Source organism: Capsicum annuum, chromosome 4 (assembly GCF_002878395.1).
Source record: "Capsicum annuum cultivar UCD-10X-F1 chromosome 4, UCD10Xv1.1, whole genome shotgun sequence".
In the NCBI taxonomy this organism is placed as follows: Eukaryota; Viridiplantae; Streptophyta; class Magnoliopsida; order Solanales; family Solanaceae; genus Capsicum; species Capsicum annuum.
Window position 1 is genome coordinate 38,983,038 of NC_061114.1, and position 72,089 is coordinate 39,055,126.

Consider the following 72,089-nt stretch of genomic DNA (forward strand, 5'->3'; position numbering starts at 1 on the left):
GTACTTCCAGAAGGCACCGAAGGGTATACAGTGTATTGTGATGCTTCTAGAATTGGTTTAGGATGTGTATTGATGCAGCATGGTAAGGTAATAACATATGCTTGTAGACAATTGCGGCCACATGACAAAAATTATCCTACACACGATTTTGAGCTGGCAGTAGTTATTTTTGCTTTAAGGATATGGCACCACTACTTATATGGGATTCATGTTGATATATATACTGACCATAAGAGCTTGCAATATATTTTTAATCAGAAGGATCTAAATTTAAGGCAGCGGAGATGGCTTGAACTATTAAAGGACTACGATGTTGATATCTTGTACCATTCAGGGAAAGCAAATATGGTAGCTGATGCATTAAGTCGTAAGGCTATGATGGCGCCTATAGAAAGGCAAGGGATGATTAAAGATCTTCACCCGTTAGCTAGTTTGGGAGTTTGCCTTCTTGAAACTCCGGATAAAGAGCTTATCATACATAATGCTGCAGAATCTTCATTAGTAGCTGAAGTGAAAGAGAAGCAATATGAAGATCCTATTTTATTACAGCTTAAGGAGAACGTTTAGAGTGGTGCGACCAAGGCATTTGAGCTTACGCAAGAAAGAGTCAAAATCGATTATGTGTGCCGGATGTAGATGGGCTAAGAAGGAAGATTATGACAGAGGCACATTGTTCAAGGTATTCCATTCATCTAGGATCAACCAAAATGTATCAAGATTTGAAATATATGTATTGGTGGAATGAAATGAAGAAGAGCATTGCAGAATTTGTAGCTAAATGTCCAAATTATCAAAGAGTTAAAGTTGAGCACCAAAAACCCGAAGGTTATATCCAATGCATTGATTTTCCAAGCTGGAAGTGGGACATGATCAACATGGATTTCATTATTGGTTTGCCTCGTACATCCCGGAAGTTTGATTCTATATGGGTGATTGTTGATAGGCTTACCAAATCCGCACATTTCCTACCAGTTAGGACCACTTACACAGTTGAAGAGTATGCGAAGCTGTACATTAAAGAGATAGTCCAATTACATGGAGTACCAATCTCTATTATATCAAATCGGGGAACCCAATTTACCAAAAAATTTTTGAAGTCTTTTCAGAGCTGTTTGGAAACACAAGTGAAGTTGAGTACAACTTTTCACCCTTAAACAGATGGACAAGCAGAACGTACCATCCAAACACTTAAAGATATGCTACAAGCTTGTGTAATAGATTTTAAGGGCAACTGGGATGATCATTTACCTCTTATTGAGTTCTCCTACAATAATAGCTATCATTCAAGTATCAAAATGACACCATATGAAGCTTTATATGGAAGGAAGTATAGATCACCAATAGGATGGTTCAAAGTGGGTGAAACTCTTTTATTCAGACCGGATCTTGTTTATCAAGCCATAAAGAAGGTTAAAGTAATTCAGCAATGACTGAAAACAGCCCAAAGTCGACATAAGTCATATATGGATAGTAGAAAGAGAGGGCTAGAGTTTTCTATAGGTGATTGGGTATTTTTTAAGGTATCACCAATGAAAGGGGTAATGAGATTTGGCAAGAAAGGGAAGTTAAGTCCATGTTAAATAGGCCCGTATAAGATCACTCGAAGGTTTGGACAAGTTGTATATGAATTAGAGCTACCCCAAGAGCTCTCATCAGTACATCCGGTATTTCATGTGTCAATGCTTCGAAAGTGCATTGGAGACCCATCACATATCACTTCTACTGAGGATGTGCAAGTTATGGAAGATCTTAACTATGAGAAAGTGTCTATTGCTATTCTAGATCGCTAAGTTAAGAAGATGAGAAATAAAGATATGGTATCTGTGAAAGTCCGTTGGAGAAATCATCAAAGGGAAGAATTACATGGGAAGCTGAGGAAGCAATGAAATCTAAGTACCCTCATTTGTTCAAAGATAAAGAGGAAGTTCAAGAAATGGAGTTAGAACATTAACAAGTAAGTTTTTTTTTTTTATATATGCATAGTATTTATGTGATGATGTGAATATTAATGATGGACTTGAACTTGTTTTGGTTGAATAACTACGCTAACATTCGAGGAAGAATGTTATAAAGGGGGCAAGGATGTAAAACCGCGTATTCAAATACGTGTATTGGCGTATTCAACTGCCTGTATTGGTCTTATTTATATGAAATTAATTTTTTATTTTATTTATACCGGAATTTGCCCGTCGATGGTTCCATGCGAAGGTTATTGAATAAGATTTCCAATGATATAAATATTTCCAAAAATAGATAGGTTTCGGATATAATCGAGCACGTTATAGACTATAAAACGGTGGCCAGGATATTTGAGAATAGTAAATGCGTAGGAAAATTTCCTGCACACAAACTACTGAGGCCAGCCGAAATTTTAGGTCAACTTCGAACGATCATAACTCCCTTGATATAATGAACTGGGAGATCTGCAACCTATGAAAATAAAGAGCTTTGAGTATTCTTTTTAATTCAATTGGTTTAATCCAAATCCAACATCAAAGTAAAGAGTTATACTCGTTTCACTTCAGCCTATCAAAATAGATTTTTAGGGTCAATTTCAAACAACCATAACTCCTTGTACAGGACGAACTGGGTGGCCTAGTTTATATGAAATGAAAGCCCTTTGAATTATCCTTCCAACGATACCAATTTTACCCAAATCTGATATTAGATTAAAGAGTTAAGGTCGATCTACTTTAGCTTATCAAAACAGTCCACCATAGGACAAATTTGACATTATTTAAATTTTAAAGGCATTTTGGTCATTTCCTATTATATTATGGATGGGAATATGTGTATATATACATGTATATGAGTTCAAAAACTCATTTTCATCATCAATCATTGAGAAAGAACAAACCCTAGGCAAATTTGACCTTTAAATTACTTTTGATTCAACCGTAGAAATTCAAAAGTAATTCGATAACTGCGTTTGTCATCTCAAGAGCTTCGAACGGCACCTATTATTTGTACAAATAGGATTGAATAATCAAGAGGTGAATTCTAAGGTATGAATATTGTTTGCCTTTGTTTTTTCATAGGTATATGTGTGATAGAGGATTATATGTATTGGTTGTTATTGAAAGGTGATGGAAATAGGGTTATGGACTATTTTGCATGGTTTGGTTGTATTGAATTGTGGAAGGTGGATATGGTAATTGAGTTATGGAAGGTGGATTTGGTGATATACTATTGAATTGATGATTATTTATGTGTATGACTCAATTTGGTTTAATGGACTGGTTGGAAAGATAAATGAATCCAAACTTGATATTGGACGATGTTGTATGAATATGCATGGAATGTAAATGTAATTGGAGTATAAGAGGGTTCAAGTGACACCATTTATGGTGTAATTAAGGCTTACTACTTAACCACTAGTTTGGTGAATTCAAATAATTGAATTGTGACGTTTGGCTGTTAATACTAGATTGCTATATATGTTCATTGTAGATAAGTAATTTGAAAAGATGGGAAGTCAATTTGGGACTAGTATTAAAAGTTGACAGTCAGGTATGTAAAGCATACTCTATACCATATCTTTGGCATGAAAGTGAAAAATTGTTCTATTAAGAAAGTTTCCAAAGTTATTCAATAACATATGATCCATAATGGTTTTGTATGATGTCCAATGTTACCAATGAACTTGTTTCCACCCTACAAGATGTCTAGACATTCCAATACTTACTTGTCTTCCAAATCTTACATGTTTATTGCACTAATGAATGTCAGAAGCTATCCGGTTACTCAAACAAGATCCATGTGCTATTAATGACTCCAAAATGTTTCATTGATATACCAATAAGTTCCTACTTCATTGTTATGGCATTGATGATTCCAAAACACTTCATTAATGTGCCAATAAGTTCTTACTTCATTGTTATTGCATTGATTTCTATTTATATGTTTCTTATTGATGTATCATTGTTTCAAATTATCAAAAATATGGTGGCGACCGAAATAACAATCTCAAAGATTAATTGAACTAAGTGACGAAAGTTTTCTCTTATCGGGTGGTATCCCAGGGGCATAAGCCTATCATGTGTCGATCCCTATTTATGTGTTTATGGGTGGTATCCCAGGGGAATAAGCCTATCATGGGTCGATCCCTGTTGATATGTACTGGAGGCAACCTAATGGTCACAGTACAGTATTGTAATGATTACAAAGATGATAAGAACGAGGGTAAAGTGATTGAATAAATACAATGTACAGGTTGTCACAAGTTCTAATAAGTGTGGTCCACTCATATTACGATTTATTCACTTGTTTCTGATTTTTATTAAGCTCCTATATCATATGTGATTATCTACAACTTCACATACTTAGTACATATTTTGTACTAACGTCCCCTATGGGGGACTTGCATTTCATACTGCAGGCATAGGTACCTTTGCTCATACACCGCACAAGTAGGAGCCAGGATATCCAGCTGCTTTTGGTGAGCTCCAGTTTGCTTTGGGACTTTCCGTGTCATATCCAGTCACTTTTGGTATTGTATAGAAGTTAGTTATATGGCGGGGTGTGTCCCGACCTTAGTTAAACTCTGTGTATTGTCTAGAGGCTTTGTAGACCTAATGTACAGTCAAGGTGGTGTTTTGTTAATAGACGTGATGGCTCTAATGGCCCAGTATTGTATATACATATATATGTGTGCTCGACCTTATATAGGTGATTATTTCCTTTTATATGTGACATGATGTTGTCCGAATTTTGGGTTGTCATACAGGTATGCATGGGAAGTATAAGGTTATGAGCTGGTTCTCCCGGGCCTCCTCGGTTACGGGTGCCAGTCCGCCCCAGTAGGATTTGAGGCGTGATACTTGAGTTCGTTGTTGGAGACTTGGTTTATTTAAAATCTCTCCCATAAAGCAAGTGAAGAGGTTTTGCAAGAAGGGTACGCTAAGTCCCCGACATGTTAGCCCTTATAGGATCTTGAGAAGCTTTGGAAAAGTAGCTTACGAGCTTGAGTTTCCTGCAGATTTGATATCAGTGCACCTGGTGTTTCATATTTATATGTTGGAAAAGTATATTGGTGATCCAACTGTCATTGTTACTTTAGTAAGCTTAGATGTTCAGTATTACCTTTCTTACTAAGAAGCCCCAGTCAAAATCTTAGATCGCCAAATTAGTAGACTAAGGAATAAAGTTCCCTTGGTCAAAGTTCTTCGACAGAATCCGTCCGTTGAGGGAGCCACTTGGGAAGCAAAAGCAGATATACGAACCAAGTACCCTCACCTTTTCTCCACAAACTTAGATTAAGTTCAAGGTAGCAGTTTTCCCTTAGATTATCTCTTTTCCATTCTTAGTCCCAGCCATATGATCATATTCATATCCTTGCATACATTCACAAATCAGTTCAATTAGTCTCCATGTTCAAACTCAATCATGTAATCATGTTTCAGTTGTGCATATTCAGAATGTAATCTCAGTACCTCAGTAATTCTCAACATAACCAATTTTATTCGAGAATAAATGTTCCTAAGGGGGAGATATGGTAAGACCCCATAAGATCCTAGAATATTTCTGCTCACTCTTTCATGGTAAAGGGGTCCAAGACTTAGAAAATTTCATTACGTGTTAAGACTTGTCTTTTCCAAAACCTCTTAAACTTTGATGATTTTAATTCTGACCTTCCCGACCTTAGAACAGTAATTTTTAAGCTGATTCATGATTGGGGTAATCGATAGGATGTCTCGGGTAAGTTTTTAATTTTTCGGACGAGGTTTGAGGCTTGTTTGGATGCTCAAACCAGCGAGTCAGCATGATATGGTCACGACATGCCTCTTATCACAATGGTGGTGTGTAATGCGGCACGTCGCCTAATGCATCGATTGAGCTATGCAACGCGTCGCTCACCGTGTCACTGGCCATATTCAGTTTAATTAATTTTGGGTATGTGGAGGTATTTAAGTCATTTTCCCGTTACTTTACCTCACCCATAACACGAGATTAAGGTCCTAAAAGGAAAAAATCACTCATATTTTCACAAACTCTCTCAACAACAAAACCTTAAATTCTAAAAATTCAAGTTCTAGCTTCAATAAATCACCAAGAACTCACAAAAATTCATCAATTAAGGTATGTTAGATGTTCATTCATAGGTCATTTTCACCCATGGAGTCCAATAATCCTCTTTAAGATTTAAAATCATGACCTTTGCAAGTTTTCATGAATTTTATCCATGAACTTTCATGAATTTTGATTTTTATATCATGTTTGCATGTGTTTTTGTTGGAATTCGCCTTTGACCCATTTGAAGAATGATATTTGCATGTTAAATATGTAACCCATAATTTTTGTATTAAATTATTTTATTATTCCATGATTTAACTATTCCATGCTTTAACTTTATGACCCCTATATGTTTGGTGAAATGCATAAGATATGAATTTTGAACAATGACTACTTATCATGCTTTTGAAGGTTTATTATGTTTCTACTGGTAATGTTATTGAGTCCTGGGGGTTATGAATACCCAAAAATAGGTAGTTTACTTAGTCTCAGTATTTTTAGAATAGTTTTGGATATATTAGACTATTATCAGTTCAGTCAGTTATCATATCAGTAAGCTTAGTTCAATCCAGTAATCAGAGTTTGTCCAGTTGGGAGCAAGATTTTTACAACGAGCTGTAATACTCCGTATTTTCCTAGCCTAAATTAAATCTTATTCCATGAGTTATCTAATATAAAGATTTTTAAATACCCAATTTTTTTCAATTTAGAGCCTCTCATTGCATAGGAAATTGAATTTGCTTTCCACTTTCCTTAATCTGATAACCAGATAAGAAGTTATGGTGATTTTAAGTTTTAGTCATTGAAAACCATCATTCAGGATAGTAGCGCATCATGGAGTATGTCAAAATGGCAATTGTCAGTTTCCAGTGTTGCTCCATATAGTGACGCATTACGCTACTAGATAAATTCATAATCGTCACTTTTCAGTGTACCAGAGCGATCCCACCACATCGCGATGAGTCTAGATTTTAGAATCAAAGGGGAATCGCGATTCCACAACATTGCTCTAAGCTCACAGTTCCCAGTTGTCATTTTCTAGATACACAGCGCAATAGCATTGCGTCGCGCCAGGGGTCCAGGTTGGGAAAATTTCACAAAAATTAAGAGTGACATCCAACGTTAAATTGGTCTTTTCCCATAATTTTAATCCGCCCAGGTGTGATATTTAAGCCCTAAAAACATTTTAAACCCTTTTTTTACTAACTATTCCCCAAATCAACAACTCACATTCTCAAGAAAATAGACCCTAGCTTCATGAGAGCAAGAGCAATCTCCAAGGATTCACCTAGGACTTCAAGAAACACACAAATTAAGGTATGTTAGGTGTTTATTCAAGGGTTCCTTTCACCCATGACGTCCAAGAACCCCTTTTCAAAATACAAAGATTACATATTTATGAATTTCCATGATTGATTTGAATTGAATTCATGTTCATGTTATTGTTGGGTTTTAATCCATGAGTTAAATTACAAGTTTCAAGAATTAATCCTAGTATGTGCTGATTTACATGATATTCATGATAAACCCTTCAATTTGCAATTTGATTTTTATAATCATGTTTAACCTAAGTGTTTATGATTTATTAAAACAAGTATGTTTCCCATGTGTTTGATAAATTGTCTATGAGAATGAAATGATGTCATTATAGCATGCTAATATATAATCCCTATTCATGCATAAGTTAATGCATTACATGTGTTTGATAAATGTCTCTATGAGTGAATTATGACCAAGTGAACATTGTATGTTATTCAAGATTATGCCATGCTTTACTTTTTATACTATCGAGTCTTGGGGGTATTTGATACCCGATAATTTAGCTATTTAGCTAGAGCCAGTTTCAGTTATAGAATAGTATCAGTCAGTTACAAAACTTTGTAGATCTCAGTCAGTTACAGAACTCAAGAAAATTCAGTAATCTCAGTATCAAGCCAATTTAGTTCAGTATAAATCAGCTCAGTGTCTTTCAGTTGGGAGTAGGATTCAGCGTCAAGTGAACCCAAGGATGGGGGCTCACCTGCCAGTAGAGGGTGTGATCCTTAGAAGTAATCCTTGAATTCCAGAACTATGTAGCCAGTGTTGGTTGAGACATCAAACCTTCCAGCTGAGAGTTGATGAGGTATTTGATTCTGTCAGTTGAGGGTTCCATCGTTCTTATTAGAGTACCTGCCAGATAAGGGTATTTCTTCAGTTATGTTTACCCGTGGTGCGGTACTGAAACCTTTCCAATTGGGGTTATAGATTGGCCCCAACTCAGTTGTTTTATCTTATTTAGGGCATGTCAGTTAGATGCTTACCTCTCACAATTTCAGTTTCAGTCTTCAGAATAGAACTCAATTTAGTTCTACAGAATCAAGACTATCATATACAGTAAATCAGTATTAGTAACTCAGATTATCAGTTACCCAGCTGTCAGAATTTAGTGCATAGCTTCAAAAAAGTTTATTTACAGTATATATAGGTATATGCATAGGTTGTATACTCAGTACTTACAGTAGTATTAGTTATCTATGTACTCCCATGTTCAATTACTCTATTTTATTCAGTCAGTTATAGTTCATGCATAGAACCCTTGTGTTCAACCTTAACTCTTCTAGCATACCAGTATATTCAACGTACTAATACATACTCTTTCTTTGCACTACTATGTCTCATATCATAGGTTCGGATGCTCAGGTTCCCGACTGTGTATAGGCAGATTCAGATTCAACGAGCAGTATATTTAGCAGTGAGTCCTTATCATTCAAGGACATTCTTTTATTTCATTATTTCATTAGACTCAATATTTCAGTAGATGGAGTTCGTTGGGGGATTGTCCCATCAACTCCACTATCAGACAATTTTAGATTAGAGGCTTTTTAGAATAGTTTTCAAATAGTGTTCAATTTTACACATACTTTTCAGACTATTTTTCAGACAGTGTTCAGTTTTACGGATATTAGCTCAGATGTTATATTTTATCATCATTTCAGATGTTTTGACCCTTATGACATTTTAGCCTATTTTTTGTATTTACTACAGTATAGTATTTAGTGCTCACAGTAGATATAAGTCATGGGTTATCTTGTGGTCCTTCGGGGTCGTAAGCACTGTGTAACGTCTGGGGTACAAACTCGGGACGTTATAAACTTGGTATCAAAGCCTAAGGTTCAACAGAGTACTAGGGAGTTTGAAAATCGTATCACGTAGAGTCTTGTACATGGGTGTGTAGTGCGCCATACTTAAGGACATGGGGCTATGAGATATTTTAGGAATAGTTTCCCCTTTTTCAGTATTCGCGTCGTGCAAGTGTGCATGAGCTCAAGTTAAACTCTCAATCTAATCTGCTTCTTCCTTTTCTTTATAGAACATGCCTCCCAGAAAGACTAACGAAGAAGAATCAAAAATCTGTCAGCACCTCAGCCCGTTTAGGAAGATCCCCTGGATGAATATATTTCCCATGTAGAGTTCAGAGATGTATTTACTACTTTAGCCAATTCCATAGCAGCTCAGAATGAACGACCAACTGCTATTTCGGCCAACATAGTGGATAATACTACTGTAGCCAGGATTCTAGACTTCACTCAAAGAAATCCTTCCTTATTCTCAGGATCTAAGTCAGAAGAAGATCTACAAGAGTTCCTTGATCAGGTTCAGAAACTCACAGACATCATGGGAGTGACTTCCAGCAAGAGTGCTGAGTTAGCTGCTTATCAACTATAAGATGTATCTTATACATGGTTTAAGTAGTGAAAGGTAGATAGGGGAATAAATGTAGAGCCTTTAGAGTGGTAAGAGTTTGCTATTGTCTTCCTAGATAGATTCTTTCCCTTAGAGCTGAGAGAGGCCAAAGTGTTAGAGTTCATCAACCTCATGCAAGGTAGTATGAGTGTGAAAGAGTATTCTCTCAAGTTTACTCAGTTATCCAGTTACGCTTTCTATATAGTGGCAGATAGTAGGTCCAGAATAAGCAAGTTTATATCTGGGATATCAGATAGTGTGGTTAAGGAGTGCCGAACATTTATATTGATTAAGAAGATGGATATATCTAGGATCATGTTCCATGCTCAACAAATAAAAGAGGCTAAGATTAAGGAGAAAGAGAGGAAGAACAAGAGAGCTAGAACAGGTAGCTTCAATTCTAATAAGCCTAAGTTAGGGACGGTAAACGTTCCCAGTTTCACCCAAAGTCTTTAGTTCCAGCTCCATCATCAGCTAGTGCTCTTGTACCCAAATTAAGAAATTGTAACAAAGATAGGGCACCAGGATCTAAATCTCAGGGTAGTATCAGCAATGCTCGAATAAATCCTCTATGTCAGACATATGGTAGGAACTATCAGAGTGTCTGTAGAGCTGGCAGTGATATTTATTTTGGGTGTGAAAAGCCAGCCCACAGAGTTAGGGATAGTCCTCAGTCAATTTCTTAAGGTCAATATAACCATCCTTTAGCTCAGTTTGGTCGCCCGAATCAGCAGGGTGTCTCTTCCAGTGCCACCAGTGGGCAATGCCCAAATAGGCTCTGTGAACTTCAATCCAAATAAGATCAAGAATGTTCTCCTGATGTGGTCACTGGTATGTTACAGATCTTCCATTTACATGTTTATGCCTTATTAGATCCAGGAGCTTCTCTATCTTTTGTAATTCCTTACATAGCAGTCAACTTCAAAGTCTAACCCAAAATCTTAACAGAACTATTCTCAGTCTCTACCCCAGTAGGTTAATCTATTATAGCCCGACGGGTATACAGGAACTGTTTGATTATGATATCTCAGAAAGTCACTTCAGCAGACTTAATTGGATTAGAGATTACATATTTTAATGTCATTCTCAGCTTGGATTAGCTTCATTCATGCTATACCTCAGCTAACTGTGGAATCAAAATCATTCATTTTCAGTTTCCAAATGAACCAGTCCTTGAATAGAGGGATAGTACTATAGTGTTTAAGGGTCAGTTGATTTCATACCTTGTAGTGAGAAAAATGATATCCAAGGAATGTGTCTATCATCTTGTGTGAGTCAAAGTCTCTAGTTCAAAAACTCCTATTTTTGAGTCAGTTCTAGTAGTAAATGAATTCTCAGATGTATTTCTCAAAGATCTTCTTGAAGTTCCTCCTAAAAGGGAAATAGACTTTGGAATAGACCTTCTTCCAGATACTCAGCCCATATCTATTCTGCCATGCAGAATGGCACCAGCAGAACTCAAAGAGTTAAAAGAATATTTAAGGCATCTCCTAGATAAGGGATTCATTAGACCCAGTATTTCCCCGTAGGGTGTACTAGTCTTGTTCATGCATAAGAGAGACAGTTCCCTCAGAATGTGTATAGACTACCGTTAGTTAAACAAAGTCACAGTTAAGAATAAGTACCCACTTCATAGAATTGATGATTTATTTGACCAACTTCAGGGTGCTAGTTACTTTTCTAAATAGACTTCAGATCAGGCTATCATCAGCTTAGAGTCAGAGAATGTGACATTCAAAAAGAGCTTTCTGTACCCAGTATGGTCACTTCAAGTTTCTAGTCATGTCCTTTGGTATTACAAATACCCCAGCAGCCTTCATGGACTTGATAAACTAAGTTTTCAAGAATTACTTGGACATGTTCGTCATAGTCTTCATCGATGAAATTTTGGTCTATTCTCGTAGCGAGAATGATCACACATATTACCTCAGAATAGTACTTCAGACTCTCAGAACTCACCAGTTGTTCGCCAAATTCAGTAAGTGTGAATTTTGGCTAAGGCCAGTAACATTACTTGGTCATGTTGTTTCTGGTGATGGCATTAGAGTTAATCCTCAAAAGATCGAGGCAGTGAGAAAATGGCCTAAACCCATCCCTCCATTAAATATTAGGAGTTTCTTAGGTTTATCCGACTATTACTATTGGTTTGTTGAAGGGTTTTCATTTATTGCATCCCCCATGTCCAGATTGACTCAGAAGAAAGTCAAATTTTAGTGGTCAAATTCCTGCGAGAATAGTTTTTTAGGAGTTGAAAACTCGACTCACCTTAGCCCCATTCTTGACTCTTAGTTCATAGGGATTTGTTGCGTATTGTGATCCATCCAGAGTAGATTTGGGCAATGTCCTCATGTAGAGAGGTAAGGTCATAGAGTATACGTCTAGACAACTTAAGCCCCATGATAAGAATTACCCTACTCATGACCTCGAGTTAGCAACTGTAGTATTTGCCTTACAGATTTAGAGGCATTACTTGTATGGGGTGCATGTAGATATGTTCACAGATCACAAAAGCCTTCAGTATGTGTTCTCTTAGAATAAGCTGAATTGAGTCAGAGTAGGTGGTTAGAGTTATTGAAAGATTATGACTTAAGTGTTCTGTATCATCCGAGCAAGGCCAATATAGTGGTTGATGCTCTCAGTAGTCTGTCTATGGGTAGTGTTGCTCATGTTGAGGATTGTAAGAAGAATTTAGCTCAAAAAGTTCATCAACTTGACCGACTAGGTGTCCACTTAGTCAATTCAGCTCAAGGTAGTATATGGGTTCAGAACTATTTTGAATTCTCTCTAGTTTCCAAAGTAAAGGAAAAATAGGATAGAGATCCTAGTCTTGTTAAGTTGAAATAATTAGTCAGAGATAAGAAAGTACAGGTTTTCTCCCAAGGGGGATATGATGTGTTGCATTGCCAGGGTCGCCTATATGTGCCAGGAGTAGACGACTTGATGCAATAAATTCTTATAAAAGTGCATGGTGTGCGTTACTTGATTTATCCAGGGGCTCTTTGTGGTAGGAGGTGCAAATCTATGATCGGTGTATTTGAGATAAGTGATGCCACAATAGTAGGGCCTGACTTAGTATTTGATGCCTTAGATAAGGTCCAGTTAATTAAAAAAAGGCTTAAGGATACCTAGATCCAATAAAAATCCTATGCAGATGTGACGAAAAGGATCTCGAATTTGAGATCGGTGATTTTGTGTTCTTGAAAATCTCTCCCATGAAGGGAGTAAAAAGGTTCGGCAAGAAGGAAAAGCTCTGTCCTTGATATGTCGGTCCTAATAGATTTCTCAGTCATTTCGGAAAGGTACCTTATGAGATCGAGTTGCCTTCAAATCTAGCTTCAGTGCATCTAGTATTCTACGTCTCCTTGCTAAAAAATACATTGGTGACCCAACAGTCATAGTTCCTTTAGAGGACATAAATATTTAGAATAATCTTTCTTTCAAAGAGGTTCTAGTCTAGATCCTCGATCATCAGATTCACAGACTGAGGAACAAAGAAGTTCCCTTGGTCAAAGTTCTTTGGCGAAATTAGTCCATTGAGGAAGCTACTTGGGAAGCAGAAGCAGATATACAGACCAAGTACCCTTACCTCTTCTCCATAAACTCAGATTCAGCTTAAGGTAACAGACTTCCTTAGGTTTACTCAGTTCCATATTTGATTACAATTATAAACATGGTATTCCTTACCGTTGCATATTCAGTCATACATTCATGAATCAGTTCAATTGTGTACTCATGCATCAGATATACATGTTTAGTATGAAAGTTAAGTTTATCAGTAGCTTCAGTCATGTATTCCATGCATCAGATATGCGTGTTTAGTGTGTCAGCTCAATCTACCAATATTTCTCTGCTTAATCAGTCTTATTCAAGGACAAATGTTCCCAAGGGGGAGATATTGTAACACCTCGTATTTTCCTAGCCTAAATTAACTCTCAATACTTAAGTCATCTAGTATAAATTTTTTCAAATACTCAGTATTTTTCAGTTTAGAGCCAACCATTGTGTAGGAAATTAAATTGGCTTTCCAATGATATAAAATTTGCCTAAATCCGATAATCGGATAAAAAGTTATGGCGATATTAAGTTTCATTCATTGAACACCGTAATTCAGGACAGTAGCACGTCGCAGAGTATGTCAAAATTGCAATTGTCAATTTCCAGTGTTGCTCAACAATAGTGGCATGTTGCGCCATCAGCCAAATTTATAATTTTCACTTTCCAGTGTACCAATGCAATCCTACCGAGTCACAATGAGTCCGGATTTCTGAATCAAAGGGGCACCGCGATTTTACCATGTCGTGCCAAGACCCCAGTTCCGAGTTTTCATTTTCCAGAGACATGGAATGATAGCACCGCGTAGCGCCAGGGGTCCAGGTTGGAAAAATTTCACAAAAATTAAAAGTAACGTCCAGGATTAAATTAGTCTTTTCCCATAATTTTAATCCACTCAGGTGTGATATTTAAGCCCTGAAAACATTTTAAACCCTTTGTTTATTAATTTTTCTCCGAATCAACAAGCTCTCATTCTCAAGAAAATAAACCATAGCTTCAAGAAACTAAGAGCTATCTCCAAGGATTCACCAAGAACTTCATGAAACTCACAAATTAAGGTATGTTAGGTGTTCATTCATATGTTCCTTTAACCCATGAAATCTAAGAATCCCTTTTCAAAATACAAAGATTATGTGTTTATGAATTTCCATGATCGAGTTGAATTGAATTCATGTTCACGTTATTGTTGGGTTTTAATCCATGAGTTAAATTACAACTTTCAAGAATTGATCCTAGTATGTGTTGATTTACATGATATTCATGATAAACCCTTCAATTTGTAAGTTGATTGTTATAACCATGTTTACCCTAAGTGTTTATGATTTAGTAAAACAAGTATACTTCCCATGTGTTTGACGAATTGTCTATGAGAATAAAATGATGCCATTATATTATTCTAACATACAATCTCCATTCATGTACAAGTTAATGCCTTACAAGTGTTTGATGAAATATCTTTATGAGTGAATCATGACCAAGTGAACATAGTATGTTATTCAAGATTATGCTATGCTCTACTCTACATGATATCGAGTCTTGGGGGTATTTAATACCTGATAATTTAGCTGTTTACCTAGAGCCAATGTCAGTTACAGAATAGTATCAATCATGTCACAATCAATAGTACTCTCATCCAGTTACAAAACTCAGTAGTGCTCACAATCAGTTACAAAACTCATTAGAACTCAGTCGGTTATAGAACTTAGGAAAATTCAGTAATCTAAGTATCAACCCAGTTTAGTTCAATATAAATCAACTCAGTGTCTTTCAACTGGGAGTAGGATTCAGCACTGAATAAACCCAAGGATGGGGGCTCACCTGCCAGTAGAGGGTGTGATCCTTAGACGCAATCCTTAAGTTCTAGAATCATGTAGCTAGCGTAGATTGAGACATCAAGCCTTCCAGTTGAGGGTTGATGAGGTATTTTAACCTGCCAGTTGAGGGTTCCACCATTCTTATTAGAGTACATACCAGATGAGGGTATCTCTTTAGTTGTCTTTACCCATGGCACGGTAATGACACACTTCTAATTGGGGTTACAGATTGGACTCCAACTCAGTTATTTTATCTTATTTGAGGCATGTCAGTTAGATGATTACCTCCCACAGTTTCAGTTTCAGTCTTAAAAATAGAACTCAATTTAGTTCTACAGAATCAAGACTATTAGATACAGTCAATCATTATCAGTAACTTAGATTATCTATTACTCAGCTGTCAAAATTCAGTACATAGCTTCAGAAAATCTCAGTTACATTATATATGTATATGCACAGATTGCATACTTGGTACTTATAGTAGTATCAGTTATATATGTACTATTATGTTCAGTTACTTTTTATCATTCTTTTAGGTTTAGTTCATGCATATGAACCCTTGCATTCAACCTTTCCTCATCTAGCATAACAGTACATTCCACATACTGATGCATATTTTTTTTTGCACTATGATATCTCATATCATAGGTTTGGATGATCAGGTTCCCGACCGCGCATAAACAGATTCTGATTCAGCCAACAGTAGATTTAGTAGTGAGTCCTCATCATTTGAGGATTTTTTTTATTTTATTATTTTAGTAGACTCAGTATTTTAGTAGATGGAGTTAGTTAAGGGATTATCCCATCAACTCCACTATCAGACAATATCAGATTATAGGCTTTCTAGACTAGTTTTCAAATAGTGTTTAGTTTTACAGCTATTATCTCAGATGTTATATTTTATTAGTATTTCAGATGTTTTGACCCTTATGGAACTGCCGCATATTTTTCTAAATTTATTATAGTATATCAGTTATGGTTTAGCTTGAGGTCCTTCGAGGTTGTAAGCACCGTATAGTGTCCGAGGTAAAGACTCAGGGCGTTACACGAGCGAACCCAGGGATGGGGGCTCACTTGACAGTTGAGAGTGTGACCTTTAGTAGCAGTCCCTATGTTCCAGAACTATGTAGCCAACATAGGTTGAGATGTTAATTGGCAGTTGAGGGTTGATATCTACCTCACTAGAGCACCTGCTAGTAGAGGGTAACTCTTTAGTCCTTCGGTACTTTAATTTGGTGGATTCACACAGCCAGTGTTTGTACCCGTGACATGATACTGATACCTTTCTAATTGGGTTCATAGGTTGGACCCCAATTAGCTAATAGTGGGGCATGCCGATTAGATGATAACTTCAATAGTTTCAGTCGAGTCTCAGTTTGGGAGTCAATTTAGGTTTGCTTGACCATAGCATACAATTTATCTGTTAAGTTAGTACATAGATTTTAGTATTTTAGTTTACAGACTATTCTAGTATCATGTTATATTATTGGTCATACATTCTCAGATTTTACAACCTTCACGCATACTATGCATTAGCTAACCTAATTTAGCATGCTAAGCGTTCAGTCATTTATTGTTCATGTACATCAGCTAACCTAATTTAGCATACCAGTACATTAAAAGTACTAACCACGTACTCATTTCGTGTGCTATGATGTATCATATCATAGGTTCAGACACTTAGGTTCCTGACTGCACCTAGACCTCGTAGCGCATTAGCAGCAGTAGCAGTGGTGAGTCCTCATAGTTCGAGGACTGATTATGGTTTTTCAGTATTTTGATTCCGTAGTTAGTTGGGGCCTGTCCTATCAACTCTCATTCAGTTAGTTTTAGAGGCTTTCAGACATTTCATACAATCAGTTAGTTGTCAGTTTTATTAGTCAATTTTCAATATTTTTGCTTATGTTTCTGCACATGTTCTTTATTAGTATATTATTCAGTGCTCACAACAGGTACCAGCTAATAGGTTAGCTTGTGGTCTCTCGGGATTGTAAGCACCATGTGGTGTCCAGGATATACTCCTGGGGCATTACTAGAAGACTTATACAAATCAAATTTTTATTTAGTGTCCAAAAAGTAGTACCTTCATTTAATAGCAATTTCTTGGTGTCCATGTGGTTCTATTTGAAGACGAAAAGGTTGAAATTTAATAATAATAACAAGGTAGCACTTTGTAATGAAACCTAATATCGATCAAATATGTTCACCATTCATTAGTTTTTGCTAACTATTTCTCCCTTTAAATTTTATGTAACTCATTAAAAACTTATTCTAACATTATCTATATATCTATTTAAGCATCTATAAAAGTTCTCATGGAATACACGTGTAAAACATGTACCAAGAGACTAGTGTTTTTATTAAGTAAAGAAATATTTTACAATTTAACTAATGGTAAATTTGAAATTGATAATTTTACAAGACTTTAGTAGAGTGCATATTGGATATTTTGATATTAAACTAAAAAAAAAAATATAATTCAGTTAATTTGATGAAATAGAGGATGAAAATTAATTTTGTTTAATCACAATAAATTTTTTTATAAATAACGAAACTTAAATACTAACATGGTTATGAATATATAGGTTTTTATCTCGTTTGTGCTCAATCTAATTCACATACCCATCCAATAAGAAATTAGTATACCATATCTCTCATTGTAGTCATGACAATAAAGAGTTCTACGATGAAAGAAAAAGTGACAGAAAGTTTCAAAAAGTAAATCATTCAGAGAAGATTGTGTTCTCCCATAAGACCAAGGCTCTTTGTAAGAAAGCAATAGATCTTTGTGTTTCTTGCAGCATCGAATTTGAGATTATTTTTTTTTTTCAATTACAAGTGAACCATTTGTATTTGAAAAATAAGATACTCGTTCAATAGTCAATCAATTTTTGCAGGCCAAACAAAAAACTGAGTGTTCCTCAAGTTGCAGGATGATAGTTAAAAAATTTGTGATCACAAAAGACATACAATGATAGACAAAAATAAGAAAATGATAATCGGTGACAAGAAAAAAGATAAAGCCATTTAAGAAAACTTTGAGTGTTCTACATTAAAAAATCTCAAAAGGGTCGAATCAGAAAGACTTGGGGACCATCTGACATAAGAGATCGAGAATTCTGAAAGCTATATGATTAAGGAAATTATTGATTCAAAATCAAAATACAAAAGATACTGAATTTGTGCTCAAAGTGATTTATTCACCCACTTCATCTAATTGGTTGAGTCTTTAAATGAAAATTATGATGTAATAAATTTAGATAAAATTTTATTGTGATCTATGATTTTCTATCCTGTCGTGTAATAATGTGAGACGTGAACTTAATAGTTGTTTATTATTTAAATTGTTCTTTCCAGTATATGTTTTTTATTTTCATAAACTTTCATATTTGACACATATATTCATTATAAATAAAAAATACAATAAATTTGTTATCACATATTAACGAAGTTCGAATAGTGCTACCAGTATTGTACAAAAGAAAGAAATATTTCTTTTTGTTTGAGATTTGATTATTTTGTGTCAACATTTTACATAATTCAATATTATTTAAGCAATTTTGCTTATTGAAATTCAAATCACTATCCTTTAGCACTTTAACCCAACTCACTAATATTAATGAGAATATTCTACAAATATGTAGGTTGTTATATACTAGCTTAGTTATAAATTATGTGAAATCATTGATTTGACATAAAAAAATTTGGTTGACAAAATACATTTTATTATCATCAGCTCATTTCTAGAGTAGTACATCAAATTAAATGAAAAACAAAACAAACATCTCGACCACTCTATAACTATATTTTGCACATTCTCACTCCATTTTGTCCTTGTATACTATTAACTATACTTAACTATTAAGTATAATTAAGTATCTACTAGGTATCTCTATCACTATTAACTATTACCTTTTTGCAGGTGTGTAACCTGGAATTAATAATGATAGATAAGTCATCTTGTAGAAGGCATATACTAATCAAATTTTTATTCAGTATCCAAAAAAATTGTACCTCTATTCTATTGCAATTTCTTTATATGTTTGTGGTTTCGGTATTGATGTGGAAAAGGTTGAAGTTTCATAACAATAACAATAAAGTAGTACTTTGTAATGATAATTAATAGCGATCAAATATGTTCACGGTTCATTTGTTTGTGCTCATAATTTCTCCGATTAAATTTTGTGACACTCATTGAACACTTCTTCAAACATTATCTACAAATCTATTTAAGTATGTATACAAATTAGCATGGACTACATGGTCAAAGCACATACCTAGATGTTAGTATTTTTATTATGTAAATAAATATTAGACAATTTAAGTAAGGATAAATTTGAAAAATGATAATTTTACAAGAATTCAGTAGAGTGCTAATCGGATGTTTATTTATTAAACTAAAAAAATTGAAACAATTTAGTTTTTTTTAATGAAGTCGAGGATGAAAATTTATTTTATTTTATCACAAGAATTTTTTTTATAAATAATAAAACTTAAACGCTAACGCGACTATAAATATATATGTTTGTTCTCGTCTGTACTCACCGTAATTCAACTACTCATTCAATAATGAATTAGTATATCATATCTTTCATTGTAATCATGCCAAGAAAGTGTTCTACGATGCAAGAAAGAAGTTATAGAATGTTTTAAAAAAGAGAAGCATTTCGAGAATATCGTGTTCTCCAATAAGCATAAAGCTCTTTGTAAGCAAACAAGAGATCTTTCTGTTCTTTGAAGAATGGAATTTGTCATTATCATTTTTTCTATTACTATCAAATCATTTATATTTATAAAATTAGATACTGGATCAATCGTCGATCAATTTTTGTAGCCCAAATAAGAAACTGAGTATTCTTCAAGTTATAGGATGATAGTTGAAATAATTTGTGATCATAAAATACATGCAAATAGAGACCAAAACAAAAGATTATAACTGGTGACACGAGAAAAGGTAAAGTCATTTAAGGTAACTTTGAGTTTTGTGCATCGATAAATCTTGCAAGGGTTGATTCAAAAAGACACTAGGACCATCTAACATAAGAGATCAAGAATTTTTGAAGCTATTTGATTAAGGAAATTAAAGATTCAAAATAAATTCTTAGTGCAAAAGACACTGACTCTCTACTCCAAATGAGTTTTTCAACAATCATCTGATTGGTTGGGACTTGTCATGTCCCGAACCAAGACCTGGTCGTGGCGGGTATCTCAGGTCCACTAAGGACTGCAGACCACTCCCTTGCCTAGCCAAACGGCACATAACGCACCTAGCAGCGGCTGAGATATGAATATATAACAAGATAGAAAGATAATAAAATCAAAGACATCTAAGAGTGTCAACATCAATACCCAATCCAAAGTAATATCAACAAAGCCTCTACTAATAAAAAATAAATTTAGGTTGGGACATGCCTCAGACCCTGACGATGATAATGATAATGGCAATGATAATGTTAATGTGAACTCTTTAATTCTAGTTTATGAAAGGAAACTGATTGAATGATCAAGTCTTCTGGAGAATAGAAACTTACCAATTCACTGTAAACAACCACCGAACCGAGCCAACATGCCTAACACTGCACAGAAAATGTAGAAGTATCTTTGATGCCTCCATTGTATGGAGATACAACATCTGAAGATGGTTAACGGGTTGAGCACTAATATGTAACTCAGGAATATGGGATAAAATAATGCCAAGTCAAATATAATTCAAACCCATGTGAACATTATCATATACATACATAAATAATATGTCGGAATAGGAAAAAAGGCTTAGCATGAAGTAAAATATTATCTTGGATATATAGCTTAACTGTCATAAAAGGCACCAACATGCTATATGGGCTCAACTCCCCCTTCTGAAAGAGACCTAGTGCGTGTTAGCCGCACGAACCAGAGAAAAATAGAGGGAAAGATTAAGCCATCAAGGCAACTAGCCATCCCAAAAATATATATATCAAGTGCGACATATGCATACGGTCATAAAGACCAAACCTTAAGTCAGCAAACATGAGTTTCCAGTATAAGTCATTTGAGACCCACACCTTCACAATATCACTACATAACCCCTATTAAGCCCAATTTAAATCAAGTTTTACATAACCGGTTTATTATCCAAAGAATCAACTGTTAATGCACACTATGGGAATCGTCATACCCTTATACTTGCAAACTTATCTCTATGCCATAACAATCACATTAACTTGAGGGAATACCTCGACCCCCTTTGTTGATTAAATCAAATCATAGCCAACAAGACCTTCAAAATCAATTTTTATTGTTAACTATTTATGTAATGCAATAATATAGGTGAGTAAGTCAAATCAATTGACAATTCCATAATTCAAAGCCATTTACACAAGTAGATTGAGGTATCACAATTATTCAAACCCAATTGCAAGTTTAAAATATCAATTTGGGGAATATCTTGACCCCTATTCCAAGTCCCACACCCATGCGCGCCATTAGTTCAAAAATATTTAATTCAAATCATGAACAACTCATAAATCAAGGGAAAATAGTTCAAGGCTCAAACATTCCGAAACCCTCAACCATATCAAAACCCACATTTAAATCCATTCAATTAAACCATTAAAAGCATACATTTTTTATAAAATAAGAATTAGGGAAGAGTAACATACCTAAAATACCAAGATTTATGGTGGGAAATCTACCCTCGATCCCTTAGATGACCAACTTCCTGGAAACCCTAAGTATCCTGACCTTGGAGAATTTAGAGAGTCTGAGAGAGTTCTTTAAGTGCTAAAGTGTTGAAAATAACGTCCCAAGTTTTTTTTAAGGCCGTGGGTATTAAGTGGGTAAAGAGAGAAATGTCCAAAGTTCCCTCAACTTAAAATCTAAGAAATCACTATGGGTCACCTTACGACTCATAAGGACTCACTACGTCTCGTCATCATGAGTCATATTTTGGATTGTAGCTTAGGGACACCCTTATGGTAACCCTATGACTTACACCCTACGACTCATATAGTCCATGTAATAGTCAAGACAAAATACTTTGAGTATCACACTAGTTTGGTTACAGATGGGACTATATGACTTGTATAAAGTCATTACGACTCGTAACCCCTAGTCTTAGTCATAGAGAAAACTCAAGGCCTACGTACTGGCCATGCTACGATTGGATACTTAAGACCCATAATGACATGTTACGACTCGTAAGGAGAGTCAAAGTCTAGGCAGTGAGTCTAAAACCTAGAAATTTTTTAGGGATAAAAAATCTGGGATGTTACATACTCACACCCTTTTGATTATTTATCGCTGAATGATAGGATAAGGCTTATATTAGCACGACTTAACTTAGAGCATAACCATACTTACCTTTAACAAAGATAGAAAACAAAGGTATCAAGGTAATTACAATTTTCTTAACAAAGTCAGAAAATAAAGTTGTTAAGGAATACACATACCTCAAGCACGATTATCTAGAATGGGAAACAAGAAAGGATATTTAGACTTTATTGTCCTCTTCGACTTCCCAAGTAGCTTTTTCATCTTGGGTTACCCCTTAGAACGTTTATTGAAGCCACGTTGTTAGTTCAAAACAGACAAACTTGTCGATTCAAAATCTTAATCGGGAACTCCTCATAATAGAAAGAATCCAAGACACCAACACTCTCCAAAGGGATGACCAAGGAAAGATTGCCCACATGTTTCTTCAACATCGACACATGGAAGACCAAATGGATAGATCCCAAACTCGAAGGAAATTCCAACTAATAAGCCACATTACCCACTCTCCTCAAAATACAATATGGGCCAGCATAGTGGGGACTGAGCTTTTACTTCTTCCAAAATTGCATTAGTCGCTTCATGGGAGTCACAATCAAGAACACAAAATCATACGTATCGAATTCCAAGTCCCCTCGCCTTATATCCACATAGGACTTTTGGTGACTTAGGGAGGTGTTAATCCTATCCCGAATCACCTTCACTTTCTTCATAGTTTGGTGAACCAAGTCGGGACCATAGAATCTATTCTCACCAACCTTAAACTACCCAATAGGAGACCTACACCTCCTACCATAAAAAGCCTCAAAAAAAGCCATCTCAATACTTGAATGATAGCTATTTTTATATTTAAACTCTATGAGAGGTAAATGGTCAGCACAACTACTATAAAATTGATCACACAAGACCTCATCATATCCTTCAAAGTCTGTATAGTCCTTTCCGCTTGTCTATCCATATGAGGGTGGAAAGTGGTTCTAAGGTTCACCTTAGTTCCCAAACCTCTTTAAAAGGATCACCAAAATTGAGATAAAAATTGAGTACCTTGATCAGATATGATTGAAAATTGAGCACTATGTAACTTCACGATTTTCTAAAATAAAAGTTTAGCATAATCCTCCGCTGAATAATTAGTCTTCCCTTGTAGAAAATAAGTGAACTTTGTCTTCCTATCCATGATAACCCAAATCCAATCAAACTGTCGGTGAGACCGTGGAAGACAAGTAATAAAATTTATATTCATCACTTCCCATTTACAAATGACAACTCAATCTCTTGAGATAAACCACCAGACCTCAAGTGCTCAACCTTCACTTACTGACACACCATACTCTTAGCCATAGAATTGGCCACATCTATCTTTATGTTATTCCAACAATAGATCTCCTTCAAGTCATGATACATCTTTGTAGAACCAGGATGAACAATGTACCTCGACTCATGATCCTCAACCAAGATTCTCTCTCGTATCCCATCAATATCGAGAACACATAAACTACCTTGGTACCTCAAGATATAATCACCACCAATCTCAAAAGCCATTACCCTTTTGTGACCCACATTATCTTTTATCTGCATAGATATTAGGTTCGAGACTTGTTTCTCCTTCACCTTAGCACCAAGAGATGACTTCACTACCTCTTTCACAATCACACTATTCTAAAAGTCTAACGGACGAACTTCATGATTAACCAAATGGTGTATATCATTTACTAACCCTCGCATCTACTCAATAACATAAGACAAGCTTTCTATTGATAACCTTTTAAGTGCATAAAAAACCACATTAGCTTTACCTAAATGAAAATGAAAGCTCATATGATAGTCCTTGAACAACTTAAGCCATCTCCTCTGCCTGAGATTTAACTCCTTTTAGGTAAACACATACTGTAAATTCTTATGGTTTGAGAAGATGTCAATATGAACCCCATACAATGATGATGCCAAAACTTTGGAGCAAAAGCCATAGCTAACAACTCCAAATTATGCAGAGAGAAATTCTTCCCATGCACCTTCAATTGCCTATAAGCATATGCACCACCTTGTCATGATGCATCAACACACAACCCATACCCATAGGGGATGCATCACAGTAAACAACAAAAACATACATACCCTCAGGTAGGGTCAAAACTAGATCTAAAGTGAATTTATCCTTCAGCTTCTCAAAACTACACTCACAAGCATCCAATTATAGAACTTTACCTTTTTTGAGTCAACCTATTCAATAGGGTTCCAATAGAAGAAAAACTTTTCACAAACCTCCTACAGTACCTAGCTAAACCAAAGAAGCTCCGAAAATTAATTTAAGTTGTGGGTATAGGCCATTTCTTAACCACCGCAACCATTTATGGATCCACCATGATCCGCTTATAAGAATAAACATGACCTAGAAAAGTAACAATAATTAATAAGAACTCACACTTCAAAAACTTTGCATACAACTTATGATTTTTTAAGGTTTGTAACACAATGTAGAGGTAATCTGCATGATCCGTCTCAGTCTTGGAATACACCATAATATCATAAATAAACACAATTACGAATAAATCCAAGAACTAATAGAAAACTTGGTTCGTAAGATCCATAAATATCGCTATGGAAATAGCCAGTCCAAAAGACATGACCAAGAACTCATAATGGCTATACTGAGTCTGAAAAGCAGTCCTAGGGATATCTACCTCCCTAATCTTCAATCGATGGTAACCTAACTGGAGATAAATCTTAGAAAAGTACTTAGCTCCCTAAAACTGGTAAAACAAGTCATTAATCCTCAGAAGATGGTACTTATTCTTCACAGTCACCTTATTTAATTAGCGCTAAGCAATGTACATCTGAAGAGACTCATCCTTCTTACGTACGACGAGCACAGAAGCACCCCATATAGAAATAATTGGGAAAATAAAGCCCTAATCAAGAAGATCCTTCAATTCTTCTTAAGTTCCTTAAACTCAGTCGGATCTATTCTATAGAGAAGGATAGAAATATGATGATTGTCCAGAAGAAGATCATCCAAAAATCTCTCTTCCTACTGGGAGTAACCCCAGGAAGATCATCAGGAAATACCTTGAGAAACTCGTAGACCACATGGACAGATTACAAAATAGGACACTCCAACTTAGAATCTTTAACCTTGATCAAATAATAGAGACACCCCTTGGAAATTAAATTCTAAGATCTAAGATGAGAAATGAAAATTCCCTCTGGCACTTGGGAATTACCTTCCCACTGAATCACTGACTCATTTGGGAATTTTAAATTGACCCTTCCAGTCCAAAAATAAAGAGACACATAGCACGAATAGAGCTAATTCATCCTAAAAATCATATCAAAGTCAACCATATCCAACTCTATCAAGTGTACCCAGGTTTTTCTACCATAAATGGAAGCCACACAAGCTCTATAGAATCTTCTAGTAATAATAGAGTTACCCATTGGGTATACATATAAAAGGGATTAGGAATACACTTAGGACTAAAACCAACATGAATAGCCATATAAGGGGTCACATAAGAAAAAGTAGAAATGGGATCCATAGACAATATACATCACAAAATAAAAGTTTTAGTGTACCATTAATAATATTAGGAGATGCCTCAAAATCCTAATGAGTGGCAAGAGCAATAAAAAATTCCCAACGAGTGTCAGAACTAGAAGTAGCACCCTTTACTGCAGGAGCTAAAGAAGAAGTAACCAAGACCTTATCATCCCCAGATGCAACATCACCTAAAGGAAAGTTCCTCTAAATATGGTCAGGCTAGCAATATTTAAAACACTTATTCCTCCTCTCATCCCAAAAGCCCCGGTGTAACTATCCACAAAATCTATAAGCACAATGGGATACAGCTGACTGGGCTTCACTGGCCTGAGACTTGGCTCCTTGTACCTTAAACCCACTATTTCTGTGAAAATGGTGATCACCGGATGACTTAGGATATGGATCCCTAACTGTTGAATAATAACAAGAACTTCCCCACCTACTCTAGTTCACTACCTTCTATCTCTACCACTATTTTACTAGCCTCCACCTTAATCAGAATACTGGTAACTCTTACTTTACATCTCCCCTACTTTGGCTTATTTCTTCTTTTGATCTTTGACCTACTACATATATACCACAATCCTAGAGATATCCATGTCACTATTTAGTTGGGCTGATTCAAGCATAAGGAGCACTAAGAGCATAAGATATTGTCCAAGATTTAAGCTTTAAAATTGGCAAGTAATTGAAGACCTTTTTGGGGTATTTTAAAGCCTTGTTCAAAAGAAGAAAGGAGGAGAACTTATACACTCAAGAGGAACCTCAAGTGAAGGGTATTGAAGACATTTTACACTCCAAAATAATACTCAAGAGGTGCCTACTTTCCCTATTAATTAAGGGCAATTTTGTTAATTGAATGTAATAAGTATATAAATAGAAAAATTAGCTTCTGTTTTCATTAGTTTTGAAAAATATTAAAAGATTAATCTTTATATTATAACTTAGTCTTACTTTTTCTTAGAGAATCTGAAACTTGAGTCTTTGAATTCAATTAAAGAGTTCTTCATTTGTGTTGAACATTTGGCAAGAAAGGGAGTGCGAATTTATTTGGTTCACCTGAGAGTGAGTTTGAACTACCATTGGTAAGGTGTGTTTGAATGTTTGATACACATTCTTGTGCTAATCATTGGTGATAGTAAGGGTCTCATTATCTATCTTTACTTTTATGCAATTCTTCTTCATCTCATTTCTTCTTTATGTTGATTCTATCGTTTAGTCATGTGTTGTTTGTCCATTTTCGATTTCTAGATAGCCTTTAGGTTATCATTTGGTACAGATCCTTGGTTAGGGTTGTTCCTATATCCCTAAATCTTGGTTTTAGTGTTCTTATTAAGAAAATCTCACAAAAAAGAGTCAAATCTAAGAAAAATCACAAAAAAAGATAGATCTTGCTTTTCTTGTTGTAGACCCAAAATTTCAAAGTTTGATCCACAAATTGTTATTGTGTTTTGAAGGTTTCTATTGCTAGATCCTTTCTCTATAGCACCTAGGAAGTATAAATCTACTCTTGGAACAAGATTTGGTTGATTTTGAGCTAAGACCTCTATGGATATGACATTTTGAAGCTTCTAAAATTCTAGATCCATGTAGGTTTTACATTTTGGATGTTGATTGATCTTTATTTGTTGATATTTGAGTTCATATTGGCCTAAGAAACCTAGATCTATACAATAATTGAAGGTTAAGGTTCATTGGAGTGAAGGTCAAACTTTGGTCAACTCTTAAATATTCATCTTGTATTGCTAAAGAAGAATATTGAAAGAGTGTATTTTGTACAAAAAGGGGTGAAAAAAAAGTGTACTTGGTGTTTGTGAAATAATATTCCTTGGCATATTCATTGTCATCCAAAAGAAAGGAGAGACAAAGGAATAATCAAAGTGCAAAATCAAGTACAATCCAAGTACAAATAGGGGACCATTGTTTTTTAATTCAAATTGGAGCTTGAAAAGGGCTCTAAATTTATTGTTTTTCCCTCCCAAAGCATTTTATCTTCTTCCATAAGGAGTTAGGACGAGAGTGACATTTTTGGGATTAAAAAAAAAGTTAAAGCTAATGTCCAATCCAATAGTGCCACGTCATTAAGTGTAAACGGACAAATCAAGTTCTAAGTAGTTTTTCCTAGTTTCTAATTTTTGATTCTAGTCTCTTGTAAGTTAATTATATCACTAATTAGCAAGCTAGTAAGTTCCTACTAGATTGGTAATTACTCTAGAGTTCGTTTATTTCGTGTCTTCAATTTTTTTCTGCTTTCCTCATTTTTAATTTATAATAGCTTGTTGGTTCAAGTCCGTACATCATTTTTATGTGAGTCATATCAAACAAAATTCAATTCCGAGCCAAACCATATTCACCACTCATTCACTTGACAAGTATTGCCAAGTTTTCTGCACTTATGAGACCAAGTGTAAGGTGAGTTCTGAGTGTGAGAGTGGTGAGGTTTATTGAACTAATGTGTTTGTTCATTTCGTAGGTTTTTGATTGTTGTTAGGTGCACTTGACCATGGAACCCAAAGGTCGAAAAACCCAAAACCTGGATAATAACATGCTTGGGACAATTATGGCTAGAATTGAGGCTCTTGGCCGAAAAGTAAACATGGTGCAAACCGAAATGACATCCTTGAAGGGTGAGGTGTCCATTATTAGTGGAAGGATTGATTGTGTTGAAAGTAGGAGGAACTCAGGACCTTATACTACTAGTCCCTACCATGTGTCTTCATGTGTTCAAACCATTTACTCCTCCATGACCATATCACCCGAAACTCTCCACCAAATGCTTTATCCCCCAAGAGTTCCACAAAACCAGCCACTAAACCAAGCCCAAACCTCTCCTAATCGAAACCTACAAAGGACACTACATCCTCAAATGAACCAAGTCCAACAAGAAGGACTTGGAACTCAAATTCCACCACCAAATCCGAATCTACAAGTCCCAAATACTTTTGAGCAAAAACCAATTCCTCCAGATAACTAAACACCTACACAAAATAATAACTACCAAATGGAAAATCTCATGAAGAAAATACCTTACCCTCTACCACATCCAATGCCACAAGCCCAGCTCCAAATAACCAAAGGCCTTATAACCCTTCACAAAAACCCCAAAACCGACTCCAACCCATTGCTTTTAAAGACTATAGTAGAGGGGATCAAGAAGGTTATAAAGTTCCTAATAATGACTATTAGTTTAAGGAAGAAATGAGAGGAAGATATGATTAAAGAGGACCTTATGAAAGAAAATAAGGACAAAAAGGAAGGAAAAGAAATTGTGAGGTGGGCATTAATTCAGTGAAGGTTGGTATTCCAATTTTCAAAGGTGAGAGTGATCCATAAATGTATATTTCTTGGGAATATTCTTGTGAAAATCTTTTTAAAGTGAATGACCTTTCAAAAAAGAAGAAAAGTTGCTATGCTATTGCTCACTTTGAAGGATATACCAACACTTGGTAGGATTACACAAAGTAGTTTGGTAATATGATGATTGGTGGACAACCACCCCCTTGGGAGATATTGAAGAGACTAATAAGAGAGAGGTATATTCTGGAACACTATAGACATGAGCTCCTTGCCAAGCTTTCAACTTGAGGCAAGGAAGTAAAAGTGTCATGTCCTATTATGATGAGTTCCAACAACTTATTTTGAAGCTTGATCATAGAGGTGAGCAAGTGAAACATGATGTAATATGCTTCAAGGTTGGGTTGAATAAGGGCATATCCACCCGATTGACTCTCCATAAGTTTGATACAATTGAAAGCAACTTTCAAATGGCTATGGATATTGAGAAGGAGGACAAAGATAAGTCAACATACAAGGCAAGGGCACCCTATATGTCTATGGGTTGGTCTAAGGAATAAGACATGAATTTAGCTTCCATTAAAATTTGACAAATTAATGGCCAAACATGAAACCTCGGGGATATGTATTTCGAATCAATTATGAATTAGCCTAAGTAAAGAAATTAACATAAGATTAATATGATGTGATTATAGATTCGATTGAGGAAAGTCATATGAATTGTTCGAGGTGGCAAGTTTGGTATTCTGACAAGTGTACTGTGAGCAGTAATCTTACCATGATTTGTGTTTTCATAATTTTTATATTTTATGCATGAGTTTGGAGAACGATATAACAGAATGCTTTAAAATTGCACGTGGGATAAGTCTTTTACTAGATATGATACTAAATTAATTATTTGATATGTTCTTAGTGTTATAGACATATTTATCATTATTTGAGATATGATTACTCTTACTGTGAAGGTTCTTCACTTACTTGAGAAAATAAGTACCTTGACATGAGTTTTGTTTAAGTTATATGTAATATAATTTGATATGAACTTTAATGCCCTGTACTATTTTGAAAATGCTTTCATATGAGTACCTATTGTTAACAAAGAAAAGTATAAATGAGAGTAGACCTTTATTTGAATCTCGTGGCTAAAGGCGGGTTCGTTAGACCTGGTGCACCTTGTATTTATAGATTACTGTTATGCCTCTGCTAGTTGAAAGGTATAACTAGGATACTATTACTGATCTCCCTCGAGTGGGGACCTACAGTTATGATATTTGACTCCTCTATAAGGGGTCCACTGATATTGGCTATCTGGTGAAGTAGAATGAGACATTGATTGCATGATTCATTCTTGGAAATCTCCCAAAGGACAAAATTTGATATTATAGTATTTTTTTATTATTATCAAATCCTTAAATTGATTTCTTATATGATGGTTGTCATTTTTTGAAAAAGAATTATTTACATAATTTTTTCTGATATGCTAGCCTATTTTATGGCTTTTCCCCACTAAAATGGTTGTGGTTAAGTGTTATTATTCAATGTGCTATCATCTCATTCCTTGTTATTCCTTTTACAAAGAACACAGATGATGTTGGTGAGGATTTATTTCACTAGATGGTTCGAGTTGGCATATCCTTGTGATCCCCATACTTTTTCATAGAATATCAGTTTATTTATTTGTTATGTTCATTTTTTTGAAAACTCTAAAAGTCACTCCATTGTCATTTCTTTAGATTTTGAGTATTCTTTCATTATTATAGACTTGTGAAGTTATTAACTTCTTCTCATAGTTTGGAGATGGATCTCGTAATGTTATTTAGTTATGAATGGGTTGTTGATGATTTTGGTGAATTGTTTGTGTGATATTGTAAAATTGTGTTGTTGATTTGAGATAAGAAAAGTTTTTGGATTGGCCTAAAAATAGGGAAACCTTTCTCGACGTTTTGTAGAATACTGATGAGGCTTTCTTTAGAGTTCTAACCTCCATAGCACCGATCGTGGTCCTATTTTGGGTCGTGACTAAGTAAGTATCAAAGCACCTAGGTTATTCTTTTGACTAATGGAGCACACATTAGTAGTAGATCTTAATTATGGTTATATTGTCGGCCATTTCTATAATCCTGATTCTGCAAGAGCGTTATAGGATGTGTCTTGGTTTTCTTTCTAATTCTACTTTTTGTGTGTGATATTTAGGACCAATTAGCTAAATCTAACCGTACTTGTTTTATTAATCAGATGGTTCTCACTCGAGAAATTAATGGTAGGGTAAGAGGCAGAGCTTACTAAAAGAGGCAAGGTGGGTTTTGTAGTGATACCGCAGGGAATTGCACTACCACTTTGAAAATTTAGTAATCAACCACTCCTGAAATGAATTGTAGTCAACCTTCAGTATCCCACGAGGATACCACAACTCACGTACTTGATTTCATGAAAAAAGTCATAGATGGCTTGTCTTACCAACCAGATAGAAAAGAGAAGGTTAGTTAACATAATGCTGCAAATCCACAACCTTATTACCACTCTCCTTCTCAAACATAAAAGTTTTGAAACAAGAAGGTATATTTGCAATAGTTCTTGAAGATGAAATCACTAAAATTCGTAGGTTCTGATAGTTTAGTAGATCCTCAATGCTTTTTTAATGGTACACTTAAAGTACTATCTGCACTAGGATGTTCTAGTGTGAGGGTTGTGGAGCTTATATCATACAAATTAGAGGGCAGGGCTAACATATGGTATGATACATTATTGCTAGAAAGGCCTGCTAGAGCAGCACTACTGACATGGGATGAGTTTACTAAGTTCATAATGGATAACTTTCTTCCTCGCAATTAGAAGTAAAAATATGCAGATCAGTTTAAGAAATTAGTCAAGACTCCAGATTTGGGTATGTCCACTTATAATATGAAATTTTGCAAGTTATTTAGATATGCTCCGTACTTGGTGTCCACTAAAGTAGCTTAAGTTTAGAGGTTTGGTAATGGGGTTGTTACTCGTCTCTTTAATGTAGTAGCCCTAAATATGAATGTCTTGAACTATTATGAGGTAATAGATCTTACTATAAAAATTGAGAACAAGGGTCTTGTAGAGCAGGTAACTTATAATCTTTTCAAGAAGGCTAAGATGGGGGGGGGTGGGGAGGATCTTTTAGTGGTGACTTTAGTGAAAATAGAAAAGTAGAGAATCAGGGAAAACAATAGGACCATCGGATAGTGGATAGATTTAGTTCCACAATTTGTACACAAGATACCTTCCAGACAAGGTACTCAAAGGTCTTCAGAATCTCATGGATATCACAAAATATAAGGCTTGCTGGAGCAACACCAATGATATGGGATGAATTCTCTAAGTCCTTCATGGGTAACTTTCTTCCTGATTGTCAAAAGTAGAAATATGCAGATTTGTTTAAGAAATTAGTCTAGACTCAAATATGGACATATCAACTTATAATACCAAACTTTGCAAGCTAACTGGCTATGCTCTGTACTTAGTGTCCATAAGAGCAGCTCTAGTTCAGAGGTTTTGTAAATGGGTTGGTTGCTCATCCTTATAATATAGTAGCCCTATAGATGAAAGTCTTAACCAATTATGAGGTGGTCGATTTTGCTGGAAAAATTATGGACAGGGGTCATGCTCGTGAATAGCGGGCAACTTATGATATTCGTAAAAAGGCTAAGATGGGGGAATCTTTCAGTGGTGACATTAGTACAAATCATAGAGTGTAGAATCAGGGAAAACAAAAGGGCTATTAGACGGGGATAGATTCAGTTTCATTGTATGCATACAAGCCACCTTCTAGACAGAGTACTCAAAGGTCTTCAATATCTTATAGATATTATAGTTCTAGGTAGATGTATGCCACTATTCCCTCCTTTTAGACATGCGACAAATCACATATTGAACAGTGTCATGTTTCGATCGGAGAGTGTTTTCAATATGGTCAATTAGGTCATTGTATAAAGTATTATCCTCGGCCTTCGAGAAATGTTAGTAAGGGTTTTGGTCAATTAGATGTACCTATTCAAGCTACTCATAATACTATAGGTATTATAAATAGAGGTTGAGGTAATGAAGATTTGGTTGCTAGAAATCAGCAACAAGGAACATGTAACACCCCGAAATTGGGTTCCGAGATGTCACACGATGCTTAGGGTCTCAAGTGACCCCAAGGTTACCCTTCTACTGGCATAACTCATAAGAAACTGAATAAAAATACAAATCCATACAAATCAGTAGAAATAAACTCTTTTCTGAATCTGATCGATACAAAAATGGAATTTTACAGGATTATAATTCAGCCTTTACAAGCAAAACTAAAATGAAATACATCAACTTCTATTGACTGCCTATGAAGCCTCTACTAGTACTGACTGTAGGTAGCCGGATCATGACTCCCGACTAACCCAACTCAATACGACTGAATAAAGAAAATACAACACTATAAAATCTATATAACTAACCTAAGCCCTTGAATCAAAAGGACTCATCACCTGCTGACTGGATACCACGAACTGACTGGATTTGAAGGTACAACTATACCTTGTACCTACATTCCGAGAAAATGTAGCCCACATACGAATATGTGGGTTAGTACCATGGAAAAGTACCGAGCATATGGGGGTGCAATATATATATAAAATAATATCTTAATATCATCACAGTTTATAAAATTATGCATGCTGATATAGATGACTTACTTAGCTCGAATTAAATCATCAAAATCATGGATGAATAATACATGTAAAGTAAAATAAGTGAGTTATTACGATACATTCTCAATTCACTTTCATCTCAATTTCAAATCATCAAAACAATCAAATTTCATGTCACTTCTCTTTAGAATATATTTATTAAATCTTTTAAGAATAATGACTTTCTCAAACTCAGCCTTTTAAGCAAATATGTTTTCATCTCAGATAGAAGAGTACACACAAAACATTAGGAGTCTGTTACAACCGACATAAATTATGTGAGCTACATGGAGTCCAACGTCTAACCCACATTGGGGAGAGCTATCCTATCCTTGCCATCGGATTAGGACCTTAAATCATCAATCCAAACACTAGTGATCACTATATAAATCAGCCTCAGGCTCTCAACCTATGGGGACACATAGTTTTAGGAAAGTACCAATCCTGCTATACCTTCTACTCGGTGATAAAGACTACTCCCGGACTTAGCTCAGATCTTTTCAAAATAAAATCCACTAACAAATATTTCAAAAATTCACAAAGGGAGCCATCATGCTACCCCTTTCATAATAAATTAATAAAAGTGAATTTCTTTTCTCATCTCGATTTCAAAAATAACTCTTTCAAGACCAAAAGGTCAAATCATTCAAATATCAAGGTGTGTATAACACATTACTCCACCAAAGATCATAATCTCAAAGAGGGTTTAAATCCCACATATCAACACTTGAGCAAAATACTTCAAGATTCATACTTTATGTAGCAAGGATATATAATTCATACAAAATCTGAAATTTTAACTTTAAACATGATATTATCATCAATGTTCATGGTATTCAACTTCAAGGGATCAAAATATCATAGTTTATTGAAAAAAATATTATATATAAGTTTCCATCTCAAATTCATAGTAAAGCCTATAAAATTAAGTATATTTGTAAATGTAAACATCAATTTGGGCACAAGAACGAAAGAAGGCTCTTTTTGAAAACCCCACATACCTTTATGATAACAGATTCATTGAAAGATTGGACCTTCAAGCTTTATTGAAAAAATCCTTGTAGAGAACTTGGAATTCGGAGCTTAACTTCTTGATTCTTGAGAGGTAAACTTAGATTTTGTTCTTGGGAAGAGAGAAAGGGTTTTGGATCATAACTTTACTGATTTAGGGCTTAGGTATTGTAATTATGTTTTAAAAACCCCTTATCAATGACTTGGAGTGATTAGGGACGGTTTAGGGGTGTGAAATGACTTCAACACCCTTGATATAAGTCAAAATAGAGTGTTTTTGGCACTTGGAACTGACTTAGATGGTGCCCAAGTAACCGCACAAGACAAGTTGGGCGGCACCTAAACAATCACCTAAGTTTGGTTGGGCGGTGCCTAACCAATCGTATACCCTTACTGTCTCTCACAAAAATGGGCATAACTCTTCGCTCGAGTATCGGATTTTTGCGAAATTAGTATCGTTGGAAAGCTAATTCAATTATATACAATTTTATAGGTCTTGGAATGAAAAATTTCATGTATATTAATAGATATATATGTTTGAAGTTGACTCCTGTAGAATCAAATGTCAAACTTTGGATGAATCAATTGGTCTTAGCTCAACTTTGTTCTAGGTCATTGCTATGAACATTTTTTCACCTATAAACTACTCCATAGACTAGGATAATGATCATGAATATTTTATTCACATTCATCTCATTTGGATTAGATATTAGACGCATAAGATCGACGGTTAGAATTTTAACAGGAAAATATGGGTTATTACAGAACAACAGGTAGAGAACAATTGAGAGTATTTGCACTTACTAGAAAGGAGGTTGAGGCCTCAAATGCATTGGTTATAGGTATTCTTTTTGTCTATACAGTTGATGTATATTATTTGATTGATTGGTATTCTACCTATTCTTATTAGTCCTCATACTTAGCTGTGAGATTTAATAAACAACCAGAGATGCTAAATTGTCCTTTTGTTTTTTCTACTCATGAAGGAGATTCTTGGTTAGTTGAGTTTGTGTATTGTGAGTTCCAAATTATAGTGGAAGGTAGGGGTACCCTTTCTGAATTGATTGTACTTCATATGATTAACTTTGATGTGTTGATTGGCATGGACTGGTTATCTCCCTTCTATGCTACTATAGATTATCATGCAAATATAGTTCCATTTGATATACCCAATAAACCTTGTGTTGTATTAAAAGGTGGTGAAGTTTCAGAGGTTAGTAAAGTTATATCTTTTATGAAGGCCCAATGACTATTGATGAAAGGTTGCATGGGTCTTTTGCTTATGATAAGTGATGTTACAGAAGGAACACTTAGTTTGGAGGTGCTATCTATTGTAAATGATTTTTCTTATGTATTTCTTGATGAGTATCCAAGATTATCTCCAGTGTGTGAGATAGAATTTAGAATGCATTTAGAATATGACACAATGATAATATCTATACTCCCCATATCATATGACACAAGTAGAGTTGAAGGAGGTAAAACAACAACTGCAGGAATTCTACATATGGCGGCATGAAATATGCTCAGTTATTTATGGATAAAATTGTCCAACTTCATTGAGTTCTATTTTCCATTAATTTTGTAGAGGATCACAGTTCACTTCACACATTTGGAGATTTTTCTAAGAAACATTGGGTACCTGAGTAGATCTTAGTACTATATTTCATCCACAGATAGACGAATAGTCTGAGCGTACTATAAAAATCTTGGTGGACACCTCTCTATGAAAGGTGTGATGCATCTTTAGAAAAGAGGTAAATTAAGCCTGAGAAATATAAGGCTATATGAGATACTTGATTATATAGTGGTGTATCGGTTGGAACTTTCTCTTAAGATGTCTTTTATCACTCTAGTGTTCTATATCTCTATGCAACGGAAGTATATATTAGATTATTCTTGCGTACTTGAAGAATAGGCTTGCAGTTGTATGATAACTTAACATATGAGGAGGAATGAAACATCCTGGGTTTCTACCCCTTAAAAAATTTCCTGGATTGCTAGTCTCTGGGCTAGATATGACTAGGGGAATCAACTCATACATTGGGATATGAGTGGTATGGGTTAGTCATATACTGACCAGTGTTGGTTGGTGGATTGGATTTGGTTTTGGGAATGGATACAACTTGGTTTGTACGAGTCATATTAGTGGACACGGGTTATTTAGTTTGGGTCTTTCCTCCCCTAATCTTAGACTTGGTAGACTAAGTTGGATCTGAGTATGAGTGGCTCACCATGAGCCATAAGATAGGGTATGAGTTATACAATGGACTTGTATGGTGGTAGTGTTCAATCCTCTTTAGATTCTATTATGTAAGAGGTATGGATCATGGGTACTAGTCGTATATTTGGATACAATATGGTTTTGGGTGATTTGTATTTTGGACAATGTTGGGTCCAAGAGAGATAGCCTTGGGTACAAGTGGTGGGTAGAACTCGTATTAGAGGTACGACTTGTATGGATAGTCATACCGCTCTTACAGGATTTTGGTGCAGTTTAAGTAAGGGTAATTTGGACATTTCCCAAATTAAACCTAATAAGGCCCCATGAGTCTTAACATACTTGGGAGGTTATTTGACGTATTATTCTATTCTTTAACACTTAGAAAAACACTGTCTAATCCTCTCTAAAGTTCTTGGGCAAAGGAAGCTAGGGTTTTATCTTAAGAATTAATATGAGGCTTGTGTTGGTGATTTCTCTCCATCATCTTCTTGGTTTAAGGGATGATCTCTTCCCTCATTGTTATTTCCAACTAAAGGCAGATTTTTATACAAGGTTATCATGGTTTGATTATTGTATAGTTTGGGTTTTCAAATATAATTTGGGGGGTTTGGTTATAAATGCTTGGTTATGGTTTTCCAATGTTTTAATTATTCTTTTATATATTTTAATGGTGGTTTTGGATAATTGTTTGCATGGGAATGGTTCTTTCGTAATTGGCTTTGGTTTAGGAAACACTATGGCCCTAATTTATTTGACAAAATTCCTATAAGAATGTCACGACCCGAGGCTACCCTTAGTCGCAATAACCGTGCCTTTTACTACGAGGGCCATAAGCTAACCCATGAACTGGTAACTGCTATGAGCATTGAATAAATAGTAATAAAATACAAAAGTAGAAAGTAAACTAACATAGTATGGAAATTCGAATACTGCAAAATGCATCAAAGTAGTCTAAACAACCGATAAAATGCTAGGAACCAACTATTTAAACAAAAAGTCTAAAAATACTAAAGCAAATGAGTGACTGTTTAACTAATTTTCTGAATGTCTGAAAGCCTCTAAACTGACTGAGGAGTTGATGGGATAGATCCTTAATTAACTCTGACTACCCGAATAAAATAAAATACTAAAATAACTGAATAATCCTAACATGTCCTCGATGGATAAGGAATCACCACAGGGCTGCTAGATTACGCTGAGCTATCAAATACAAACGAAAAATTGTGCATCCGAACCTATGATATAAGACATCATAGCGCAAAGAAGAGTATGAGGTCAGTACTTTAAATATACTAGTATATGAGATGAGGATTGGTTGATATTCATGGGATACTGTGCATATGGAATAAGGACTAACTGAATAGCGTGAGATAACTGAACATGGATGCATGAAAAATTGTAATATCTGAGAATGCAAGACCAAGCATAAACACACATTAGAAATAATCTATAAACTAAAGGACTAAAATCTGACAATTGAATAATTAATAATCTATTTGGTTTGGTATAGAAAACCTGAAATGTAACTATATTGAATACTACACTAAGACTGTGGAAGGTATCATCTAACTAACATGCCCTAATCTGAGCTAATCAAAGTCAAACCTATAACCCTAGTTGGAAGGGTGTCAGTACCACGCCATGGGTACTAATGCTGCTTTCACGGATTATCTAAATTGGTGTCCTGAAGGAATAAGGAGTCACTGTCAAATGACAGGTGCTCTAATGAGATATGTTTCAACCCTTAGCTGGTAGGTAGACACCTTGTCAACCCTTATCTTGTGCGCCCCACGGGGAGATACTAGGCCTGATGAATCCCTTATCTAGGAGATCCTTCAATTGTTCTTTCAATTCTTTGAGTTCAGCTGGAGCTTTTCTGTGTAGAGGAATAAATTTAGGCTGAGTATCTAGAAGAAGGTCTATTTCGAAGTCGATTTCTCTTTCGGGATGAACTGTAGGAAGATTTTTAGGGAACACAGCTGGAAATTCCCTAACTACTGAAACTGACTCAAGAGTTGGAGTTTTTGAGCTAGAGTCTTTGACTCTCACAAGAGGATAGACACATCCCTTGGATATCATTTTTCTCGCTCTAAGGTATGAAATCAACTGACCCTTAAGCGCTGTAGTACTACATTTCCATTCAAGTACTGGTTCATTTGGGAACTGAAAATGAACTATTCTATTTCTACAATCAACTAAGGCATAACATGAGTGGAGCCAATCTATGCTGAGAATGACATCAAAATCCGTAATCTATAACTCCACGAGATCAACTAAGGTAACTTTATGAGATATTGTGACCGAACAGTTTCTGTATACCTACCTGACTAAAATGGAAATAATGACTAGGGTAGACACTGAAAAGGGCTCTGCTAGATTCTTGGGACTGACTTCAAAATTGATGGCTATATATGAAGTTAGAAAACAGGAAAAGCTCCAGGGTCTAGTAAAGAACAAACATGTAAGTGAAAGACCTATAACATAATAGTAAGTACGTCAGGAGAATTTTCCTGATCTTGGTAGGAATAAAGAGTATATAATTTTTTTGGATGCTGACCACTGGTAGCACTAGAAGTGGTACCCTGCTGAGTTGGGCGACCGGATAGAACTGGCGATTGATGGGAATGGACTTGTTGGCACAAATCCCTACCCTTCTGAGAAACTACCTGACACTTCTGAATTTGATGTCTTGGCTTGCCACACCGGAAGTATACATCATTTCTCGCTCTACACTCTCCCTGATGGTTTCTGCCATATTTCTGACATAGAGAGTTTGTACAGACACTGTTAACACTGCCATCTAGACTTAGAGCCTGGTTCTCTATCCCTATTATCATTTTTGAATTTAGGTACTGGGGCACTGGCTGAAGAGAGTGCTAGGGTTGAAGACCTTTGATAAAATTAATGGCGGTTACCACCTTCTGACCTTGGTTGTCTGAAACTAAAACTACCCATCCTAGCTCTCTTGTTTTTTTATCTCCCTCTCCGTAATCTTATACTCCTTAATTTGTTGAGCGTGGACCATCAAACTAGACAAGTCCATCTCCCTAATCAGCATTACGGTCCTGCATAACTTGACCACACTCTTAGATACGCCAGACACAAACTTACTCATCTTGGACCAGCTGTCAGCTACCATATAAGGAGAATATATAGCTAACTAAGTAAACTTAAGGGAATACTCCTTCATTCTCATGCTTCCTTTCCTCAAAATTCTATTACCATGGCCTCCCTCAATTCTAATGGGAAGAATATGTCTAAGAAAGTAGTAGAAAATTCTTCCTATTCTATAAGGCCTGCATCTACATGTCTATCTACCTTCCACGGCTCAAACAATGCATGGGCTATATCCTGCAACTGATATGCAGACAACTCAGTACTTTCACTGGATGTCACCCCTATAGCATCTATTTTATTTTAAACCATATCTAAGAATTCTTGTGGATCCTCTTTAGACTTGGATCTCGTAAAGGAAGGAGAATTCATTTGGGTGAAGTCCCAAATTTTATTTACAGCAGTATTGGACACTGGGTTGGTCAAAACACTAATTGACAGTTTATTCTGAGCTACTATAGAATTTGTTAGAATGGTCAACACAATCCTCAATTCTGCATGAGAGACATGCTCGTCTAGAGGATTTTCCTAGACGAGCGAGGGTGTTGGCTCATTTTCTATTCTTCTTCCATTCTTCTTGGGAGGCATGTTCTATAAATAAAAGGAATAAACAAATTAGAATGATTGTTTAACTTAAGCTCATGATCACTCACACGACATGAATACTGAAAGAAGGGAAACATTTCATTATTTCCTTGTAGCCTCCTTCCCATAAGTATGGTGTGCTACACACCTATGAACAAGACTCTACCTGACATAACTTTCAAACTTCCTAGGACACTTTAAAACGTGGCTTTGATACCAAGTTTGTAACACCCCGAGAGTAAACCCTGGGTGTCACACGGTGCTTAAAATCTTGAGGGGCCACAAGCTAACCCATGAGTTGGTACCTACTATGAGCACTAAATAACATAATCATAAATGCAGAAAAATAACTAATATGGCAAAAGGTTTTAATAACTAAAATAAATACTAAATTATGAATCTAAATAAATAACTATTTGAGTCTGAATAAATACTAAAATCTTAGATAAACTAAATAACTAACTGATATGTCAACTGAAGTCTGAATACTTAATAACTGACTGTAGTGTCTAAAAGCCTCTAAACATAATAACTGTGAGTCGATGGGACATACCCCAACTAACTCCAACTAACTACTAGACCGAAAGCATGAAATAAAATAATCCATCCTTAAAATATTAGGACTCACCACTGCTACTGCTGAGAGTTTGAGAATTCTAAGTGTGGTTCGGGAACTGGGCATCAAAACCTATGATATAATACATCATAGCGCAAGAAAAGGGTATGCGATCAGTAATTTGAATGTACTAGTATGCTAAATGAGGTATGTTGATTTACATGGTTTCATTAATAAGAATAATAATTATCTGAAGATACATATAAAACATAGAGTATTGAATAGAATGCATAAAATTTTGTAAATACTAAAGGTACGTGAAATCTATAGATACTGAGGATGCACAACAAAGCATATAATATGAATTGAATAAAATCTGTAAACTGAAATACTGAGATAACTGATATCTGTATACTTTGGTCAAACAACACTAAGACTAAATGTCTAAACTGTTACTATACTAAGATTGTAATTGAGACTTTGATTGAGACTATGACTGAGATTGTGGGAGGTATCATCTAACCGACATTCCCCATTCTAAGCTAATTGGGTTCCAACCTGTAATCTCAGTTGGAAGGGTGTTAATACTGTGCAACAGGTACTAACACTGACTGTGTGTATCCACTATACTAATTTACTGTCCCAAAGGACTAAGGGTGTTAATACTGTGCAACAGGTACTAACACTGACTGTGTGTATCCACTATACTAATTTACTGTCCCAAAGGACTAAGGGTGTCAATCTTGAACTGATGGGTGACCCCTGCAAAATAGTCAAGCCCAATCTAATGAGTGACTTCTTATATCCTACGCTAGCTATGTAGTTATAGAGTTTAGGTACTGCTACTAGCGACTCTACCTATCTGATGGGGAAGCCGCTATCCCTACACTCGCTCGGTGCTAAATCTTACTCCCAATTGAAAGACACTAAAATACTTGACTATTCTGATAATGCTCATGGTTTAATCATAATTTCAAAATCAAGATAACTTGAAAATATCATAATTTTACAATTTAAATTGGATACTTTGACTCCATAGGTTCAAGGGAACCCATGGATGAAGATATAACATACCAAGGTTAATGAATTTGAGAGGATTGATGGTGAGTTCTTGAGATTTGGTCTTGAATTTGAGAGCTAGGATTTCTTGTTCTTGAGAAAGAGATATTTAATTTTGAGAGGAATTGAATATGATGATTATTTAGGTCACTTAGGAGTCAAATTTCGTGTTTTAGGTTGATTAGGGCTGTGGAAAAAGTCCCAAATACCCCTAAATAAATTTAAAAAATCGGGATGGATACTAAAGATCCCAATTTTTGTCTCCAGCGTCATGTGGTGCAATCACTTTAGGTCACTAGAAATCGACAATCCTCATTTTGTCTAATGGCGCGATGCAAAGCTATCGCGCTAAGCCTTTGGAATGCCATTTTGGCCAACTCCGCGATGCGCCATTATCGCGGAGGCTTATTGGAAATTGCCTATGTAAACTAGGACCTTGGCGCAATGCGCCAATATGGCGATCCCTTACTGAAAATAGACAATTGTCATTTAAACTGGCTCCGTGGTGTGCTAGTGACCAAAATGATAGTGTTTAACTACTGAAACTTAAAATTGCCATAACTCCTTACCCGGTTATCGAATTTGGGCGAATTTTATATTATTGGAAAGGTAATTATATTTTCTATGCAATGGAAGGCTCTAAACTAAAAAATAATGGGTATTTAGAAAATTTTATATATGAATACTTATGTATTAGGGCTTAAATTATGATAGGGAAATACGGGGTATTACATCACTAGATGAATTTGTGAAGATTCTTAAGGGTTTTTTGAAACTTAATGCTTGAATTCCTTGATTTCTTGTAAAGAAGTTAGGGTTTATTCATGGGAAAAGAGAGGGCTTTTCTTGCAAAAAATTATCAGTAAAAGGGAAAATAGTGCTCCTTAAATGTCCCAAATTCGTGTTATGGATGAATTGGGTGAAGGCAAAATGACCCAAAAACCGTTAAATTGTTAAGAGTAAAAGTTGGACAAAACAAAGTGGGGGCAACACAGGCCTTGAAGCGATGGCGTACACCGGGCGGCACCCACCTTAGAGTAAGGTACTAGACCAGGCGACTCTCGCTTTAGAGCACTAGACAAGAGGTGGAGACGCAGGCCTTCTCCATTGGTACTACTATTTTTGTTTTCTAAACATTTCCCTACGCTCATGTAAAAATTCCAAAACTTACCCAACATGTACTTTTGACCTTCCTAAACATGAATTGACTTAAAATCAACATTTAGGGATGGTTAAGGTTGATTTGAAAATCTACAAAGTCTAAGGGTCTTGAAAGTAGCTAGATCCTCAAAACTTCTTTAAATTCCAGGTCTTGGACCCCTTATGCATGCAACTAAGGGCTGAAATAAGCTAAGAACATTACAGGGTATTACAGGGAATGCTATCACTACATTGGTTTTTAAGTTCACTTATGCAAGTTTTAAACCTGGAAATGGAACCCTAAATGGTTAAATGGTTTGGAATGGATAAAATGGAATGGTTTTAGGTCTAACAATCATTCTTTTGGGGTAAAATGGAATCCCCCAACTAATCATAATAATAGAACACTTGTGGGGTTCATGGGACCCAAAGTAAATTGGATAATGTGATCTATAGGTACATGGGAACCCTTGACCTAAAAAAAGGTTTTGATAAGGAAAATAGCCATAATTTATAGTCGGTATGACAATACCACCATGTATAACCTCAGTTAATAACACTAGTTTTATTGGTTGCAAAAAGTTTAATTAGGCAATAATGGCAGGGTATGATAGCTAACTGTGAAGGTTAGAGTTCAATGAACAAACATTGTTAACTCATGTTTTCTGATATGAGGGGTAGGTTATGGAGACCCTATATGACACTATGAGATGTATGGGAATCCTTCAAGTAAACTATATATATGAATCATGAAGGGTGAGGGCACTTGGGAATCCTTTACTCTAATGGTATCTTTGGTTCGTGCAGCTAAAAACATCAGGGACAATTCAGGGGGTTACACTGTGCCCATATATCATATGGATGGTTAAGGATGGTTAAGGTACACATACCCAGATTAATGGTTTTAAGTGCATGCTAAACTCGGTTTTCTTTCCTAGCGTGGTTATATATATGTATGGTTTGCCTGCATATGGTTGGTTTACATATTGGCATTATTTTATCCTTATCCTTAGTTCATGCTAACATTCACCCTCTAACCCATCTTCGAGTGGTTGTATCACCATGTAATGTAGGAATCATCCATTCTACTCATCCTATATAGTGATCGGATTTTGAAATCACCTTTTGGATTGAAGTAGTGAGTTTCCATTTTTTTGGAAGGCTATATTTTATGGATGTTATTTTATACTTTGTTTTATTTGTGGATATTAGTTTTAGATATGGTTTGGGGCATATCCCATCCAAATATTGGTTATCTTTTGCTTAGAGAATTTTGTAAAACTACTATAGGTTAGTATGAACGGGATCAGTAGGGGTGTCAGCCTTAATATTTGCATTTGTATTGAGGATGATACCGGTTGACTATATAATTTACTATTCCATTCACTTTTATTTTGGGATTATGTATAATTATTATGGAACTCATATGGTTATGGTTTGGTTGGTTTTGGTTATTGATTAGGTATCAAATGGTTGAACTCATTTGGATATTCACAGTTATCCTAGAGTCTTGGATTAGGTAATAATGCAATTTTTTTATATACTTGAAATATATTTGACTCGAGATATACGTTGGAAGGTTGGGTTGGGTATTGGGGGTGGTCCTCAATCCTGGTTAGACTTGGTATGCCCGTTACAATAAAGCCCTCGATCAGGTTATGTCAAGTTGGTATTAGATCTTTAGGTTCATGGTCAATTAGGATTCCATAAAGTCATGTCTACTAAGTCTCTTTTAGGTGTATGTAGTATGCCACACTCATAAGAGAGAGGCTACAAGGCATTTAGAAATGTTTTACTTTCTTGGTATTCTATATTCGAACTTAGAGTCTAAGTCCTAGAATTTTCTCAATCCTTGTTTTTTGCTTTTTAGATCATGTCTTAATGATCTGAAACACAAGGAAATTCTTCTATCCCATATGGGGACTATGTTGATGGGGTATTCCCTACACTTGGAGTTTGGACTTAATCTCAGGGTCCTATCTATGATTTTTCTGGAGTTCTTTCGATTGCGACTAGTTCTTCTCAAGGTGAGGTAACTAATGTAGAATTTTGCCAATCAAATTATATTATTTCTCAAGTGGCTGTTTTTCATCCCGAGGGGGATACATCTGGTATTTTATTTGTTAAGGCCATAAGGGTAGCCATTTTATAAAGATGAATCCTCGTACTTTTAATGGAGTAAAAATGGAGGAGGATCCTCATGCTTTTTGTGATAAAATAGTAAAATCTTTAGGGTGATATAGGCTACGAATATGAAAGGGGTACACTTTTAAGCTTATCATCTCAATGATGTTCCATACCAATAGTACAAGGAATGTAATAGGGATAGAGGCAAAGTTGAGGATTTTCCTTTTGGGAGGCATTTTTTAATGCTTTTCTAGATTGTTTCTTTCATCAAGAGATGAGGGATAAGAAGATGGAGGAGGTTTTGAATCGCAATCAGGGAAGAATTTCTATCGAGAAATATGCCTTAAAGTTTCATCAGCTATCAAGGTATGCTCTAGGCTTGATATTTGATATGAGAAAGAGGATGAGAAAGTTTACTTTTAGATATCCTAGGATTTGATCCTTAAAAGTAAGATTGCTTTGCTGATTAATGATATGGATATTTTGAGGTTAGTTATCCACATACAGCAGGGGAGAATAAAAAGAGAAAACATGCAAAGTTTGGGGAAATGAAGGGTAAGAGGAAAAGGTTCCCTGAGTAGGGTGGTGCTCAGCAGTAGGGTGGTCAGGATGGTGGTAAGTGGCTAAAGAAGAAGTAGAGAAGTTCTAGTTCCTTCTCTACTACTAGTGCTCCTTACCCGAAGTAGTCGGGTGAAAAGTGTTTGTAAGGTCATTATAATTTCGATCATAGGTGTGCCTAATCTCAGGAAAGTAGGGTTGAATTAGCTTTTTTATGCCATTTTTATCGGTTTTATGGTCATCTTCATCGAGGATTTTGTGATGATAAGTGGGGAAAATATTTTAAATATGGTCAGCTAGGCCATATTCTCAGAAACTATCCAATTGGTAAGGGTGCTTCGGGAGCATTCAAATCTCCAGTTGCTTCATCTTCTTCTCTTATGGCTAGTGATGCATCTTTGGTATCTACTCATGTTTTGGGTAGCAAAATTGAACAAAATAGGTTGTATGATCTTTCATCTCAGCAGGAATCAGAGTTATCACCTGATGTCATTACTGGTACGTTACAACTTTTTTCTTATGACATATATCATCTTCTAGATCTGGGGTCCACTCCTTCCTATGTGACCCCATATATGGCTGTTTGTTTTGGTTTTGATCCTGATGTTGTTTTTCATCCTTTTTTTATTTCTACCACGGTAGGTAACTCAGTTATTATTAAAAGAGTATATAGGGGTTGTGTGGTATCTATTAGTAGAAAGAAGACCTTAGTAGATCTATTTGAGCTAGACATGGTGGATTTTGATTTTATTCTGAGGATACATTAGTTACACTCTTGATACGTGTCCTTAGATTTTCAAACTCGTAAGGTTGTATTTAGGTTCCCTGGTGACCCAGTTATAGAGTGGAAAGATGTTTCCCTAGCTCTTAAGGGGAGGTTTATCGCTTATCTTAGAGCTTAGACATTAATCTCCAAAGGGTGTCTTTATCACTTTAGTCCGGGTTAAAGATTCTAACTCGGAGGTTCTTTCCTTTCACTCGGTTTTAGTGGTAAGTGAGTTTTCTAAGGTCTTTTTGTATGATCTTTGTGGTGTTTCTTAGGATTGGGAGATTGAGTTTGGAATTGATTTGGTTTTGGACACTCGTCTAATATCTAGTCCTCCTTATAGATGCCTTTGTCTGAGTTGAGAAAACTCAAGAAGCAACTTAAGGATCTTTTGGATAAAGGGTCTATTTGTCCAAGTATATCCCCGTGGGGTGCACCGGTGTTGTTCATGTGCAAGAAATATGGTTCTCTTTGAATGTGCATTGATTATCGACAGTTCAATAAGGTAACGATCAAGAACAAGTATCCTCTTCCAAGGATAGATAATTTGTTTGATCAGTTGCAAAGTGCCAAGTTCGTTTCTAAGATAGATGTTCGGTCTGGGTATCATCAGGTTAAGATTAGGAAGGAGAATATCCCTAAGATGGTTTTTTGTACTCGGTATGGGCACTTTAACTTCTTGGTTATTTCCTTTGTCTTGACTAATTCCTCAACGACATTTATGAATTTAATGAACAGGGTTTTCAGGAAGTTCTTAGATCCTTTTGTTATTGTGTTTGCTGATGACATCTTAGTTTAGTCTAAAAGTGAGGTGGATCATGCCAATTACCTCTATGTGGTGTTGTAGATCTTGAATTAATAATAGTTATATGCCAAGTTCTCCAAGTGTGAGTTTTGGTTGAATGTTGTAACTTTTCTTAGTAATATTATTTTTGGTGAGGGGATCATGGTGAATCCCCAAAGGTGGTTTTGGTTAAATAGTGGCCTAGACCCAGGACTCCAACCAACATTCAGAGCTTCTTGGGTTTGGCCAGGTACTATAGGCAATTTATGGAAAGCTTTTTGATGATAGTTGCTCCTTTTACTAAGTTAACTCAAAGAAAGGTAAAGTTTTTTTGTTAGAAGTGTGTGAAGGAAGTTTCGAGAGCTTAAGGACAAGGTGACTTTAGCTTTAGTTTTGACATTGCCTAAAGGAAATATAGGATTTGTGGTTAATTGTTATGCATCCCCGGTGGGACATGGCTGTGTTTTGATAAAACATGGGGAGGTGATTGCCTATGCATCCAGGCAGTTGAAGGTGCATAAGAGAAACTATATACTCATGATTTGGAGCTGTTGGCAGTGGTTTAAGCTTTGAAAATCTGGTGGTATTATTTGTATGAAGTGTACATAGATATCTTTTCTGATCCTAAGAGTTTATAGTATATGTTCACTCAGAAGGAGCTAAATCTCAAGCAAAGAAGATGGTTGAAGCTTCTCAAGGATTATGATATGAGTCTTCACTACCACCTAGTTAAAGGTAACATGGTTTCTGATGCTCTTAGGGAGTTGTGCATAGGAAGTTTGGCTCATGTAGAGAAAGAAAAGTGGGAACTCATGAAGATATTCACCACTTGACCAATCGTGGAGTTCGTCTCTTGGACTCCAAGGATGGTGGGTTAATGGTTCAGCAAGTGGTGATATCATCACTTAGTACAAATATCAAGGAGATGTAAATGCTAGATCCTCTCTTGATGAAAATCAATAGTGATGTAGGTGAGCAAAAGGTAATTGTATTTTAGATCAGTAGTGATGGTACTTTATGGTACAAAAGGAGGTTGTGTGTTCCTAATATCGATGGTTTACGACAAAAGGGTTTTGGTTTAAGAACATGAATCGCGTTATGTTGTTCATTCTAATTCGACAAAAATGTATTATGATCTTAAGTAAATATATTGGTGTAATGGTATAAAAAATAATGTCTAATTTTGTAGCCAAGTGCATGTTATGCCAAAAAGTAGAGGGTTGAGCACATGAGGCCGGGCGGGTTATATCAAGGAATTGATTTCCTGGAATAGAAATGAGAGGTGATCAAAATGGATTTTATTACCGGTCTTTCTCGATCTCGAATCAAATTATTTTATTTGGGTCATCGTGGATAGGAAGACAAAGTCTCCTCACTTCTTGACAGTGAGGACTAACTTTTTGATGATGGACTATGCAAAGTTGTATCTTCATGAGATAGTAAAGCTGTATGGGGTACCCTTTTTGGTTATATCTGATCATGACACATAGTTTTCATCTCACTTCTAGAGGTCTTTTCAGAAAGGAATAGGTAATAAGGTGAGTTTGAGTACTTTTTTTCATCCATAGATAGATGGGGAAGTGAAAAGGACTATTCAACTTTGGGAATGTGTGATTGACTATAGCGGCAGTTGGATTGAGCATCTATGATTGGTAGAGTTTTCTTACAATAATAGCTATCATTCTAGTATTAATCAGGTCCCTTTTGAGGCATTGTAGGTAGGAGGTGTAGATCTCCTATTGGTTGTTTTGAGCTTGGTGAGGTGGATATGTTCAGTTTGGATCAGGTTTATCAGACTATGGAAAAGGTGAAGGTGATTTGGGATAGTCTTAAGGCTGTATAAAGTCACAAAAAGTCCAATGCGGATGTAAGGTATAGATACTTAGAGTTTGAGTTTGGGGATAAGGCACTCCTAAAGGTATCTCCCATGAAAAGAGTGATGCAGTTTGGTAAGAAGGAGAAGCTTAGTCCCAGGTCTATTGGTCCTTATGCGATTTTATGTAAGGTTGGTAATGTGGCTTATGAATTATAGTTGCCTTCTTGTTTGAGCTCCATTCATTTGGTATTTCATGTATCTAGGTTGAGAAACTATCTTGGTGATCCTTCTTTGGTGGTTTCTTTGGGGGACTTGGGCATCTCAGATTCTCTGTCTTATCAAGGGGTCCCAGTCGAGATCTTAAATTAGTAGCTTTGTTGGTTATGGACCAAGGTGTGTCCTCAATTAAGGTTCTATGGTGGAACTACAAGATGGAAGAGGCTACCTGGAAGCGGACAAGGACATGAAGTCCAAGTATCCACATCTGTTTTCTGCTCTTGGGATTCATGCGTAAGGTATATGTTCTTCAACATACTCTTGTTTTCAAACTTTGTTAAAAGAGATATTAATATTTTGCACCTGTGTTTTCTAATTCGGGTAAAGGTTAGATTGATATTTGATAATGCAAATAAATCGTACTTGTGGTTACCCTACCTTGTCCATTATTCAGGGATAAATGTTCTTAGTGAGGGAGACTGAAACACCATGGGTTTCTGGCCCTTAGCAAATTTCCTAGATTTTTAGTCTCTGGATAGGATACGACAAGGGGAAATGACTCATACACTGGGATGCGAGTGATATTGGTTAGTACTATGCTGACTATTGTTGGCTGGTGGGTTAGATTTGGTTTCAAGAATGGATACGACTTGGGTGGTACAAGTTGTATTGGTGGACATGGGTATTTGATTTAGGTATTTTCTTCCCTTAATCTTAGACTTGGTAGGCTAAGTTGGATCTGAGTACGAGTGGCTCACCGTAAGTCATAAGACAGGGTATGAGTCATACCATGGACTCGTACGGTGGTCAGTGTTAAATCCTCTTTAGATTCTATTCTTCCAGAGGTATGGATCATAGGTACTAGTCGTATGCTTGGATACAACATGGCTTAGAGTGAGTCATACCTTAGACAGTATTAGGTCCAAGGGAGACGACCTTGGGTATGAATGGTGGGTACCATTCATATTGGAGGGTACGACTGGTATGGATAGTCATATCCCTCTAATGGGATTTTGGTACAGTTTAAGTGAGGTCAATATGGATATTTCACCACATAAAATAATAAGGCCCCATGACTTTTAACATACTTGGGAGGTTATTTTCCATATTGTTCTATTCTTGAATATTTAGAAAAGCACTCTCTAATCCTCTCTAAAGTTCTTGGGCAAAAGATGCTAGGGCTTCATCTTAAGGATTAATTTAGGGCTTCTATTGGTGATTTTTCTCCATCATCTTCTTGGTTTAAGGCGTGTTCTCTTCACTAATTGTTAGTTCCAACTAAAGACATGGTTTTATACAATGATTTTATGGTTTGAATATTGTACAATTTAGGGTTTTAAAATATAATTTGGGGGTTTTGGTTATAAATGCTTGGTTATGGTTTTCCCATGTTTCAATTATGCTTTTATATGCTTTAATGGTGGTTTTGGATAAATGGTTGCATGGGAATGGCTTTTTTGTAATTGGCTTTAGTTTTGGAAACACTATTCCTCCAACTTGTTTGATAAAGTGCCTATGAGAATGTTTTCACAACATTGTTTGATTTTAATGGAACTTATGCATGGATTAAACTTGGTAATGGAACCTTAAATGGTTAAATGGTTTGGAATAGTCAAAATGAAATGGTTTTTAGTTTAACAATCATTCCTATATGGTACAATTGAATCCCCCAAGTAATCATAATAATGGAACACTTGTGGGGTACCTAGGACTCCCCCAAGTTAATTAGATGATGTGATCTATGGGCAAATGAGAATCCCTTGATCTACGAAAAAAAGTTTGGCTAAGGACAACACTTGTAAGTTATTGTCAGTATGATGATACCACTATGTATATCCTCGGTCAATAACAATGGTTTTGTTGATTGGAAATTATTTTAATTGGTTAACAATGGGGGGGGGGGGGGATAGCTAACTGTGAAGATGGGAGTTCAATAAACTGACTGGAGACTTATTTGTTTTGACATAAGGGGTAGGTCATGGTGACCTTATATGATACTATGAGATACATGAGAATCCTCTAAGTACACTGTACATATATATCATGGAGGGTAAGGGTACTTGCGATTCCCCTACTCTAATAGCATCTCCTATTCGTTCTTCTACACGCATCAAGGCCTATTCAGGGGGTTATAGTGGTCCCATATAGCCCGTGGGTGGTTAAGAACGGTTAAGCTACATATACCTAGGTTAATTATTTTAAATGCATGCTAAAACCGGTTCACTTTCCTGGCAAGCTATATATATATGTATGTATGTATGGGTTGTATGCATATGGTTTGTTTACTTTTTTTGACTGGTTAGCATTATTTATTCTTATCCTGAGTTTATGCTAGCGTTCACCCGCTAACCCATCTTCAGGCAGCTGTATCCCCATATGATGCAGGAACCTGCTGTTCTACTCTTCTTGCATAGTGATTCAATTTTGGGATCAACTTTTGGATTTAAGTGGTGAAATTCCATCTTTCCAAAGAGCTCCATTTCATGGACGTTATGTCATACTTTGGTTTATTTATGGATATTAGTTTGGGCTATGGTACGGGGAATATCCCAACAAGATATTGCTTATCTTTTGGTTAGAGGCTTTTGTGGAAATACTATGAGTTGGTATAAGCGGGATCGTTAGGGGTGTCAGCCCTAGTATTGGCATTGGTATTGAGGTTGATACCAGTAACTGTATTGTTGGTTGTTCCATCCACTTTTATTTTGGGATTATGTATAATTATTATTGAACTCATATGGTTATGGTTTGGATTATGGTCTGGTTGGTTTTGGTTATCAGTTAGGTATCAGATGGTTGGACTCATTTGGGTGGTCATAGACATAGACCTATCCCAATGTCCTAGATTATGTAATAATGATATCTTGTTATATGTTCATAAATCATCCGACTCAGGATATGCACTGGACGGTTGGGTAGGGATAGGGGTGGGCCCTAGTATTGGTTGGACTTGGCATGCCCATTACGACAAGGCCCCCGGTCGGGTCGTGTTAAGGAACCAGTGGCAATTACAGATCCACAAGTAAGAATGTTGCAGTCGAAGGTGTTTGTGTCCGTGAAAGTCTTATGGAGAAATCATACTATAAAATAAGCTACATGGGAGTTGGAAAATGACACAAGAGTCAAGTACCCTCATTTGTTTTCGCCTACAGATATGCTCTTATTTTAAATTTGGGGACTGAATTTCATTAGGTTTGGAGAATGTAATACCCCACATTTATATGTAATTTACTTAATTAGCAAATAAAAAATGAAAGTTTAAGTTATCAAAAAAGAGGAACAACTAACATTTAAGCTTTGGGCTAAATACCAAAACGAAAAAAAAAATTGCCAACAAAGTACAACAATAATTCTTTTAAGGCTTTGGATTTGTTGGTGCATTAACAGTTCAAGAAAGAATAATCGATTTACACAGGAGGAGAAAAATTGAGATGAAAGGGAGAAATGAAGGACAACATACACTCCAAAAAAAAGGAATTCAAAGGAGTTTTGCTATTGAACTTGAGGTAAGTCTATTACATAGCCTAAACATGAGTTTTAGTTGGGAAATTGACGTAAGATATTAAAAAATTATTTACCAAAGATAATTATTTAGGCGGTAAGGCAAAGTTATTTTCATGACCTGAGACTACCCTTAAGCCACGACATCGGTGCTTATGATTGCAAGTGACTACAAGATAACCCATGAGTTAGTACATGCTTTGAGTATTGAATAAAAGAATGATCATAGACGTGTGCGCAAGATAAACTACTAAAGTGATACAAATCTGAATATTGAAAATGTGGTTCAACCACAAGTATGAAACATCTGCTGAAATACTAAAATCTAACCCTCAACTCAACTCAACTAATAATACAGAGAAGACGGATAAACTGGATAAGTGTCTAACTGACTGGCTAATTGTCTAAAAAACCTCTAACTGACTGGGGAGTTGATGGGACAAGCCCCCAACTAAATCCAACTGACAGAAAGTAATGAAATACTAAATTACTGAATGAGAGATAATATGTCCTCCATGGATGAGGACTCACCACTACGGCTGCTGAGTAATGCTTGCTGTCTAACTGTGGTTGGGAAACTAAGCCTCCGAACCTATATTATAAGACATCATAGTGCAATGAAGAGTATGATGTCAGTACTTTGAATGTACTGGCATATAAGATGAGGTATGGCTAAAATGCATGAGGTACTGTGCACATGAGATAAGGACTAATTGAACAACATAAAATAACTGAGCATGAATGCATGAAAGTTGTAATATTTTAGAATGCAAGACCAAGCATACAAATATTTTTGAAATAATCTATAAACTGAGAGACTGAAATCTGTATAACTGTAAATCTGTATATTTTGGTCAAACAAACTTGAACTTAACATACACTGAATACTGTATTAAGACTGTGGGATGTATCATCTAGTTGACATGCCCCAATCTGAGCGAATTTGGGTCCAACATGTAACCCTAGTTGAAAGAGTGTCAGTACCGTGCCATAGTTACTAACACTGGCTATGTGGATCCACTAAATTGGTGTCTCAAAGGACTAATGAGTCACCCTCAACTGAAAAGTGCTCTAATGAGATATATGTTACCCTCAACTAGAAGGAAAACACCTTTTCAACCTTCAACTGGCAGGTAGACATCTCTAACCTACGCTGGCTAAATAGTTCTGTAACTCGGGGATTGTTACTAAGGGTCAATGTAATACCCCAGAAAATTTTTTCATTAAAATTTTATGCGTAAATATGTTGGGATCCTATCTTTGAGAATTGTTTATAATTTTTCTGTGTGTCATTTCCTAGATTTTGACCTACCATTTCGTAGAGAATCGAATAAGATTTCCAACAATATATGTATCACCCAAAACAGACACTTGAGCGATGAGATACGACCATTCCGATCAAACTAGGACTATTCTGATCGAACTGTGAACAGTAAAATGTGCAAGAAAGAAAAAAATACTGCAACCAGGCAATTTTTTTAGTCAACTTCAAATGATCATCACTCCTTGTACATAACGAACTGTGTGAACTGCTATATATCAAGAAAAATCCCTGAGAGTCTTCTTTCCAATGAAATTTGTTTCATCCAATTTGGACATCGGAGTAAAAATTTATGGACAATTTACTCAAGCCTAACGGATAGATCACTGAACGGTAGATTTGACATTAATTTAATTTTTAATGGTATTTTGATCATTTCCCATTATGGTCTAGATATACCCCCTTTGAGCTGAGAATTGTCATTTATTTTCTCTTATTTCTCTTATATCTCTCTCTCAAAATATATGCATATACATATATATATATATAAATAGATATATAGATAGATAGAGAGAGAGAGAGAAGAGGAGTTAGGGTTAGGGTTCCAATTGGGGGAAAATTGATTCAAGGCTTTGGTTTGCGAATTTCTTCCATCAATCTCTTCGGCTACGAAATCTAAGGTATACAAGTGTTTATCTATGGGGTCCTTTCGTCCATAGAGCCCAAAAATCCTTTTTCAAAGGCTCAAGATACATGTGTACATATATATATATGATTATACTTTCTAAATTTTTATTGTGTATGTGTGTAGTATTCACATGATGGTTGAGATATATGTGTGGGGTGATTATGTGTGTTGGTTGAAGTATATGTGTGATGGTTGGTGATTTTGTTGTTGAGGTTGATGATATCCAAGAAGGGATCTTTGTATGTTTGTGAAAACTATGGTGGTGTGTGATGTATAAATATATAAAATGGGTGATTGAATACTTGTAATCTTGATGAATCCACCTATTCCTAAGAATTGCATGTAAGGTGTTTGTAAGAATACCTAAGAGGCTAGAGATTTTGTTTTTACAACATAATAGGTCCAAAATTAATTGATTATGAATATATGATGATTTAAATTGTTAAGCCTTGATTTATACTATTATTCCATTATTTCCTTGTTATTACTTGATAATTGTTATTGGGAATTATATATCCCTACTACTGATTGATATGTCAAATATTCTCTAAATGTGAGTTGGATTATGATTTGAGAAATGTGGATGTTGAAGTTGAAGGATGATGGTATTGTGGTGCATGAAATTAAGCATTAAACCTATGCCCTAGATAGTACTTGTAAGATGATTGCTAAAATGCCTATGTGAAGAAGAATTTAAGTATTTGACATGTTTGTTATCCAAATTATGATTTCATGCCATATCCGTATGCTTAACTTATGTCTTCATATGTTTGACAAAATATTTATGAGAATAGGAAACTATGCATTGTGTTTCATTAGGTCTTAAAAGATAAATTCATGCTTTGTTCCTATGGATAGTTGATTTCCTTGAATTCGTGGTGCGTTGTGCGTGTATGATGGAATTGTATGATAAATTATTGAGGTTACTATGATGTTTGTACGTAGTATTTGCTGTGGACCCAAAGCATGCTCTCCACCTGTTCGATTGGATGCTTATATGGAGAAATGAGGCCATTCGATTTGCTAAGTGTGAAGTCCTCAATTATGTGTTATGTATGATGTCCTATGGGCATGTTGTGTATGAGTTATCTATCTTGTGTTACTTTATGATATTTTGTGTTGGGGGTACGTATGCCCGAAATAGTCTGCTGGTCTACAGCCGAGTCAGTTTCACGGTAGTCTCAATCGAGCGATGAACAATGAACTCCCGTTTAGTTTCAAAACTTGGGGAAAACTCAATAATCTCGGAATTCATTCTTTATGAAATAATCAGGCCATGAAGCTCTGAAATCTTACATATTAATTCACTCCGTTATAGACCTCTGTATATTTTGTGAGATTGTAAGCTTATCTTCAAAGTAAGTGGCAATTAGAAATACTCTGTCAAAGAACGAAATCAAGAGAACTCTATCGTATTGATTAAGTATCATAATGTGAGAACTAATTCAGTTCTGTTGAGTACAGTTAAGAACCGGTTAAATTTCTTTCAGTTGGGAGTAGGATTTAGCACCAAGCGAGCTAAGAATGGGAACATTCCTGCGAGTAGAGGGTTTGATTCTTGGTAGCAATCTTTATGCTCCAGAACAACGTCGCCAGTGTAGGTTGAGACATTTATCCTGTGAGTAGAGGGTTAGATGAGGTGGTCTTCCTGCGAGTAGAGGGTCCCTCCGTTCTTATTTGAGGTCCTGATAGTAGAGGGTCCTATGCAGTTATTTTTACTAGTGGCGCGGTATTGACACCCTTCCAGTTAGGGTACAGGTTGGATCGCACTTGTGGTAAGTGGGGCATGTCGGTTAAATGATCACTCCCACAGTTTCAGTAATAGTCTCAAAAAAGAACTCAGTTAATGTGCAAAAGTTGAGGCTGTCAGATATAGGCCTCCCAGTATTGCTATCATTATCATTGAGTAGAGAGACTTCCTGCGACATGAGGGTTGCTCTCGAACTTATTTACCCATTATCATTATCGTTGAGTATAGAGACTTCCTGCTAGGTGAGGGTTGATCATACATTCAGTTGTTCAGTGTTCTAGAGACTTCCTATGAGATGAGGGTTGATCTCAGATTCAGTTGTTCAATGTTCCAGAGTTGGTGAATTTGAATATCAAATATCAGTAATATAAGTTATTCGATTTATCAGTATGGATAAGTACAGATGTCAGCTCTAGTAGCTTTAGATACTCAGTATCTTAGTGTCAGTATTATTATTTTTGGGTGTCAGCGTTCAAAATATAACATTCGATGTCATGATGATTTCAGTTGTACTTTATGCATCCATGTGTGTATTGTTGATCAGACATGTTTCAAAATTGGTAATTGCAGAGTTTCTATATATGTTTATTCCAGCGAATACTTATTATTCAGATTGTTATGTTTATGCATAAGCCTTATATTGTACCTTACCCTATCCTTGGATACTCGGCACATTGTTTATACTGACGCATTCACGCTATGGTGCTTTCCCCACCATAGGTTCAGAAGAGTGAGATTCAGAGTATATTTAACTATTAGATCTTGTAGCAGTGGGTGCAGCAGTGAGTCCTCTTCATTCGAGGATATTCTATTTCAGCGTTTTGGTGATTTTAGTAGATGGAGTTAGGTGGGGAATTGTCCCATCAACTCCACAGTTTAGACTGTGTCACGGCTTTTCAGACAGATGTATTGATATTTAGTTTTCAGTACTGTATTTTTAGATGTTTGAACCTTATGGCCAGATTTAGCCAATTTCTACATTTATCGTATTATATTATGCAGTGAACAAATACGGATATCAGTAAAGGGTTATCTTGTGGTCCCTCAGGGTCACGAGCGCTCCGATTTATGGGAATCGGGGCGTTACAAACTTGGTATCAAAGCCTAAGGTTCAACAGTTTGCTAGGGAGTCTTAAAAGCCGCATCTAGTAGAGTCTTGTACAAAAGTGTGTTGCGTGCCACATTCATATATGGGAGGCCATGGGATGTTTAGAAGAATTTCCGTTCTTTCATGATCCAGATCGTGCTATAGCAAGATTTTCCAAGAGAGTTATGTAGACTCTTGTAATGATCTACTTATATCAGATTTATCTTACTCTTAGGGTAACAGAAGTAGTGAAGACAAAGTCTTTCAGATAGAACTTTCTCTGACAGACCCCATATATAGTTTCGGGACAGTGTTTTCTAAAGTGAGCAGAGTATGCCTTATGGGGTTAGCTATTTATATGGTGAATGAGTAGGCTTGAAATTATATATGTAAGAATCTAAGTATGGAAGTTGGGAATTATATATGTTGATTGATAGAGATATAGCTGCGATTCTCATGGTGTGGAGAAGTATAAGTTTAAGATACGTGATGTTTAAAGACTAGAATGAGAATAGTATGTTTATTTACGATTTGTGGATATTCATGTTATATTTTAGAAGCTAAGCTTGAATCTTTGAAGAATGTAAGTTTGTGGGCTCCAAACTAAGTATTAAGTTGTGAATGTAGTATTAGTAGCCTATTAAGATATCAAAGAAGATAATGTATTTAGTGAGACAAGTAGGTGTTGAAAAGAGTGTATGTATATGATGATGATTGTAGAGACTAAGGAAAGATAAGAGTTGTATTCCAAGAAGTAGCATTGGTATTGAATTTATGTTTTCAGGTGTAGTCTTTCTAGATGAATTAAGTTATTATTTTGTGCACCATTGTGCCTCAGACTCTAGAGTACATTGATTGTAGTTCATTTTGGGGCTTAGCCAAGTGTTCAAAAGTGTCTGACGATGACTTAAAACTGATAGGAGGATGATAGAGTAAGTGATAAGTCAGACCCTCAGAATTGGGTAGTGGTGCCAGTAGGTATGGAAAAGCAGTAAAGGGAGACAGTTCCCGACCCATTCTTATTTCAGTGAACTATGTCTAGAGGGACCTTGGGTCCCAAGGGGGAGATACCCCACAATGTTATAATAATTTTATGTCCATGCTCTTTCTATGATGTTAACCTCATCGTTCGTTGCATTTTTAGTTATGCTTTAGAGAATTTGGTATATTAGGTATATTCATATTTAATATGCACGTTCAACAAAAAGGAATTCGAATTATTGGCATGTTTGAATATATAATAAAGAGATTGGTTGGGATATGATTCTATGCATCTGAGATGCATGTATGTTGTGAAAATTTACCCATGAGTGGGTTGTTGAATGTTTTATGCAATAGATGTGTATGACTAGTAAAAGTACATAGAGTATTGGTTTCTTCTGTCGTGTGGTTATGGTTTGAGATGTGTTGCTATCTTGAATAAACCCAGTTGATTAGTGTTCTTGATCTGGCCTTCACATTCGAGGACGAATATTTCCAAGGGGGAGAGGATGTAATACCCCAAAGATATGTCGGGATCCTATCTTCGAGAATGATTTATAATTTTTTTGTGTGTCATTCTTGTATTTTGGTCCACCATTTCATAGAGCATCGAATAAGCTTTCCAATGATATGTGGATCACCCACAACGGACACCTGAGCGATGAGTTACGACCATTCCGATCGAACTGTGAACAGTAAAATATGCAGGAAAGAAAAAAAAATACTGCAGCCAGGATATTTTTTTAGTCTACTTCAAACGCTCATAACGCCTTGTACATAACGAACTGTGTGAACTGCTATATATCAAGAAAAATCCCTGAGAGACTCTTTCCAATGAAATTAGTTTCATCCAATTTGGACATCGGAGTAAAAATTAATGGCCAATTTACTTCAGCCTATCGGATAGATAACTGAAGGGAAGATTTGACATTAATTGATTTTTTAAAGGTATTTTGATCATTTCCCATTATGGTCTATATATACCCCCTTTGAGCTGAGAATCGTCATTCATTTTCTCTCATTTCTCTTATATCTCTCTTTCAGAATATATGAATATATATATATATATATATATATAAAAGAAGAGGAGTTAAGGTTAGGGTCCCAATTTGGGAAAAATCGATTCAAGGCTTCGCTTCGCTTATTGCTTCAGTCAATCTCTTCGGCTACAAAATCTAAAGTATGCAAGTGTTTATCTACGGGGTCCTTTCGTCCATAGAGCCCACAAATCCTTTTACAAAGGCTCAAGATACATATGTACATATATATATATGATTATACTTTATAAATTTTCATTGTGTATGTGTGTAGTATTCACATGATGGTTGAGATATATGTGTGGGATTATTATGTGTGTTGGTTGAAGCATATGTGTGTAGTATTTGTGTGATGGTTGGTGATTATATTGTTGAAGTTGATGATATCCAAGAAGGGATCTTTGTATGTTTGTGGAAACTACGGTGGTGTGTGATGTATAAATATAAGAAATGGGTGATTGAATAATTGTAATCTTGATGAATCCACCTATGCTTGAGAAGTGCATGTACGGTGTTTGTGAAAATACCTAAGAGACTAGAGATTTTGTTTTTATAACCTAATAGGTCAAAAATTAATTGATTATGAATATATGATGATTTAAATTATTATGCCTTGATTTATACTATTATTCCATTATTTCCTTGTTATGACTTGATAATTGTTACTGGGAATTATATATCCCTACTATTGATTGATATGTCAAATATTTTCTAAATGTGAGTTGGATTGTGAATTGAGAAATGTGGATGTTGAAGTTTAAGGATGATGGTGTTGTGGTGCATGAAATTGAGCATTAAACCTATGCTCTAAATGGTGCATATAAGATGATTGCTAAAATTCCTATATGAAGAAGAATTTAAGTATTTGGCATGTTTGTTATCCAAATTTTGATTTCATGCAATATCCATATGTTTAACTTATATCTACCATATGTTTGACAAAATATTTAAGAGAATAGGAAACTATGCATTGTTGTTCATTAGGTCTTAAAAGATAAATTCATGCTTTGTTCCTATGGATAGTTGATTTCCTTGAATTTGTGGCACGTTGTGGGTGTATGATGGAATGCCATAATTAATTGTTGAGGTAACTATGATGTTTGTATGTAGTATTTGTTGTGGACCCAAAGCATGCTCCCCACGTGTTCGATTGGATGCTTATATAGAGAAATGAGGCCATTTGATTTGCTAAGTGTGAAGTCCTTAATTATCTGTTGCATATGATGGACTATGGATATGTTGTGAATGAGTTATCTATCTTGTGTTACTTTATGCTATTGTGTGTTGGGGGTACGTATGCCCGAAATAGTCTGCTGGTCTAGAGCCGAGTCAGTTTAACGGTAATCTCAATCGAGCGATGAACAATGATCTCTCGATTAGTTTTAGAACTTAGGGAAAATCAGTAATCTCGGAAATCATTCTTTATCGAATAATCGATCTATAAAGCTCTGAACTCTTACATATCAATTCACTCCGTTACAGACCTCTGCACATTTTGTGAGATAGTAAGCTTATCTTAAAAGTAAGTGGCAATTAGAATTACTCCATCAGAGAACAAAATCAAGCGAACTCTCTCATATTGATAAAGTATCATAATGTGAGAACAGATTTATTTCAGTTGAGTACAGTTAAGAATCGGTTAAATATCTTTCAGTTGGGAGTAGGATTTAGCACTGAGCAAGCTAAGGATGGGAACATTCCTGCGAGTAGAGGGGTTGATTCATGGTAGCAATCCTTATGCTCCAGAACTACATCGCCAGCGTAGGTTGAGACATCTATCCTGCGAGAAGTGGGTTAGATGAGGTGGTTGTCCTGCGAGTAGAGGGTCGCACCATTCTCGTTTGAGGTCCTGATAGTAGAGTGTCCTATGCAGTTGTTTTTACTGGTGGCGCGATATTAACACCCTTCCAGCTAGGGTACAGATGGGATCCCACTTTTGGTAAGTGGGGCATGTCGGTTAAATGATCACTCCCACAGATTCAGTAACAGTCTCAGAAAAGAACTCAGTTAATGTGCAAAAGTTGAGGCTGTCAGATACAGGCCTCCCAGTATTGCTATCATTATCATTGAGTAGAGAAACTTCTTGCGAGATGAGGGTTGCTCTCAAACTTATTTACCCATTATAATTATCTTTGAGTATAGAGACTTCCTGCTAGATGAGGGTTGATCTCAGATTCAGTTGTTCGGTGTTCTAGCGACTTCCTGCTAGATGAGGGTTGATCTCAGATTCAGTTGTTCAGTGTTCCAGAGTTGGTGAATTTGAATATCATATATCACTAATATCAGTTATCCAATTTCTCAGTATGGATAAGTACAGATGTCAGCTCTAGTAGCTTCAGATACTCAGTATCTCACTGTCAGTATTATTATTTTTGGGTGTCAGCATTCAAAATGTAACATTCGGTCTCATGATGATTTCAGTTGTACTTTATGCATCCATGTGTGTATTGTTGATCAGACATGTTTCAAAATTGGTAATTACAGAGTTTCTATAAATGTTTATTCCAGCAAATACATATTATTCAGATTTTTATGTTTATGCATAAGCCTTATATTTTACCTTACCCTATCCTAGCGTACTCGGTACATTCTTTGTACTGACGCATTTGTGCTATGGTGCTTTCCCCACCATAGGTTCAGAAGAACGAGATTGAGAGTATATTTAGCTGTCAGATCTTGTAGTAGTGGGTGCAGCAGTGAGTCCTCTTCATCCGAGGATATTCTATTTCAGTGTTTTGGTGATTTTTGTAGACGGAGTTAGTTGGGGAATTGTCCCTTCAACTCCATAGTTCAAAAGTGTAGAGGCTTTTCAGATAGTTATATTGATATTTAGTTTTCAGTACTATATATTTAGATGTTTGAACCTTATGGCCAGATTTAGCTAGTTTCTACATTTATCGTATTATATTATGCAGCGAATAGATATAGATATCAGTGAAGGGTTATCTTGTGGTCCCTCAGGGTCACGAGCACCGTGTGGCATTCCGGTTCATGAGAATTGGGGCGTTACAAACTTGGTATCAAAGCCTAAGGTTCAACAGTGTTCTAGGGAGTCTTAAAAGCCGCATCTAGTAGAGTCTTGTATGAGATTGTGTTGCACACCACATTCATGTACCAGAGGGTATAGGATGTTTAGAAGAGTTTGCGTTCTTTCATGATCCAGATCGTGCTATAGCAAGATTTTCCAAGAGAGTTATGTAGACACTTTTAATGATCTACTTATATCAGATTTACCTTACTCTTAAGGTAACAGAAGTAGCGAAGCCAATGTCTTTCAGATAAAACTTTCTCTGACGGACCCCGTATATAGTTTCGGGACAGTGTTTTCTAAAGTGAGCAGAGTATGAATTATGGGGCTAGCTGTTTATATGGTGAATGAATAGACTTGAAATTATATAGTAAGAATCTAAGTGTGGACGTTGGGAATTATATGTGTTGATTGATAGAGATATAGCTGCGATTCTCATGGTGTGGAGAAGTATAAGTTTAAGAGATGTGATGTTTGAAGGCTAGAATGAGAATAGTATGTTTATTAAAGATTTGTGGATATTTATGTTATGTTTTAGAATCTAAGTTTGAATCTTTGAAGAATGTAAGTTTGTGGGCTCCAAACTAAATATTAAGATGTGAATGTGGTGTTAGTAGCCTATGAAGAAATCGAAGCAGATAATGTGTTTAGTGAGACAAGTTGGTGTTGAAAAGAGTGTATGTATATGATGATGATTGTAGAGACTAAGGAAAGATAAGAGTTGTATTCCAAGAAGTAGCATTGGTATTGAATTTATGTTTTCAGGTGTAGTCTTTCTAGATGAATTAAGTTATCATTTTGTGCACTGTTGTTCCTCAGACTCTAGAGTACATTGGTTGTAGTTCATTTCGGCCTTTTGCCAAGTGTTCAAAAGTGTCTGACAATGACTTAAAGCTGAGAGAAGGATGATAGAGAAAGTGACAAGTCAGACCATCAGAATTTGGTGGTGGTGCCACTAGGTACGGAAAAGCTGTAAAGGGAGACAGTTCCCGACCCATTCTTATTTCAGTGAAATATTTCTAGAGGGACCTTGGGTCCCAAGGGGGAGATACCCCATAATGTTATAATAATTGCATGTCCATGCTCTTTCTATGATGTTAACCTCATCGTTCGTTGCATTTTTAGTTATTCTTTCGAGAATTTGGTATATTAGGTATATTTGTATTTAATATGCACGTTCAATACAAAGGAACTCGAATTGTGGGAGTGTTTGAATATATAATAAAGAGATTGGTTGGGTTATGATTCTGTGCATCTAAGATGCATGTGTGTTGTGAAAATTTACCCATGAGTGGGTTGTTGAATGTTTTATGCGATAGATGTCCATGACTAGTTAAAATACGCAGAGAATTGGTTGCTTCAGTCATGTGGTTATGTTTTGAGATGTGTTGCTATCTTGAATAAACCCAATTGATTAGTGTTATTGATCTGGCCTTCACATTCGGGGACGAATGTTTCCAAGGAGGAGATGATGTAATACTCCAAAAAAAATTTTTGTTGAAATTTTGTGCGTAAGTATGTCGGGATCCTATCTTCGAGAATGATTTATAATTTTTCTGTGTGTTATTTTTGTATTTCGACCCACCATTTCGTAGAGCATCGAATAAGCTTTCCAACGATATGTAGATCACCCAAAAAGGACACTCGAGCGATGAGTTACGACCATTCCAATCAAACTACGATCATTCCGATCGAACTGTGAACAATAAAATGTACAGGAAAGAAAAAAGTTACTGCAGCCAGGCAATTTTTTTGGTCAACTTCAAACGATCATAACTCCTTGTACATAATGAACTGTGTGAGCTGCTATATATCAACGAAAATCCCTGAGAGTCCTTTTTCCAATGAAATTGGTTTCATCCAATTCGGACATCGAAGTAAAACGTTATGGCCAATTTACTTCAGCCTATTGGATAGATCACTGAAGGGAAGATTTGACATTAATTGATTTTTTAAAGGTATTTTGGTCATTTTCCATTATGGTAACCCTCTAAATATACCCCATTTGAGTTGAGAATTATCATTCATTTTCTCTGATTTCTCTTATATCTCTCTCTCATAATATATGCATATATATATATATATATATATACAAGAAGAGGAGTTAGGGTTAGGGGTCCAATTAGGGGAAAATCGATTCAAGGCTTCACTTCACGAATTGCTTCCGTCAATCTCGTCGGCTACAAAATCTAAGGTATGCAAGTGTTTATCTATGGGCTCCTTTCGTCCATAGAGCCCACAAATCCTTTTTCAAAGGCTCATGATACATGTGTACATATATATATATATGATTATACTTTCTAAATTTTTATTGTGTATGTGTGTAGTATTCACATGATGGTTGAGATAAATGTGTGGGGTGATTATGTGTGTTGGTTGAAGTATATGTGTGTAGTATTTGTGAGATGGTTGGTGATTATGTTGTTGAAGTTGATGATATCCAAGAAGGGATCTTTGTATGTTTGTGGAAACTATGGTGGTGTGTGATGTATAATATGAAATAGGTGATTGAATACTCGTGATCTTGATGATTCCACCTATTCCTGAGAAGTGCATGTAAGGTGTTTGTGAAAATATCTAAGAGACTAGAGATTTTATTTTTATAACATAATAGGTCAAAAATTAACTAATTATCAATATATGATGATTTAAATTGTTAAGCCTTGATTTATACAATTATTCCATTATTTCCTTGTTATGACTTGATAAGTGTTATTGGGAATTATATATCCCTACTATTGATTGATATGTCAAATATTTTCTAAATGTGAGTTGGATTGTGAATTGAGAAATGTGGATGTTGAAGTTGATGGATGATGGTATTATGGTGCATGAAATTGAGCATTAAACCTATGCCCTAAATGGTGCATATAAGATGATTGCTAAAATGCCTATATGAAGAAGAATTTTAGTATTTGACATGTTTGTTATCCAAATTATGATTTCATGCCATATCCATATGCTTAACTTATGTCTACCATATGTTTGACAAACTATTTAAGAGAATATGAAACTATGCATTGTTGTTCATTAGGCCTTAAAGCTAAATTCATGCTTTGTTCCTATGGATAGTTGATTTCCTTGAATTTGTGGTGCGTTGTGGGTGTATGATGAAATGCCATGATGAATTGTTGAGGTAACTATGATATTTGTGCGTAGTATTTGCTGTGGACCCAAAGCATGCTCCCCATGTGTTCTATTGGATGCTTATATGTTGAAATGAGGCCATTTGATTTTCTAAGTGTGAAGTCTTAAATTATGTGTTGCGTATGATGGCCTATGGGCATGTAGTGTATGATTTATCTATCTTGTGTTACTTTATGCTATTATGTGATGGGGGTACGTATGCCCAAAATAGTCTGCTGGTCTAGAGCTGAATTAATTCAGGGTAATCTTAATTGAGCAATGAACAATGAACTCTTGGTTAGCTTCAAAACTTGGGGAAAAATTAGTAATCTCAGAAATCATTCTTTACTGAATAATCAGGCCATGAAGCTCTGAAATCTTACATATCAATTCACTCCGTTACAGACCTCTTTACATTTTGTGAGATAGTAAGCTTATCTTAAAAGTAAGTGATAATTAGAAATACTCCGTCAGAGAACGGAATCAAGAGAACTCTGTCATATTGATAAAGTATCACAATGTGATAACAGATTCAGTTCATTTGAGTATAGTTTAGAATCGGTTAAATATCTTTCTATTGGGAGTAGGATTCAGCACCGAGCGAGCTAAGGATGGGAATATTCCTGCGAGTAGAGGGTTTGATTCTTGGTAGCAATCCTTATGCTCCAGAACTACATCACCAGCATAGGTTGAGACATCTATCCTGCGAGTAGATGGTTAGATGAGGTGGTTGTCCTGCGAGTAGAGGGTACCAGCGTTCTCATTTGAGGTCCTGATAGTAGAGGGTCCTATGCAGTTGTTTTTACTGGTGGCGCGATATTGACACCCTTCCAGATGGGGTACAGGTTGGATCGCACTTTTGGTAAGTGGGGCATGCCGGTTAAATGATCACTCCCACAGTTTCAGTAACAGTCTCCGAAAAGAACTCAGTTAATGTGCAGAAGTTGAGGTTGTCAGATACAGGCCTCCCAGTATTGCTATCATTATCATTGAGTAGAGAGACTTCCTGCTAGATGAGGGTTGCTCTTTAACTTATTTACCCATTATAATTATCATTGAATATAGAGACTTCCTGCTAGATGAGGGTTGATCTCAGATTCAGTTGTTCGGTGTTCTAGAGACTTCCTGCTAGATGAGGGTTGATCTCAGATTCAGTTGTTCAGTGTTTCAGAGTTGGTGAATTTGAATATCAAATATCAGTAATATCAGTTATCCGATTTCTCAGTATGGATAAGTACAGATATCAGCTCTAGTAGCTTCAGATTCTCAGTATCTTGTTGTTTGTATTATTATTTTTGGGTGTCAGCATTCAAAATGTAACATTCGGTGTCATGATGATTTCAGTTGTACTTTTTGCATCCATGTGTGTATTGTTGATCAGACATGTTTATTCTAGCGAATACATATTATTCAAATTGTTATGTTTATGCATAAGCCTTATATTTTACCTTACCCTATCCTAGCATACTCGGTACATTCTTTGTACTGACGCATTCAAGCTATGGTACTTTCCTCACCATAAGTTTAGAAGAGAGAGATTCAGAGTATATTTGGCTGTCAAAACTTGTAGCAGTGGGTGCAGCAGTGAGTCCTCATCATCCGAGGATATTCTATTTCAGTGTTTTGTTGATTTTAGTAGACAGAGTTAGTTGGGGAATTGTTCCTTCAACTCCATAGTTCAGACAGTATAGAGGCTTTTTAGATAGATGTATTGATATTTAGTTTTTAGTACTGTATATTTAGATGTTTGAACCTTATGGATAGATTTAGCCAGTTTCTGCATTTATCGTATTATATTATGCAGTTAACAGATACGGATATCAGTGAAGGGTTAGCTTGTGGTCCCTTGGGTTCACGAGCATCGTGTGGCATTTTGGTTCATGGGATTCGAGGCGTTACAGTCACACCCTCTACTGTTAGGTGAGCCCTCATTCCTGAGTTTGTTCGGTGCTAAATCCTACTCCCAATTGAACTAACACTGGAATTAAACTGAACTAAGCTTGACTAAACATGATTTTAAAAGTTATAGTGCTCATCATGATTATATCAACTGAGCAAATAATAGAATTCATGGTTTAACTGAAGCATGATTGATATGATCCAAATTCATGTAAAAATACTTTGGTATCTTGTATTCTTAACCCATCAACACTTAGTCATCACTAAATGTAATAACAAGCTTAAAAGTTGTTGTAAAGGATCATGGCTCATAAACCATAAGCATAGAAATTCCATCAAACATGCGGGGATCATGAATTTAGAAATGAGAATGCTTTAAATAGGGGAAAACCATATGACTAAATGAATGAAATCATAAAGTTGCAGACTTAACATGGAATTCACTTGAATAAAGCATGGGAAACTCAAATTCATTTCATGAGGAGTTCAAAACCTTGCACGGAATCATAAATGGGCTGAATTGAGTTAAAATTACCATGAAAACATGAATTAAACCCATCTTAAATTATATAAAAGTACCATGATATTAGAATAATCCATTCTTGAATTGAAAAGAGGGTGTTGGGGCTCCATGGGTGAAAGGAACCCATGAATGAACATCCCACATACCTTAAGATTTTAACTTGAAAGGAAAAATGCTATTCTTGAAGGTTCTTGAACTTGGGGAAGTTGAATTATTAATTTCTTAGGGAGAAAGGAATTGAATTCTTCTTCTTGGGAGAAAGAGAGGGTTTTCTTGAGAGGAAGATTGGAGAAAAAGGGCAAAATTATGCCCTAACTGATGCCCAAGTCATGTTGTAAATGATTGGGTCGAGGGGGAAAATACCCAATTGCCCCTCTACCATTTAAATAAAAAATTAGACGCAACAACATCACCGCGATGTGGTCTAATCACGGTCTTTGAATTCCCTCACCATGACGCGGTCTGCATAAGAACGGGAATAGAGCCGTGATGCGGGCTTATTGTGATGACCCATGGTTTCGTGATCCAAAAATTTCACAACCCTTGTCTAAAATATCCAAGACTTCTTAAAGGCATACTTCTTACATTCCTAAACATGAATCAACTCAAAAACCAACATCTCGGGGTCGAAAAGACAGAAATAAAATCCTTAAAGTTAGTGGTCTTAAAATTGACTAAGTCCCCAACACTTAGTAAAATTTTTAGGAATTAAGCCCCATATGCATGAAACTGTAAGCTGAACAGAGCTAAGAATAGTATAGGGTATTACGTTCTTATACACAATGAGGTCTATAAATTTTTTCATATATTACGCTCCAGTTTCATTACTCATAGTTTGTATATTATAACTTAACAAATTGATGGCCAAACATTAATCCTCGGGGATGGGTATTTAGAATCAAAATTAGAGTAAATATGGAAATTAACACGACATTGATATGACGTGATTATAGATTTTATTGAGGTAAGTCATACGAATTGCTTGAGGTTACAACTTTGGTATTTCGACAAGTGTACTATGAGTATTAATCTTACCATGATTTGTGTTTTCATAATTTTCATATTTTATACATAAGTTTTAAGAATGATATTATAAATTCTTTAAAATTGCACATGAGCTAATTCTTTTACTTAATATGACATAGAATTGACAATTTGAGATGTTCTCAGTGTTATAAGACATATTTATTGTAATTTGAGATAAGATTACAAATTATTGCAAAGGTTCTTCACTTGCTTTAGAAAATAAGTATCTTGACATGTGTTTCATTCAAGTTTATATGTACGATGATTTGATATAAAATTAAATGTCCTATTCTATTTTTAAAATATTTTCATACGAGTACCTATTATTTACAAAGAAAAGTATAAATTAGGGTAGACCTTGATTTGAATCCCATATCTAATGGCGGGTTCATTAGACATAGTGCACCTTCTATTTATAGATTACTTCTACAACCATTGCAAGTGGGGAGGTAGAACTAGCTTAATACTACTGGTCTTCCTTGAATAGGGACCTACTAATATGATATTTGACTCTTTTATGAGGGATCCATTGATGTTGGCTATTTCTTGAAGTAGAATGCCCCATTGATTAAATGATTTATTCTTGGAAACCCCCAAAAGTACAAAATCTGATATGAAAGTATTCGTTTATTATTATCAAATCATTAAATTGATTTCTTATATGATGCTTTTTACTTTTTGAAAAAGCATTGTTTATGTGATATACACTAGACTATTTTATGACTTGTTGTCACAACCCAAATGTCATGAGTGACACCCACACTAGTCTTCCTATGGGAGAACCATCTAAATCAAGCAATTACTCAATCACTTAGTCAATATTCACATGAGATTATCATAAAATCCACTTAATTACAATAATCTAGAGCTAATTATTATTAGTGCGGAAATTAAAAAAAACACTTATTGAAATCCCCAAGACCCAAAAGTCATTGTACAAGAACTTCTAAAATGAAAAACCATATCTAAAAGAGATATAAAAAATAAAGAGAAATAAAGAATGTCTATTTTCTAGAAAGATAGGAAATAACTAATATGATGATCCATGGAAGGCTGGAGATGGAGTTCTTACCCTTGGATCGAGACCAACTATCAAACGCTAGAGATAAGTTCATGTCTGTGCCTCTAAAACGCTTAATAGACTCAACAAAGGAAAAGTACAGGGTAGTACCAGTGCAAACCACTATACACTGGTAGGTATATAACATAAATTGAATAACAAGAAAATAGGCATCAATAGATAACAAGTATTTAATAAATCAGCAATTACATCTATGACGGGCCAAACTACGCTTACAAACAACCCATGCTTCCATCTAGAGAATAATAAATACCATAAGCATTCATAGATTCAATAATAACACCATAAGTACCAAATATGTCCGTATTAACCTGACAAATAGAACACCATTAGATCGTTATTAGGTTATAAAACCACAAAATCACTTAAATTCAACACTAATTAGTACACATATGCTAAACTTATTTTTGCCCAACTAGTCATGACTGGTATGGGACAAGATAAGTCCATGTACCATATATGAATGGTACTCGATCATCTATAATCCACTAATATCAAGATTCACACTCATACCGATGTGGTACCTAATCCTTCATGACCATGTTATACACATTTTATCAAATTCAAACTTTGTCTTAGGACACAATACAACATACTAAATATACAAGTGCACTCACAAGGCAATTCCATCAACTTCAATGTTCAATAATTATTCATATAGGTGTCATGTAACGACCTAAAATTTGATGAAATATGTGAAATTTTGATTTTGTATGATTTGACTATTTTAACAATCCTCGTAGTTGCATTATGGTGTTTCTGGGGTGTGGGTGTGAATGGCACAGTTCCCAATACATTTTGGTACCATTAATGCAATATAGTGGTTTTTAGTGGCTTCAAGATTCTTATTTTGGGCTTATATGGTTATCTTTTAATTTGTGTGATGGATAGCTGAACAAACTATACAAGTAGATTCGAAACATTGATTTTAGGGTGATAACATGGTTAGTGTAATTTTATGTCTTTTAAAACACATTTCAACCTTCGATTTGAAAAATTGTGATTTTGAGTTTTTGGGGGTGACTATGAAAATAATATTTTTTAGAAATCCTAATTTTTCCATTGAGTCTGGAGCATTGAATTTAGTATGGTTACATAGTTTATTTGCATATATTGGATTCTCAACGAATCTCGAGCACCCCATTAAAGTCAATTTTGGACTTAGAAAATCTGGTGCAACCTGGGTCACAAAGGGTAAAACTCATTTGAGGCATGTGTTTTATGCCTTATGCACCTGGTAACTTGTCATAAGTATAAATAGCCCTTTTTTACA